General features: G+C 45.9%; 1 long non-coding RNA gene across 1 annotated transcript; it reads right to left on the bottom strand.

Moving 5' to 3' along the window:
• Positions 1–5,225: 5,225 nt before the first annotated feature.
• LOC113958941 lies at positions 5,226–30,311 on the bottom strand. Its single transcript, XR_003531657.1, has 3 exons — positions 30,200–30,311; positions 10,092–10,103; positions 5,226–5,236 (listed from the first exon to the last, which is right to left on the bottom strand). It is a non-coding gene; the product is annotated as an uncharacterized LOC113958941 (long non-coding RNA).
• Positions 30,312–65,397: the final 35,086 nt, after the last annotated feature.

Raw genomic sequence — 65,397 nt, 5'->3', positions numbered from 1 at the left:
ACTCTAAGGGAGAAAAAGTTGCTGCTTCCCTCCTTACAACTTGGCGATTGTTATCTGGAACAGTAAAAGACATTAAAGCACAGTTTGAGGACATTAGAATGCTACTAGATGTCATTATACGGAGAAATCGTGCAAAAAGGGAGTCGAGCGGAGCCGAGGGGAGCCGGAGTGGGACAAGAGATCACGGAGCGGGACCGGAGACAACAGAGCGACCCCGACAAAATGAACGCGGTGCTAGCGTCTCGGCAGTGCATGTCCAGGACGATCGGGGACGACGGCTGCGGAGTGAAAGTACTGCTGATGGACCGGGGATGAACTTTGCGAACACTATGACTGAGTCCCACCTTAAGACATTTCCAGTTTTTCATCTGAACTGTGCTGCGGGACTGCGCCGCGCATTTGTGGCTGTGTTCACGGCGCTGAGTGCTTGCGCCGCCGTGCTGAGTGCCCCCGGGGCGGTGCCGGGCGGCGGGGCAGTGGCGGTGGTCGCGGGGCAGTGGCAGTGGTCGCGGCGCCGTGCGCGGCCCCGGCTCGGAGCGGTGCGCCCGCGCGCGTGCACACCGGCGGCCCCGGGCGCGGCGGGCAGCGGGGGGGCTCTGCTTCCCCCGCACTGCTGACAGCCATGGTCCCAAGAGGTCTAGGTTCCTCTCCCTTTCTTTACAGCGAATGTTTTCTCCCTAGTGCCGCTCCTCTTCTTAGAGTAGCGAGGGCTTCGGGGGGTGCAGTCGGGGGAGGGGGGAGCTGTTTCTCCTTTTTCCTCGCTACACCAGTCACCCCCTCTCTGAAACGTGCCTGTTTGCAGCTGTTTTCTCCCTCTCCTATGTTTTTGTCTTTTCTTAAGCAGACCCTGTGATTAGGTTAAGTTCCTTCTGCTGATTTTCTCTAGGTGAGCCCGGCCCCTCCTCCTCCTCCTTTGTCCTTCGGCAATGAGGGGCGTGAGGGGGGCAAAGATGGTAAAACATGGTAAAAAGGGAAAAAGGAAAAAAAACAATTTAAGATTAACAATACCCCAATTTATAACTCAAATAAGATTGCACTGTTTTTACAGCAATAGGTGTTATGCATGCAGCGTGCTCATGGCATTCAACATCTGTGCTTAGCTTTTTATATATTGCAGAAAGTTGTTAAGAATTTCCTATAGTTTGCGATTTTGCTTTTCTTACATGAAATTTGGCTGTTTCCCCCAGGAGCGGAGTGCGGGTGGAAAGTTTGCAGACGGAACGATGAGACAAAGGGGGATATAGTTCTGCCCCCTGCAGAAGTGGTTCTGTTGCCTTTATGACAGAATATTATTGCTCTATAAGAAGGGTTGAAAATTTTCAAGATAATATCCTGTTCTTTCTTGCTGCATTTGTCTTTTACATAGAGAGTTATGCAAGATTTGCAGATTGCTGTTAGTGGCTATGCCATAGATTTCCTTTGAATTATGAAACTGATAAGAAGCGCGCAACCAATGACTACTTGAAAATGTGTGTGTGAGTGAAGAGTGTTTGAGGTGGCCACCTGAATGCTGTGTGAAAGAGAAAAGCTACATGAATGTGTGACTGTGTGAACTTAAAAATACTTTCTGACGGTATCAAGATTTCAGAAATGTGTAACATGATTCTGTTGAACCATAGTGAATCCTTATTCTGGATGGTATATGAATTCTTTAAATTCCCACCATGAATAATTCCACTCTTATGAAAACTGGTGAAGTTTTAGTTATTTCAAGACTAGCCCTGTCTGACTAAGCATATGATCTAGACTGAAGTTAAATAAGAGGTTCTTACACCAATTTGGTATTCTATTACAGCCTTGTATGAAGTTTATGCAAGTTAAGTCTCAGGTGGAGTTTTTCCACTGTTATCATTCCTTAGCTGTGCAGGCTGCGCGGGAAACCACTAGATTTGGAGCGAGTGGAAACCATGGGCCGGCGGACATTAGTGCGGACTGCGGGGTTGGCGGAGCTCGGGGCGGGATGCGCCGCTGTGCGTCCGGGTGCCCGAGGACCATTCTTGCAGTTCGTGGAAGGGTTGCGAGACGCTATGGAGAAACAGGTTTTGTGAAAGCTGCGGAGGCTGCTGATTGCATGACTGACTGGAGATGGTGCGGGCTTGTGCCGGGGCGGGGTCCTTAGACCATCGAATAATTGCATTTGCATCTGCCGTGGCAGTGGTGAGGGTCGTTTTGAGTTTTTCTGTGTTTTCCAGGATTTGGATCGGGAGTTGTCAGTGTTGCTGCGTTGCTTGTTGCAGGGGAGCCTTGCAGGTTGTCAGGGCTGTCCTGCGTGCCTTCTCAAGGACATCTGCAGCTTTGTAGATGGTGTGTCTTCGGGCCTCCTGGCTGGAGGCCAGAGCAGACCAGTTGAGTTGATCGGTGTGACCGGGGCTGGAGCGTTGTTTTAAAGAGTCCTTATATATTGTCTTCAAAACCCCTCCCGTGCAACAGTTGATGGCAATGTTCGTTTTGAGGCGGCTGGTCTCTCCGCCTTGGGGCATGCCCTGCCCGGGGTGGCCTCGTTGCTTGTGGCTGCTGCTTGTTTCGTGCCAAACGTATTGCTTGCATAATTTAACTAGTGAATGTTTAGGGTTGTGCGAAAGCAACCTGTACTCTTTGTGATGCTCAAAGCTTGCTGTTAATTGTCCAAACAAACTTCTATAGTCATTCTGTAGTCATTCCAAGCGTTAAGATTGTGATGTTGATTACATTGAACCGGTCTCAGAATCCTTTAATTACCCTTGTGTTTGTGAAATCTGTGAAGTGAAAACTGTTGCATGATCTCAGAGAGCTTAGTGTAGTCATGGTTAGTCAAGCGTTGTTTGTACTCTAAAGGACTCCTTTGAGGAGGATTGTTCCAGGACGTTTCCTGTACTTCGATCCGGTGCAGCTTCATGGTTTTTCACCTCTTTTGGAGATTCGAGAAAGGCACGCTGTGCTTGGCCAGAGGCCTCCTCTAGACTGGTGGTCTTGTAGTCCCTGTGGGAGTTGAGGGCAGAGCATAGCATGCAAATGCAGGCCTTGTCCTTCTTGCAGTAGCATTCCAGCAACTTGCCGTGCTGGGGGCATCTCCTCTCAGCCAAAACCTGGGCACCACAGGGCTCCACCAGTCTTTCTGAGTGTTCTTTGTGCTGTGCTTGCTCAGGTGAGCTTGGCACAGAGAAGCAGAGGCCTTGCAGGTCAGGCAAAGTTCTCCACGATGTTGCAGAGTTGGTGATTGGGCTTCAGCTCCCCGGTGGAGCCTGTGAAGCAAAGGCAGAGTGAGCAGTTGGAAGGGCCCAGCTGGCACAAATTGCCTAGCCTGTACACAAAAGAACTGTAGAGCCTGAGTGAAACAGTGGAACAGCATTGAGTTGCATTGGAGCGGTGGGGGGTGCTGTGTGGCAGTGCGGGTGTGCTCGCCCAGTCTCGATCAGGTGTTTTGCATATTGGTGTGGTAAAGATGTTGAGATTCCCTATCATCGGATTGTATTCCTGCAAAATTGGGAGCAGCTGTGTAATGAGTTTTCTTCTTTTCATAGGGCATGATTGCCACAGTTGAAGCTCTTCACACCACTGATCCTCGGGGAAACGTGTAGGTTGCTTAAGTGGATCGAGCAGGTCGATCGTCCTTCTGTTTGTCTTTGGCATCTGCCTCGGATCCTTTTCGCACTTGTTTGTTTGGCGTGCTTTTTAGTTCAGTGTATAGGTTGAGCTTGGCGTTTACTGGTTGGGTTTCATCGTCGTGTGAGAGTGAAGTGGTTGTTTCTGATGCATCTACCTGCCTTGTAGGGACTCTCGGCACCTCCTTGCCCTGAGATCCCCGAGAGTTAGATTTAGTGGGATCACTGTCTGTAGGTGACGCAGGTAGTAGTGAGACTCGGACCTGTTTTGTGTTGGGATTGTTTTAGTCTGGGTTAGGTGTTTGTCGGGGCCGCGACTTGTCCGACTGGACTGGTGTCGCTTCGCGTACCCCAGGGTTTGATTGCAGGGATACGGGGGACTATTCTGGTGCTAGTGGTGGTGGCAGCCAGGGCAGGAAACTGGCATTGGCCGATATGTGCACAGTAGTGAGATAGGTCCAGTGCATTCCTCTTGATTCATTGTCATTCATTTAGTGCTTAACAATGCAGGTTGAATAAAATAAAAGCACACTTTATGGATATTCAGAGAAAGAAAATTAGTTTATTTAAGCTAAAAGAAGTCCAATTCTGGCTTTAATCATCTGAATATTTGGGGTACCACCTTCTCTCTGTTTGCATTTGTTTGTTCACATAACACAGTGCTTTTAAAGCATGACAGTTTCTGCAAAGAAGTGTCTCTTCATATGCAAATGTTCATATTCTCCACAGAGCTGGGGTGGGGCCTTCCTCTCCAGGCATTTAGGTTAACAGCACTGCACGTGTTCTTCTATCAGGTGTGTTTCTTATTTGTGGTGACACAGTAACAACTAGTCCTATAGACTCGTGGCTGCAATCTATCTTTGGTTCTATGTCTGAATAGGCTCTAAGTTGTATTAAGGAAAGCCTACGATGGGTGTTGACAGTTATTGTAATCTTAGTAATAGCTCATGTTGCCTTTTCTTGTATTGCTAAACGTGTAAATACTACGACAAAGAAAGCATTATTGGCCCAAAATAAAAACGGGGGAATTTGTAGAGAATTGGTTAGAAATGTGTGGACATATGGACATGGCTAAAGCCATGGATGAGCTGCTAAAGTATAAGACGCAGGCCTCTAGCTAGGCCGTGAGAAGGTATGAGATAGCAGACTGTGAGAAAGCAGCAGTGTCCTTGGGTATTCTAAATTGAGCTGAAAAACAGGAGCTTGGCATTAGCAAAACAAAAGCACTTAACACACCACCTGTGTAAACAATGGAAGACAGTTAAGATGATATCACCACCTAACTGTGGGCCAATAATGAGCCTAATTTCTGTAATATTCATGAGCCTATTATGGAGTGTATATTAAGCTGCTGTCAATCTACAATAAACGAAGTTCCTGGACCCTTACATTAAGCGTTCTGAACTTTCCGAAGCGACGATAGCAAGTGGAAGCGGCAGTGGAAAGAAAAAAAAACGTGGAGCTGTCTCTCCATAACCACTCTCCAAACGCGGGGAAGATCCAGTGCCGAGAGAAAGAGAAAACCACCACCACCCCCACCCCGCCAAAGCCATTAAACACCTGGCTAGCTTGTTATTTAAAGTGAGTTTATGAGCAGCATGAAACAGATGGGCTGTATTGATAGATGTTCAATGAAAGCTTTGAAGAGGTTTATTCTGTTCACTTACACCAAGATTTCTTAATTAATTTAACTCTACTAACTTTGGTAGAATTACTCCTTATTGGCATAAATTGAGAAGAGAATTGAGTGTCTGACAGGGAGAGGGATGACTTTGAGGATTGGGAGGGCTTGGACACACATCCAACTACTTGAGTACTCCAGTGAAGGGGAGGAGAAAAGGAGGAGAGAAAACAAAAGCAGAGAAGCAGAGCTCAGAAATGGATTGGCTTGAACAAGTGCTCAGATCCTGGGACTGCAGTAATGCCAACTACTTCTGGGTTAATTACAACACTAATCATCCCACAACCCCTTGTTGTCATACCACTTACACATAGTTTCCTTGCTAACAACAAACGAACTAGTCACTGAACTGTGGCTATCTGGGGAAGTTTCCACAGTAGATGCCAACTGCTGAAAATGTCTATGGTATGACCCATAATCTCTTAATCTTGTATTGGGTGACTTGTGCTGGATCCCTCTCCCAGCATAGCCCTGTAGAGCAGACTGAACTAAGTCACTTCTGCTTTTTACCTCTGTAGAGTGTCACACAGTCATCAAAGAGAATCCAAAGGGCAGAAATTTTTTCTCACAACTCAGTGAAAAATAACCCCTGAAGAGTTACTGATTGTAACTGAAAGGATGGTTAAGCATTGGAAAGGGCTGCCTAGGGAGGTGGAGGTTTCACCATTCCTGGAAGTGTTTAAGAAATGACTGGACGTGGCACTTAGTGCTATGGTTTAGTTGGGATGGTGATGTTTGGTCAAAGGTTGGACTCAGTGATCTTGGAGGTCTTTTCCAACTGTAATGATTCTTTGAAAATAAAATGGAAAAGAACTTGTGGGTCAAGATAAAGGCAGTTTAATAAAATAAAAGGTCATGCATGTGGAAGAAAAGAAAAAAGCAAAAGATTTTATTCTCTACTTCCCATCAGCAAGCGATATCCATCCCAGGAAGCAGGGCTTCAGCATGCATAACTATTGCTCTGGGAGGAAAACAAAAGATTTATTCTCTACTTCTTATCATCAAGTGATGTCCAACCACTTCCCTGGAAGTAGGGCAGTGGTTGCTCTGGATGACAAACTTCTTAATAATGAATGTCCCCTCCATTCCTTCTCCTTTCTCTTAGCTTTTGTTGCTGAGCAGATGTCATATGGTATGTATTATCCCTTTCATCAGTTTGGGTCAGCTGTCCTGACTATGTCCCCTGTCAAGATCTTGCCCACTCCCAGCCTTCTGGCCTTTGGGGATGAGGGGGGAAGGGAAATGTGGAAGAGAGCGGCCTTGATGTTGTGCAAACATTGTTTAGCAGTAGCCAAAACACTGGTATGTTATCAACACCTTTCTAGCTACCAATACAAAGCACAGCACTATTGATGTATGGCTTCCATATATATAATTTATGCTTAACATGTCTCAGTAATTGCAGCTTTAGTAAGCCTCAGTAACTGCAACTAGACAGAGAGAATAGAAAGAAGAAACTTGAGATAATATATCAACTGAAACCAGGCACAACGGAATCCTGAACAAACAAAACAAGGACGTTGTGAAAAAACCAAGATAAGACCATATTGTGAGGAACAAAGAAGGTCAACTCATCAAACTAGATAAAGGATAATTCTGGCAGGGGGAGATCACAATCACCAACTTATGGCCCACCAACTCAAGAAATCCATGGACTCAAAAGAAGAAGAAGACTGCACATGTGGACTAATTAGCAGAAGAAATGATAGAATCATTTAACTAATAGAAGGTAGAATACTAATTAATGAGAGAACTATGTAACTTGTAACCAATGAACATTAATGACTTTTTTTGCTAAAAGGTATAAATAGTGAAGTTCAGCAGTGGCAGAACTTCATTCAAGCCATGATCGTCTACTGTTAGTCTCCACTCTCCATTAGACTTTTGCACTGACCATATGGGACTATTAAAGGGTGAGCAGGTCCTACTTATCACTCCTTGCCTCCTCAGTTGATGAATGAACTCATGGATGGGAATCAGGGAGTCTCAGTTGTTGCGATAGTGCTGCTGGTGCCCTGTTGTGGTAGAGATCAACTCCTGTTGTTCCTCAGCCTTCAGCAGCCCCACAACATAAGGGTCAATTGAGAGACCAGGCAAGGTAGACAGCTGCTTAACTGCCTCCAAGGTAGCTGTACCAAAAGCCCATCCGGTACCCTTTTGGGTCCTTGAATTTCAAGGAAATTACCCTCTCCTGAGGTAGTCTATGCCAAGGATGCACGGAGCCTCTGGGCCACTCACAATGGGGTGCTTTTGCCACTCATTCCCAGTCAGGCTGATTTCCTTCATGCTTGACAGGAGTCACTTCCAGAGACTAAGCACTCTCGTCCCTCTTCCAATTGCCTTGTCAATGCCTGATTCCCTAGTGTCTCTGATGAGACTGAAGTGTTTTGCTAAGGAAAATGAGTTATGAGGAAGACCAAGCTCCTCCCTCTAAGCAATTGTAAATCCAAAATTAAGAGGCTCCAATTGAGGAAGTATGGAGAAAGAAAAATAACAACCCTTTATTAAAGGATATATGTGTATTGGTAGAACAATGAAAGAACACAAAAACAACTAAACAATAATCCTGTACCCAAAAGTCCCCTTCAAAAAGGAAACAGTTCGGTACTTTCTGCCTTTTGGCGCAATTCTAACCACAATCAGGAGGGGGCATTGTTGGATCTCTGGAGGTGCAGAACCTGCAGTTTCTCTGTGGTGGCTGGCAGGGGGCACTGTTGGGCTCTGGCAGTTGCCGCATGGGGGTGCCGGTGCGTGGGAGAAGCCAAAAATGGAGATGTCCCCTCCCACCAAGAAGGGGAAGGGGAAAAGGGGAGAAAGGGGCTCTTCCCACAAACTCATGCTGTCAGCATCTGACTTGGGCCGGGACTCCCCCAAAGGTTCCTTCGCAGAAGAGTCAAGCTTCTCTGATGAAATCTGAGCAAGTCTGGGCTGGGGGCAACACAGAGCGCAGAAGAACAGAGGCGAACCGGGGCCAGAAGCAGATGACTCGGCTGATAACAAAGCAAACTTGGAGCCTTTCCACACACACACTCTCCCTGAGTCAGGGCAAAAGTGAAGTGACTGCTGTTTCCCGAGGAGAGCAGTAAAAACTTACCTCCTCCCCCCCCAGTCTTCTGACAGCCATCAGTCTGGAATGCAGGCCTGCTAGTTAGTTCTTTTGTGTGTGTCAATCACCCTCTCCCTCCCTCTTCAACATCTTTTACAGCCATGCAGGGGAAAGAAAAAAATTCCCCCTTGGTTTTTTTAGAACAAGTAAACCTATGGCATTATCCACCCCTAATTTTTTTTCCTTTCCCATGCCACCACACTCTATCAAATTAAACCTTTGAACTACGTGTGTACATGCATTATTCTACCTATATACACATTCACAAATACGTAAATACAAATACAGATACAGGCACAGAGTTATGACCAGTTCACCCGAAGATAAGATCCCCTTGAGGTATACACCGGGTTTCTCCATCTTCCTGCATCACCCACCATGTGCAACTGGGTCCTTGGGCAAAAACAATCCCACAGATGGGTTTGCCTTTGCTCGAGGCAGGGTTGATCCGAACTGTTTTACCTAACATACCCCTCATGTGAATCACTGGGACTCTGTCTCCATCTACAGCGTGAAGGGCCTCTGACTGGGTAGGGCTGGCTCGATTGATGGAGCCTCTAGTGTTGACTAACCATATAGCCTTTGCTAGGTGCTGATCCCAGTGCTTGAAAGTCCCTCCACGCAACGCCTTCAGGGTGGTTTTTAACAGTCCATTACACCGTTCAACCTTCCCCGTGGCTGCTGCATGGTATGGGATGTGATACACCCACTCAAAACCATGCTCCTTCACCCAGGTGGTAACTAGGCTGTTCTTGAAATGGGTCCCATTATCTGACTCAATTAGCTCTGGGGTGCCGTGTTGCTACAGGACTTGCTTTTCAAGACCCAGGATGGTATTTCGAGCAGTGGCATGGGGCACTGGATGCATCTCCAGCCATCCAGTGGTGGCTTCCACCATGGTGAGCTCATAACGCTTACCTTGGCAGGTTCGTGGCAGTGTGATGTAATCAACCTGCCAGGCCTCCCCATACCTATACTTACTCCAACGTCCACCATACCATAGGGGCTTCAGTCTCTTAACCTATTTAATGGCAGTGCAGGTCTCACAATCATGGATAATCTGGGAAATAGCGTCCATGGTTAAGCCCACCCCTCGCTTTCATGCCCATCTATAGGTGACATCTCTGCCCTGATGGCCTGAGGCATCATGGGCCCATCGCGCTAGGAACAACTCTGTGCTGCTAGTCCAGATCTACCTGTGACACCTCAACTTGTGCAGCTTGGTCTGCCTGTTTGTTGTTGCGATGTTCCTCATTGGCTCGATTTTTGGGCACATGGGCATCTACGTGGCAGACTCTCATGATTAACTTCTCTACCCGGGTAGCAATGTCTTGCCACATATCAGCAGCCCAGATGGGTTTCCCTCCGCGTTTCCAATTGGTCTTCTTCCATCTGTCCAACCACCCCCACAGAGCATTGGCCACCATCCACGAGTCAGTGTAGAGGTAAAGCTTTAGCCACTTCTCTCGTTCGGCAATGTCCAATGCCAACTGGACAGCTTTGAACTCTGTGAATTGGCTCAATTTCCCTTCTCCTTCAGTAGTTTCTATAGCTTGTCATGTGGGGTTCCATACAGCTGCTTTCCATTTACGTTTCATTCCTACAATGTGACAGGAACCATCAGTGAAGGGGGCATAGCATGTTTCTTCTTCTGGTAGTTGATTGCATGGTGGGGCTTCCTCAGCTCGTACCACCTGCTCTCCTTCTTCTTCATCTGCTAGACCAAAATTCTCACCTTCTGGCCAGTTCGTGATGATTTCTAGGATCCCAGAGTGATTTGGATTTCCAATACGGGCGTGCTGTGTGATCAGAGTGATCCACTTACTCCATGTAGCTTCAATGGCATGATGCGTAGAAGGTGCCTTTCCCTTGACTATCCAACTCAGCACTGCTAATCGAGGTGCCAGGAGGAACTGTTCTGTGCCAATCACCTCTGAGGCAGCTTGTACTCCTTCATAAGCTGCTGGGATCTCCTTCTCTGTTGGGGTGTAGTTGGCTTCAGATCCTCTGTAGATTCGACTCCAGAACCCAAGTGGGCGACCTCGGGTCTCACCAGGCACCTGTGATATATAAATAATCATGATTCGTGAAACAAATGGGTGATTACATCAAAATAAAACAAACGGATTGTAAAACTTAATTACACCCCCATAAAGAAATAAAACAGACCCTCACAAGGTCAAGAGACCTAAAACCTCCTTACTATCCTAAGAATGAAATATAGTAGAACTTTAAATTTTTAGGCACTTGTTCGTCCAAGAATACATGAATTATGACTGGTTGTAGAGATAACCCTTTTAGCTTTAGTTGTAAGAAAACCCATATTAAATACTTAGCAAAAACCTGTAGAATGTATATGTATGTGATATAATTAATATGCATGAAGTAGCTAAGATAAATACTAAATGTACCCTGTAGTAAGGGTGTGCAGATTTGGGAAACTGGTCCCATTTCTGTCACCCAGCCAGCTGCTTGCTTTTACCATATAATAAACTATTATTCAAAACTTATAGAAACTCAAGACTTTGTTTATCACACACCTTTTGCCAGAGGCTCCAGGAAAGACCTTTATCCCCAACTGTAGAATAGAGTACATTCTTCACATCTGGTCCTGTCCTGACTGGCCCAAGGGCTACAGCATGGGCAATCTCCTGCTTAATCTGTTCAAATGCCTGCTGCTGTTCAGGGCCCCACTGGAAATCATTCTTCTTGTGGGTTACCAGATAGAGAAGGCTTATGATTTGGCTGTACTCAGGGATATGCATCCTCCAGAAACCTATGGCACCCAGAACAGCTTGTGTTTCCTTCTTGCTGGTCGGTGGGGCCATTGCTGTGATCTTATCGATGACTTCTGTCAGGATCTGGCAACGCCCATCTTGCCATTTCACCCCCGGGAACTGGATCTTTCGGGCAGGTCCCTTGACCTTACTTTTTTTGATGGCAAACCCGGCTCCCAGAAGAATCTGGATGATTTTCTTCCCTTTTTCAGAAATGTCCTCTGCTGTGTCCCCCCATACAATGATGTCATCAATGTACTGCAGGTGTTCTGGAGCCTCACCCTTCCCTAGTGTAGCCTGGATCAGTCCGTGGCAGATGGTGGGACTGTGTTTCCACCCCTGGGGCAATCGGTTCCAGGTGTACTGCACACCCCTCTAGGTGAAAGCAAATTGCAACCTATACTCTACTGCTAAGGGAATGGAGAAGAACGTATTTGCAATGTCAATAGTGGCGTACCACCTCGCTGCCTTGGACTCCAGCTCGTACTGGAGTTCCGACATGTCTGGAACGGTGGCACTCAGTGGCGGGGTGACTTCATTCAGGCCACGATAGTCCACAGTCAATCTCCATTCTCCATCAGACTTACGCACAGGCCAGATGGGACTGTTGAAGGGTGAGTGGGTCTTGCTGATCACCCCTTGACTCTCCAGCTCACGGATCATCTTATGGATGGGGATCATAGTCTCGGTTTGTTCGGTACTGCCAACGATGCACTATTATGGTGGCAATTGGCACTTGCAGTTCCTCAACCTTCAACAATCCCACAGTAGAAGGGTTCTCTGAGAGGCCTGATAACAAATTCAACTGTTTAGCCACCTCTGTCTCCACAGTAGCTATTCCAAAAGCCCATCTATGTCCCTTTGGGTCTTTGAAATACCCATTCCTGAGGTAGTCAATGCCCAGGATACATGGGGCATCTGGACCAGTCACAATGGGGTGTTTCTGCCAGTCCTTCCTGGTTAAGCTCACCTCAGCTTCCAATATGGTCAACTCTTGAGACCCTCCTGTCACCCCAGAAATGGAAATAGTCTCTGATCCCACATGTCCTGAGGGCATTAATGTACACTGAGCACCAGCGTCAACCAAAGCCTGGTATTCTTGTGGGTCTGACGTGCCAGGCCATCTGATCCACACAGTCCAATAGACACAGTTGTCCCTTGCCTCTACCTGGTTAGAGGCAGGGCCCCTCTAACACTGACCTTTGTTCTGCCAATCACAGTTTTTTTCCTGTGAATACTGACAGGAGGTACCTTCTAGTGGGTCAGATCCCTGTCCACAGGATACCGGTATTGCACTCACTTTCACAGACTTCCCTTTTTCTCTCTCTTTCAGCTCTTGTACTCAGGTTGCTAGGACACAGGTAGGTTTCCTGTCCCACTGTCTCATGTCTTCTCCATGGTCAGTTAGGAAATACCACAACTCGGTTTGTGAGGTCTGTCCGCTCTCTCTAGTTGGAGGGCATCTGGTTCTCACTGGGGCCATATGGAAACTGTTTCCCTCAATCCTCTCTTTCAGTCTCTCCTGTTTATCTTTCACCTCTGTAGTTAGTGTCTTCAGGTCCTTAATCAACATCTTTACAGTGGAGATGTGGACCTGTAGTGGTCCTTCGATCATACTGTCATACAACCAAAGTTTATTTATTATAGACATCACTGACTCTTGCTTCTCCCCAGCCTGCAATGTTGTCAGGTAACTGGCATGTGCAGACGGCTCCATACGTGTGAGGCTCCACCACATCTGTGGTGTACACTTAACCCTGTCAGGATCGTTGGTGGGTTGCCCATCCCTTCCAAACAGTACCTCCAACAGTGCCATTGCCCTCAGGTGTAGGATCCCCTCCTCTATGGTCTTCCAGCCCTTTGCATAATGGTCTACCTGCAAGGAATCTCTGTAAATGAACCTCTCCATCACACTGTCCAAAAGCCGTGTCCAGAGAGACAAGGGCTTTGATTCTCTCAGGAACGCCTCCTCGATACCCACATCCTGGGCAATAGACCTCAAGAACCTTGCTTCATCACCATCAAGGTTTATGGCATCACCCGTAGAGTCCCAAACTCGAATCATCCAGGTCAGAATGAGCTCATTTGAGAGACAAATAACATCTGCCCATAAGCTCCGGAGGTTGTTATACGATAAGGACTCAGTGATGATTTCTGGCTCTGGACGAGCTGCCTGTGAGGGTGCTGCCTCCCCATAATCGTCAGTTGGGTGAACCGATTTGGTTTTATATTTCCTCTTTTGGATAGGGGCAACCTCCATTGACTTGGTCTGTCCCTTTGATTTGGCCCTATCCTGAGTCACCATGGTATCAGCCATCTTATTTTCGTCTTTTCCTTTTCCCTGGAAGTACTGCACCCTACCGAGCAGCTTCCGGTAGGCAATGGCCAAAGCCCCACATGCAACTGCCAGCTGCCTCTCCATGGGTCTATCACGACCTCTCTCCCTCACGGCTTTCATTATTTTTGTAGGGTTTAGGAGTTGTTCGAGGGTGAGCTTCCATGTTGTAGTAGCTGAACAACTTTCTAGGAATTTACCCATATTCTCCTATATTAGGGAGAGTTCAGAGCATACTGAAACTGAAACCATGACACCGTTGAAATCTCAACAAAAACTGATATTTATTACCAAGAGGTGGCCAACAAAATGAACAAGCCCGAAAAAGGGGAAAGAGGAGGAAAATAAGCCCTTGGTACAACTTCCCCAATTACCCAGGTGTTTCTTATAAAGTTATCTTACTGACCCAGAATGCCTAGAATCACCCATAGCAGAAGCTGCAGTCTCGGAGAGTCAGTAGGCTCACAAATTGGCAGGCGTCCCTGTGAAAAGGCAACGTTGTCCTTGATGTGAAGCTAGCTTCCCATCCAACATAAGCTATCTGCTTTTTATACAATTAATTGGTGACGTCTACCTGGGCAAGTGTGGCCAGCACCACCTAGCTAGAGGCCTTCAGTCCCACCCCCCGTTATGCAAGTAATATCTCTTCTGCGCATGCATGGCTTTCCCTGTGCCTGCGTACTGCACCTGGGGAGGTCTTTTCCAAATGAGTCTAGGGGTTTACTTCATCACACTAGTCTTCAATTTCTCCTTCAAACGACTTTGGAGGACGATGAGTCAATCATAAAACAGCAATTAGATATAGTTTATACAAGAAGCTCTCTTCAGTGACAAAGTTCCCGATTATCAGTGCTTGTTTTCTCATAACTTGGCAGGAAAAAGATAAACTCTCACAGGTGGCTGGGCCAAACACAGACCAAAAGTATCAGTGTAATTAAACCCTGATACACCTCCCATAACCCATGGCACTCGAGGTTTTCCACCCCTGGGGTAGGCTTCTGGACATGTTCTCAATAATTTCTGGCCCTAGCTTTGTATATTAGGTATACCGTAATGGCACAAACTTGCACGAAAAGCCCAAAAAGTAAAATGTCTCTGACATTTAAGGAGAATTTAAATTTCCCAGAGGCAATTGTACAGGATCCAAGGAGAAAATGGATGAAGGGTTGGGCAAATATACCCCCCTGTATTTCTCCATAGGGATGGGTGCCATTATCCTTAAACCCCCAGAGGAAACAGCTTAGGAAGCAGTAGTGCATCCTTGAGGACATATTCCAGATGAAAATCACAAGTGTTGAGTTTGCTGTGTCATAAACCCAATGCACAAACTCGAAGGTACTTATCGCAATGAGGGTCTTAATATCTGAGCTGAAACATATCGACAGATGAGACAGATATCTTGGCATGGTTATGTGCCAGAGGAAAGCAACAACCCCAAGCATCATGATGCCTACAGGTTCAAAATGCGTGTAAATCACACAAGGGCAGTTATTCCTTTTCCACCTTTTCTCTCTTTGAGCCTCACGTTGGGCGTCAATTATTTTTCAGTTTGATGAGACTGAAGTGTTTTGCTAAGGAGGATGAGTTATGAGGAAGACCAAGCTCCTCCTTTTAAGCAATTGTAAATCCAAAATTAAGAGGCTCCAATTGAGGAAGTATGGAGAAAGAAAAAAATAATGGTCCTTTATTAAAGGATATATGTGTATTGGTAGAACAACAAAAGAACACAAAAACAACTAAACAATAATTCTGTACCCAAAGTTCCCTCCAAAAAAACATTTCAGTACATTCCGCCTTTTGGCACAATTCTAACCACGATCGAGAGGGGGCACTGTTGGATCTCTTGAGGAGCAGAGTCTGCAGTTGCTCTGTAATGGTAGGCAGGGGAAGGGGAAAAGGGGAAAAAAGGGCTCTTTCCCACAGACTCACATGTGCTGGCTCCGGCCAGGACTTTCCCCCTCATCGACAGGCACAAGCATGGGAGCAGAGGAGGGAAGGGGTGGCCTCCTCCCCCAAAGGTTCCTTCACAGATCAACCAAGCCTCTCCAATTAAATTTGAGCGAGTCCGGGCTGGGGGGAGAACAGGGCACAGGAGAACGGAGGCAAACCAAGGCCAGAAGCAGCCAGATGACCTGGCTGAAAACAAAATGAACCATGGAATCCCACCACACACACACCCTCCCTGAGTCAGGGCAAATGTGGAGTGCCTGCCGTTTCCCAAGGAGAGAAAAAACCACTTACCTCTCCCCCACCAGTCTTCTGAGGGTCATCAGTCTGGAATACAGACTGCAGTCAGTTCTTTTGTGTGTGTCAATCACCCCAGCCAAAAAATCACCCTCCCCCTCCCTCATTTAACATCCCTCTTTCATAATGATGCAGGGGAAAGAAAAAAAATTCCCACTTGGTTTTTTAGAACAAGTAAACCTTTAACACATGGATATTTGTTTTTCTGCCTATTCAATATCAACATAGCTTTCTTAACTATGTCTGACAGGACTTAATATTTGCACCTGTAGTGGGTTGACCCTATCTGGATGCCAGGTGCTCACCAAAGCCGCTCTATTACTCCCCTCTGCAACTGGACCAGGAAGAGAAAATATAATGAAGGGTTGGTTCATGGGTTGAGATAAGGACAGGGAGAGATCACTTACCAATCACCATCACAGGCAAAACAGACTCAAATTGGGGAAATTAAGTGAATTTATTACTAACAAAATCAGAGCAGAATAATGAGAAGCAAAATAAATCTTAAAAACACCTTCCCCCCACCCCTTCCTCCTTCACGGGTTCTATCCCCTCCCCTCCAGCAATGAAGGGAGATGGGGAATGGGGGTTATGGTCAGTTCATCACATGTTGTTTCTGATGCTGCTCAGAGAGAGGAGTCCTTCCCCTGCTCCAGCTTGGGGTCCCTCCCACAGGGAACTGTCCTCCACGAACTTCTCCAATGTGAGTCCATCCCATGGGCAACAGTTCTCCACGAACTGCTTCAACACAGGTTACTTTTCCACTGGATGCAGTCCTTCAGGCACAGCCTACTCCAGCATGGGTCCCCCACAAGGTCACAAGTCCTACCAGGAAACCTGCTCTAGCGTGGGCTCCTCCCTCCACAGGTCTGCAGGTCCCTGTCACGATCCTGCTCCAGCACAGGCTTCTCACAGGTTCAAAACCTTCTATCAGGCATCCACCTCCTCCATCATTGGTCTCCTCCACAGGCTGCAGGTGGATCTCTGCATCCTTGTGGACCTCTATAGGCTGCAGAGGGACAGCCTGTTTCACTATTGTCTTCACCACAGGCTGCAGGGGAATCTCAGCTCCAGCACCTGGAGCACCTCCTCTCCCTCCTTTTGCACTGACCTTGGTGTCTGCATAGTTGTTCCTCTCACATATTCTCGCTTCTCTCTTCTCTGAGTGCAATTACATCTGCTCAGCAACTTTCTTTTCCTTCTTAAATATGCTATCACAGATTGTTACTACCATCTCTGATTGGTTTGGCCTTGCAGCCTGCTGGAATTGGCTCTGTCAGACATAAAGGAAACTTCTAGCAGTTTCTCATGGAAGCCACCCCTGTAGCCCCCCTCTGCTACCAAAACCTTGCCACGCAAACCCAGTACAGGGTGGAAGAAGGTTACAGGACAAGACAGTAAGAGAAACCCCTCCTTAGCCTCTAAGATACCAGTACAGAATAGGTACAAGACCCTGGGTACAGTCGATGAAGCGCATAATGAGATAGAGGAGGAACCTGCACAAGTAGTCTTGCAGAAAGACCTGTATTAAGACCAGTGCCAAGAAGAAACAATGGTGAGTTATGGTGTAATGGATTTCTGTGGCTGTTTTTTTTTTCTCAGCAGGGAGGGGGCTACATGGGGTGATTTCTGTTAGAAGATGCTAGAAGTTTCCCCCCCTCCCCCGTGGAGCCAATGACAGCTGACTACAGGAGGGACTTCCTGCTGTTTGACCAAGGGACAGCCAATTGTTGTGCCTCTGTGATAACATATTTAAGAAAAAGTTTGTTGCGCAGAAGAAATTCTAGTGAGGGGACAGCTGACCGTAGCTCCCGGGCAGCCCCGCCAACTCCCCTGCTGCGGTGGGGGGGGGGGGGCGGCAGGCCATCCTGGGCCTCTCGGCACCTAGCGTGGAGCAGGCAGCAGCGGCCCCTGTGAAGGGGCTGGGGCCAGGGCTGAGGCCGGGGCTGGGGTCAGGGCTTGTGGCCCCACAGCACCCCCCGAGCCCGTCCCAGCCGAGCCGCCCGTGCTGCTCTTGGCAGTGCCAACTGAGCTGAGGGGCAGCCCCTGCAAAGGGGCGGCCGGGGCTGGGGCCCAGGCATGCAGCAGCATGGAGTGTGGCCCCGCAGCCCCCCCAGACCTGCCCCGGCCGGCAGGCAGAGTGGTCCCACTGGCAGGCATTCCCCCCCCATCCCAGTCAGGATAGGCTGGGGTGGCCCTGCCGCTGTGCAGCCATGCCCATGCTGGAGTGGGTGTATGCATGAAGAAGACTGCCCTCTGTGGAAGGCCCAGGATGGAGCAGAGTACTTCAAGAGACTTGTGGCCCTGTGGGGAACTCACGTTGGTACAGCTTACCCTCCCTGAAGGACTGCGTCCTATGAAGGATGGAGAAGAAACTCTCGGGACAGTAGATATGGAAGAACTACTGCCTGAGGGATGGACCCACATTGGAGAGGTCCCTCAAGGACTGTTACTTGTGGGAGGGACGCCATGGAATAGGGGAAGGACTCAGAGCTTTGGCTCCCCTGTAATCAGTGGTGAAGATCAGGTGTCCCCCCTGCAGCCCATGAAGGACCATTGAGGTGCAGAGACCCCCTGCACCCCATGGAAGAGTGACCTATGGGATAGCAGATTTGGAAGACCTGTTGCCTGAGGAGTGGACTTCTTTCCCTGCACTGATGCAGGGGGAGGATGGAAAACATGGAAGGAAGGAGGGGTGGTTAGAAAGTGTTTTTAAGACTGTTTTATTTCTCACTCTTTAGCTCTTATCTTTTTAGTAATAAATTTTAGTATTATCCCCATGTTGAGTCTGTCTTGCCTGTGTGACCCCTCCCAGCTCTTAGCAATTTTTGTGGGTGCCTAAATTCTGTCCAGGGTCAACCCACGACATATGGTCCTTGCTGATTACCTCCTGTGCAGAATGGAAGCACCCATTTGCAGACCAGAGTCTCTTTTCAGGGAACCTGTTACCTCCCTGAGGCTCGAAATAGAGGCATCACCACAAGATCAAAGAGATTAGTACAGCCTTCAGACTGCTATCCATTCCTGCTCTTCTACATGGGTACAAATGATGTCTCAAGAAAAATTCTGAGGCCAATCAAAAAAGATTTCAGAACCCTGGAAAGAATGTTAAAATTTTGGGAGCACAGGCAGTGATTTCCTCAATCCACCCAGTAATGGGGGGAGACTTTGGAAGAAACAGGTGAGTCCAGGATATCAATACCTAACTCCAGTACATCAATACTTTTCTCCAGGACATACATACCTTGCTCCAGGACTGGTGTCTCCACCAAAATTATTTTTTTTTAAACCATGGAAGAGCCTTTGAGACACAAGTTATGCTAGGGCCTGACAGGATCCACCTGTCCCGATGGAGAAAATCTGTCTCGGCATAAGCTGACAGGACTGATTGAGAGGGCTTTAAACTATAATCAGTGGGGGAAGGGGATACCAAAAGGATTTCAGTAGGTAAGCCAAGGGCTGGCATGGCATTTCCTGAGAATGGCAGTGCTAGTGGGAATATTTACACTGGTCCTGGGAGCATGGAGGACTCAGTAGCGTATCTGAAAGGCTTGTACACTAACACATGCATTATGAGAAGCAAATACAATGAACTGGAAGCGTTGGTCAGTTCCCAGAGCTATGATTTCATTGGTAGTAGCCAGACTTGGTAGAATGAGTCCCATGACTGGAGTGCTGGGATGGAGGGCTACAGGCTGTTTAGGAAGGATAAGCAGGGCAGGTAAGGTGGAGGTGTTGCACTATATGTAAGACAGAGGTTTGATTGTACAGACCCTACAGTTAGTGACGATGTTTTTGAGAGCTTCTGGGTGAGGATTAGGGGGATGGAAAACAAAGGAGATGGTACAGTGGATGTCTACTACTGATTGTCCAGACAGGATGTAAGCACTATTCTATAGGTAATTAAGAGAAATCTCTGGATCAGTAACCCTTGTCCTCATGGGAGATTTCAACTTCCCAGACATCAACTGGGAATATGATACTGCTGTGCCAAGCAGGTCTTGGAAATTCTTGAAGCTTGTGGGAGATAACTTCTTGTGACAGGCACTCAGTGAGCCAATTAGGAAAGATGTCCTTCTAGACTCGCTATCTGTGAATATGAGAAGGACTCAGGAAAGATGTGAAGGTAGGTGGCTGTCTTGGCCACGATGACCATGAAATGGTTGCATTTAAAATTTTCAGTGTAATAAGAAAAAAGGATTGTAGAGTTGCTACTCTGGACTTCAGGAGAGCAAACCTTAAACTATTCAGGGAGCACCTCTGTGCCTGGGAAGATCATGGAACAGATCCTTCTAGAAGCTATGCTAAGGCACATGGAGGACAGGGAGGTGATTCGAGGCAGCCAGTATGGCTTCACCCAAAGGCAAGTCCTGCCTAACCAACCTAGTGACCTTCTGTGATGGAATGACTACATCAGTGGACAAAGAAAGATATGTCATGGTTATAGAGAAAAAGAGTGGAGTTTCTAGCACTGTTTAATTCCATACCACTCACATTGAGGAGGACGCATGGTTTCAGCAGGAAAAGACGGGGGCCGGAAACGGAAGGGTTGCCATCTTTTGCCAGGCTCATAGAAGAGGGTGTGCCAGGCCGAGGTTGGGACTGCATGGCTTCTCAGCACTGAGGTAAAACTGCTGCAGCCACCGAGAGCCCTGACACTGCCACCTCAGAGAGAGGGAGCCACACCACTGCAGGTCAGAACCGTCCCCAACCATGCCAGCACCACCACTGCCACTGGAGAGGGAGATTGCCTGCGACCACATCACGTGGCCTCTGCCACCATCACCCACAGAGAGCCACAGGGGGACCTGAACCTTGCTGGGTGGCGTGGAGTGAGCAGCTTGGCAGGATAACTCCTTATTCGGATGAAATAGTTTCCCAAGTTTTGTTTTGCCCCTGTTTTCTGTTGTTTTTTGGGGGGGGGAGGGAGGAGGTTAAACCCTAGAAACTCATTTGCCACATTGCTTTTATTCTCCCAAGCCATGTGGTCCAGTGCAGGGTTGGGGGGAGCCAGGTGCCATCTTGCCTTTGTCTGGGAAAATCATGTCAGCTGCTCTTTTCAGGGAGCGTTTTTGTTTGTTTGGTGGTGAATACCCTTTTGTGGGTAGAGCACTCTCTCTTTTGTGCTTTTATTGATATTGCTGTGCTTATTGAGAGTTTTTTCAGTAAAATTGATACTAACTAGTGTTTACTCTGCTGTCAGAAGGGGGCAGGGGAGCGGGGGCAACTTGAGTGGGATTAATTTTTTCCCACTGGATTTTGAACCAGCAGTTGTCATCTTATCTGAACATCTGTAAAGCCTTTGACACGATCCCCCACAACATCCTTCTCTCTAAATTGGAAAGAGATGGATTAGATGAGTGGACTGTTAGTTGGATAAGAAGTTGGTTGGACAGTCGCATCCCGAGGGTAGTTGTCAATGGCTCAGAGTCCTGATGGATATCAGAGACAAGTGGTGTCCCTCAGGGCTCCATATTGGGACCAGTGTTATTTAATATCTTCATTAATGACAGACGAAAGGATCAAGTGCTCCCTCAGCAAGTTTGCAGATGACACCAAGCTGAGTGGTGTGGTTGACACCTGAAGGATGGGATGCCATCCAGAGGGACCTGGACAAGCTCGAGAAGTAGGCGCATGGGAATCTCATGAGGTTTAATAAGACCAAGTGCAAGGTGCTGCACCTGGGTCAGGGTAACCCCCATATCAATACAGGCTGGGGAATGAACAGATTGAGACCAGCCCTGTGGAGAAGGCCTTGGAGATGCTGGTGGATGAGAGGCTGGACATGACCTGGCAATGTGCATTTGCAGCCCAGAAAGCCAATCATGTCCTGGGCTGCATCAAAAATAAGCATGGCTGGCAGGTCAAGGGAGGTGATTCTGCCCCTCTATTCTGCTCGTTTCAGCTGAAAAGTACAGATAGGTAATAAGTACAAAATAAGATTCATGGGTAAAAAGAAAGGAATTTCTATAGATCATTTAGGCCTACAGTTAAATGCGATTTGCAAAAGAAAAGTAATGTATCAATATTTGGTTTGGGATGTATAAGCATTCAGGGAACATTTTTTATGTTTAAACTCTCTCAATCAATAGTGCTGTAACTTAAGTCTCATCTAAGCCATAACAAGGTCCTAAGAAAGCTAAATTATATATGCAGCAAAAGGAGAAGAAATAAAAATTAGGTCAGGTGTTTGATATTAAACTAGCAAATTGACAAGGAGCATAAAAACTAAGCTCTAATATTTCTTCTAGGGGTCCAAGAACTTCAAAGCTTTCTCAAGTAGTTAAAGATCAATACAACCAAAAAAAATCCAAAATACTGCAGTGCAAGGAACAGTACAGACTCTTACAGACTTCAGTGTTTCCAGTTTATACAAGCATTCTTGCTACTAGAATATCAGATAAAGTTTAAAGAGCTAAGAGAAAAAAAAAAAAAGAGAAAGGTGTTTATTATTGAAGATAATACTTATTCTTAAAATACTGTAATACAAATGTAGTATAACCTGATCTCAACCCATACTGAATAATTATAGATGTAGCTTCTTTTAGCATCTTCTAATTTAATGCATAATAACTTCTATTGTCTCCCGCATCTGTTATAACTGGGAATGTGTTAGTAGTTAAAAACTAAAGTTTTTATTATAGCATCTCACAGAATCTCTTTCTATCTCTACTCCAGACTTTTCACTTTCGCCAGCCCCTGATCTTTCAAACAGCAGATTTACAGATCTTTCCAGCACGGTCCCACCCTCCTCCCCCCTCCCTGAAATAGAGTTTGAGGAGGTGGTGGAAGCGACAGAAAAGGGCTTGGGGGAACCTGCCTGCATGGGGCTACAGGGAGCTGGCAAGAGGGGTTTTGTCGCTTTAACTTCTGTACTGCCACAGATGTCTGAAAAACTTTTCTTGCAGCTGCACTCGGGTCTTTGAGTCTCTCTGTCTGTTCTCGTAGTTCGATGTCGAATCAGGAACAGGGGGGGCAGACGGCAGCAGCGATAGATAGGGCGGCACAGGAGTGGGCTGTTTCGTGGTTCCTTCCCCCCTCCCCGTTTCTTCTTACCGAGACTGTCTCTTGCCGGGCTCGGCGGGTCGGGGTCGGTGTCGCGTGGTGATGATGTCGATCAGGGTGCGACGGTGGTCGGTCAGCGCGGGCTATGGCGAAGGCGGGGTCGCGGCAGGCAGCGGGCACGGGCGACACAGGGGCAGTGGCGGCAGGACTGGCAGGGCGCGGCGCGGGGTTTGCGGCAGCGGCGGTCGCGTTCGCAGATGGGCAAGCGGCTTCTGGCCAGGGTGGCGCCGGAGGGGCTCCGTCAGCTCGGGACTCTCGGTCGGGGCTCGGCGCGGGCGGGGTGGTGGAGAGCTCACCGCGAGGGAAGGCGCAGCTGGCAGTGGCCTCCCTAACGTCCTCCACTTTGGAATTCTCCGGGGCTAAGGATGAGCTGCTGCTGGGGCCGCTGGCTGACGGTCGGGCAGAAGCCTGCACTTTGAAACTCGCCGGCAGCACAATCGTTGACAAAATGAATAAAAACTGATAAAATGACTCGCTCTCTTTGCTTTCAGTTTCGCTGCTTGCTAACGCAGCATAGGCTAAAGCTGTAACTTGCCTCTCAGTCCTTAGAAATTGCTCTGTTTCAGTCAGCAACTACCACAATGTAAAATAGCGAGCTACTTCGTCAAATCTTTTTTGTGATTTTTTCCCTAACTGTTCCTTTATAGCATCCCAAATGGACACCTCAAAGGCAGCTTTAACTGTGGGGATTAGTAACTCTTTAAGGGCTTTTTCGTCATAATTAGAATCTCTCTCAGAGAGAATAAAATAAAGGAGCGTTTGCATTGCCTCTTCTTTTGAAAGAGCAAACCCCAATTCTCCTTTCTTCAACCGACTCACCTGATCAGGGCAAGATTTCTTTTTCACCATGCGCATGGCTTTGTTCCGTAGCACCGGGGGTCACGCTACCTGTAAACGGCTGCTTCTCCCACGTCCTTCTATTCGCCTTACGTCCCTCAGAACTCGACGAAGAGGATGTCCCGTCCCGTTTCGGGCACCAGTTATCGATGGGGAGGCATGAACATAATGCTCGCAGACCATTATGGTCAGCATATGTCAATTTATTATTTAAATCAGTTAACTTTTATACAGTTTAGTTTGTTTGGGACACATGCTTATAAGAAGGTGATTGGATAGCTCAGTCTGTGCACGCGTCTCATGTCCCCAGTTCATTGGACCTGATGTTCTGTCCACGCGATCTGAAATCATCCTTGGCATAGAAACCTCTTTCTAATTAATCTGCTTTTAGGGTTTTACTAAATTTGCAGGTGTTTCATTATCTTCAGTTTCTCAAGGTTTTCTTTCTATAAACATATTATGTTCTCAAACCTTATAATTAGACACCCAGCTAACAAGTATAAGCATCACATATTTTCACACAGTCTGTAAGTATAAACAATACACGCTTGACACTTCCATGGCAAGCAAGGCCTACAGAGTGCAGGAAAAATTGTTCACAGAAATCTCTCTGTCCCAGCGACAACCGTGTGTAAACTATAACCTTTATTAACCTGAGGGTTTTTTTAATAACTGGAGATTTCAAACTTTATTTAAGAAACAGGGTAAACATAGCAAAAACTCAATTCTCTTAAAGTGACCTTGTGGTGTAGGTAATGTGGTTTTGTGAGGTGTTCTGTGTTTTTATATTTGTCTAGTCACACAATTCTTTTATTCATTCACACATCTCATTCACTGACGGCCGTCATTCACTCTCATACATACACCAATATTTTGTAGATTGCTTGTTACCACATTGGTCATTCATTAATATAAACTTGAAACATAATGTAACTCTGCTTAAACTTCTGCGTTATCTGGTTCTTGCAGCTGTGATTGTGTACCTAAATAGGGCTTTACACACCTGGAGGGGATCCACTTCAGTTCTTTTCCTGTTGCCACGCAAGTGTAACCTCTCCCCCAAGTCATAAGATCTAGGGGTCCTGTCCATTGCCCTGAAATCAAATCTTTTATCATGACTAGTGGCTTGGGAGAGGCAAACGCCTGAGATTTGTGCTGCTTCTCATATCTGCTTCTTTCAGCACTGTCACAATTTAAAAAATTGATAACATATGTGGTTTTCCACAAACGTTCCTGCGGACTATACAGATTCTCCCCCCCTCTCTGTTTTACTAACATTTCTTTCAATGTGCGGTGTGCCCTTTCTACAATTGCCTGTCCGGTAGGTGAGTGTGGGATTCCTGTAATATGTGAGATTCCCCATTCTGATAGGAAATTCCTTACCTTTTCAGAGACGTATGCCGGTCCGTTATCGGTCTTTATTTGTTTTGAGGTGCCAAGGGTAGCAAAACAGCTTAGCCAGTGTCTCACTACATCCTTGGCTTTCTCACCTGTGTGTGCTGTAGCAGTTATGTATTGTGAATGTGTGTCTACAGTTACATGTACATATTTTAAGGTACCAAATTCGGGGATGTGTGTGACATCTGTCTGCCAAATCTCATTTGACATTAACCCTCTGGGGTTAACGCCTTCCTGAGATGGCATGGGGGTGATTTTTTGACAATCTGGACAAGTTAATCAGGCTCAGTCTCGAACCTGATTGATTGTTATTTTGAATTGTCTCTTTAAAGAGCGTGCATTCTGATGAAAAAATGAATGGGACAATTTTGCCTGTTCTAGGACCCTGGGTTCTGTGTTAAACATTGCTGCTTTGTCAGCTTCCCGGTTCCCTTCAGCTATTGGCCCTGGCATGTCAGTGTGAGACCTGGTGTGCATTATGTAAAAGTCAAACTTTCTGTGATTGACAAGAACCCAAATAGAGCGCATTTCAAACAACAAATGAGGATTAGAAACATCTTGGAGAAACGAACATTCCAGCCATGAAACTAACCCTGCAGCATAACAAGAATCAGTAACAATATTAACCGGTTGTTCAGAAAACTTTCCCAAGGCAATACGAATGGCAACTAGTTCCAAAACCTGCACAGAGCATTGGTTTATGGTCTGTACCTCCTGTTCCCATTGTCCTGTATCAGGATTTACCCAAGTCACTGCAGCCTTTTGTGTTCGCCCAGATGCATCTGTAAAGACTGTGAGGCCTTTTACCAGCTCAGTTTTACATCTGGTTGTGGCTTTTAAAGGTAAATTGCTGATTTCTGCCCAAAGCCTGTGCTTAGGGAGATTGACTGAAATGTCACCATCAAAACCTGCCAAGGCAGCTTGGAACTCGACGTCCTCAGCCAACATCCATTCCAAATTGTCCTTCGTGGCTGGAATGTAGATGACAGCTGGATCCCTTCCGTCCAGTTCCTGTAGTCATCCTTTGCCTTTAATGACAAGCTTAGTAAACATTTCATTAATCATCCATACAGTTTTAGGTGGTGTGTTGGGCAGAAATAGCCATTCTAGAAACATCAGTGGGTCCTTTTCAGCCTGGTCCCACTGAAACAAGACTGCAAATGGCTGGTACCTGCTGGGAACTAAGGCCAGGCAGATTGGCAGTTCAGGATCTCTCCTCCTGCCCTGCCTATTTTCTATTGCCTTGGCACAAATGTCTAACGCCTGCTTGACCTCTGCTGTCAGAGCTCTGTTAGACGTTAGGTCAGAGTCCCCCTTTAGTAACACAAAGAGAGGGTGTAGCTCCTCTGTGGTTAAGCCTAGAATGGACCTTAACCAATTAATGGTTCCCAGGAGTTTTTGCAACTCATGTAAGGTTAAAGTGTCTTTTACCTCGAACTGCAGTGGTTGTGGGGAAATCTCTTGTTGTGTGATTCTCCATCCAAGGTAAGTCCAGGGCTGCGATCACTGGATTTTCTCTGGAGCAACTTGCAACCCTGCTTCTTGGACAGCATCAGTCAGAGCAGTAACAACAATTTGCAGTCCATTTTCTGTGGCCATGCTAATTAAAATGTCATCCATGTAGTGGTAGATTATTGCAGAAGGAAAACGCTTTCTGATGGGCTGAATAGCGTTTACCACAACTGTTTGACATATGGTAGGACTATTCCTCATCCCCTGAGGAAGGACAACCCAGTGATACCTTTGCATAGGCTGTGAGTTGTTCAGTGCCGGGATGGAAAATGCAAACCTTGGTGCATCCTCGGGGTGCAGAAAGATGGTAAAAAAGCAGTCCTTTAAATCAATTATTATTAGTGGCCAATTTACTGGAAGCATAGCAGGTGAGGGTAACCCTGGTTGCAATGCCCCCATCAACTCAATGACTGCGTTGACTGCCCTGAGGTCCTGCAGCATCCTCCATTTGCCAGTCTTTTTGGGGATGCAAAATACAGGAATATTCCAGGGACTGTTTGTTGGCACAATGTGTCCTGCTTCTAATTGCTCTTTTACAAGCATTTTTAAATGTTCAATCCGTTCCTTTTTCATGGACCACTGATCTACCCAGACCGGCAGGTCACTTTTCCAGACTAGCTTAATAGGTGCTTGGGACGGCTGACCAATGGCCCCTATTGAAAAACCTGGCTACTTGCAGGAGGAATTTGCATTACTGTGCCAAATTGTCCAAGTACGTCCCGTCCCCACAAAGAGCAAGGGATTGGAACTATGAACGGAGCTACCTTTGCTAATTGTCCCTCTGGTCCCAAGACAGTGAGTATTTGAGCACTCTGTATGGGCCTCCCACCCCCTGAATGGTTGCAGCTGGGCAAACAGTAGGCCAGTCAAGTGGCCATTCGGAGTCCTTTATGATGGAAACATCGGCTCCCGAATCCAAAAGGCCTGTAAATCTGCGCCCATTAACTTGGCATGTCATGAATGGCTGTGTGGCTGTGATGGCTGCTGCCCAGTAAACTTGTGGGTGTCCTGTACTGCCAAAGGCCCCTGAACCCCGCTCCCTCCCCCCCTCCCCTGCAGGCGACGCACTGTAGAAGGGGATTAATTGAGCAATCTTCTGTCCTTTTGGGATAAAATAGGGGGGTGAAGGGGTCCATGCCATTATTAGAATCTCGCTATGAGAATCTGAATCTATTACTCCCGGCAGCACAAACAAACCCATTCTGGTGGTGGAGGATCTTCCAATCAGCAGTGCGTGCACCCCTGGGCTAAGGGGACCCCAACGTCCAGTCGGGATTAGCACTACCTCAGTGGAAGTTATGAAGACTGTGTCCCTGTTGGATAAGTCCAGCCCAGCGCTGGCTGGGGTGGCAGGGCACAGAGTACTTGCTGGGGTGTAGGGGCACAGATTGCTGGCTGTTGTGGGGGGGCACAAATTGCCAGCCTGCTCCCTTATGTCGCACGTGTTTACTGTATCGGGGCGTGCGACAGCGCCCCTCTCCTCCAGTTTTTTGGCACCCTCCTTGCTTCTGGGTGCTTGCGGGGTGCCACTACTAGGGGTTTCTGAGGGCAATCCCTTTGGAAGTGGTCAGGGGCCCCACAAATGTAGTAACCATTTCTGGGTCTGGCCCCCTCCTGTGTTCTCAATTGAGCACTCAGTGCTACTGCCAGTAAATCAGTTTGATGTGTCAAGGAACCAATCCCCTGGCAGGCACGAACTAATTCTGAAATGCTACAAGTTTCCCTTTTAGGAAGAGTCTGCAGAACTCTTTTGCAATCAACGTTAGCGTTTTCGAAAGCCAGTCGCCTGCTGAGAATTTCCCTGGCTTCCTCGTTTTCAATCTGCCTATCTAGGGCAGATTGCAGCCGATCTAGGAATTGTGTGTAAGGTTCTGTTGGGCCCTGCATTATCTTTGTGAATGACAAGTTTGTGTCTTTGTCTGATGTGGGTAGTTTTCTCATTGCCTGCATTGCATGTTTGGCTATAACTTCATATATTTCTCTATTGTACCTGGTTTGTGCATCTATGGAACGGTAGTTACCCTCCCCTGTGAGGTGGTGTGTTGTTACCCCTGCTTGTGGGTCATTAGCATATGTGGAACAGATTTCTCTGAAATCGTTCAGCCATACATTATACTGTGTGTTAGTGAGGCTTATTTTCAACAGGGTTTGTGTTTTTAAACTGCGGCGCGTAAAAGTTGGGCTGATGCTTGCAGCGTGAGCGGGGGTGTGTGTGTTTGTTGTTCTTTGGTGTGTTCTGCGTAAAGCAGACATTATTGCTTGCCAGGCTGGGAAAGCATTGTTCACTTGGGAGTCTCCCCCCTGAGCTTTGAGTTTTATAAGATTCCCTATTTTGTCCCAAATTTGTATGTGGAGGGCTTCAACCAGAGGCAGTTCTGGTACAACTGCTTTAATGAACCGTACCAACTCTGTTAATTCAGCCCTTGTAACCTGTATGTAATATGGCTTCAGCAGTGTAGCTAATGCGTCTGTGTCTTGTGAGAGCTCAGTGGGGAAAAAGTTTCCCATTTTACCTTGAGTCTCGGCGCTGTGAGCATGCGCTGCTGAAGAGGGTCTGTCTGTTTGCTGGTCTGTCCCGGTCCTCTGTCGACTGGGTCTGCGATGCTAGGGTGCAGTGTCCCGGCGTCGGCGGCTGGTGTCCCAGTGCAGGTTGCGAGCGGCGGGCGCGGGGCAACGGCGGGCACGGGCGGGCGAGCAGGCGAGGGGCTGCAGGCGATTGGCGTGGGCGCGGGCTTCAGCGACGCACAGTGGCGTCGGTCACGCGGTGGCGGGTGCTGGCGGAGATTGGCGGGCGTGGGCTCTGTTCTCTGGCGAACGGGCGGCAGCGGCTCCGAGGTTCCCGCAGATCGCTGGGCGGTGCAGGGGTCGGGTGCTGCGTAGCAGGAAGGCGCGGCACGGCGCCTTCAGTAAAGTCCCCCGCGGTCTGAATGCAGCGCGGGGGCTTTTTTGTGGCAGTGCTTTTAAGCACGCCCGCAGGGTCAGTCAGCGGTGGTGAGCAGGCGGGGAACCGCGGCAGTTTCTACTGGACAGAAAACTGAAGTGGGGCTCCGCGGGGGTCCGCGGTGGCTGGAGGTGTTAAGAGGCTGCAACTGCAAGCTACTTCTCACACGTGGTCCGGCCGCAGCTCTCAGCAGCGGCAAGCCGCTTTTACCAGATTGGCCAATGCATGGGGACCAACAGGCTTTCCCTGACGGTCTTAAGGTACTCCGTGGCCTGGGTCTCCGAGTTGCAGACACGCTGCCGTTCAGGGAGCAGTGCTAGGTGTGCGGGGTGCCTTCCAGCTGGACTCACCGGTTTTGATGTTGCGTGGACCCTCTCCGCTCTATCCGGTGGCTGCTTGACCTCTCAATTTCTTCTTAACTTCTTTCTTCTCTTCTCCTATCGTGCACTTTCCTATATTTTTGGAGCTCCTAAACTAACTTTTAGTTTCTCAGATACCACTGAGACAACGACTTTACTGACGTCAAAGTTTTTTGTGGTAAAAGTTTCCGTCTCAGAAAAATCGAGACGATAACGGAACTACCAGCTGATTTCCTGATCCAGGATAAATATCTGGCTTAATATAAGCTAAAATGTCCGTATTCGGTGGGCCATTTGTAGTAGAGGCGGTCCTTGTATAACAAGGAAGAAGTACGCTCCTCGTCGGTGGTGGGGCAAAGAGACTTTATATCCCTGTATATCATGTGACTTCTTCAGCCAATAGAGTTATATGTGACCGCGCATGTTCTCTCGGGCCTACTGCCCTAGCACATCCCTCGTGCCTTCAGACACGCCTCCCACACAGACTAAGACCTGCTATAGCAGAAGAACTTCTACCTGAAAGCCAATGTGGTTTCAGAGCCAACAGGAGTACCACAGACATGGTATTTGTCCTCAGACAACTACAAGAGAAGTGTAGGGAACAGAACAAAGGTCTCTATGTATCCTTTGTTGATCTCACCAAGGCTTTCAATACTGTGAGCAGAAAAGGTCTATGGCAGATTTTGGAACGTTTAGGATGTCCCCCCAAGTTCCTTAAAATGATCATCTCACTTCATGAGGATCAGCACGGTCAAGTCAGATATGGTGATACACCTTCTGAGCCCTTTCTAATAAAGAATGGTGTGAAACAAGGCTGTGTTCTTGCACCAACCCTATTCACAATCTTTTTCAGCATGGTGCTCTAAAGGGCCATGGTAGACCTCGATGAAGAAGATGGTATCTACATTCGATATTGTACTGATGGAAGCCTATTCAATCTAAGGCGACTGAAGGCCCACACCAAGACCTTAAACCATCTTGTCCGGGAACTGCTTTATGCTGATGGCGTCACCCTCGTCACCCACACAGAAGTAGTTCTGCAGCGTTTAACATCCTACTTTGCTGACGCTGCTGAACTTTTTGGGTTGGAAGTCAGTTTGAAGAAGACAGAAGTTCTCTATCAGCCGGCACCTCAGGAAGTCTTCCATCATCCCCATATCACCATTGGCGAATCAGAGCTCAAATCAGTCCAGCAGTTTAATTACCGAGGTAACATCATCTCCTCGGACAGTAAGATTGACGGAGAGATAGACAACAGGTTATCAAAGGCATATAGTGCTTTTGGAAAACTCCATAAAAGAGTTTGGCGAAATAAACACCTGAAGAAAAGTACAAAGATCAGTATTTACAGAGCCATTGTGCTGTCTACTCTCTTATATTGATCTGAATCAAGGGTCATTTACCACCACCACCTGCAACTCTTAGAACGCTTCCATCAACGCTGTCTCCGTACAATCCTAAACATCCACTGGTCAGATTATGTGACTAATACATCTGTTCTAGAACAGGCAGCACTTACGAGTATTGAGGCCATGTTGCTGAGAACACAGCTGCGCTGGGCAGGGCACATCTCAAGGATGAAGGACTACTGCCTCCCCAAGATCGTACTCTATGGTGAACTTGCCACCGGCTGCCGCAAGAGAGGAACCCCAAAGAGAAGATAGAAGGACTCCCTGAAACAACATCTCAACCTTGGCCATATTGATCTTCATCACTGGTCTACTCTGGCCTCCAGTCAGGAGGTCTGGAGACACAGTATCTTTAGCGCTGCTGCTTCTTTTGAGAACGCACGCAGGATCACTCTTGAGGAGAAAAGACAACGCAGAAAGAATCGTGTGTTGCCGATACCATCCAAGGAGTCTTTCTGCTGTGCCTTTTGCAACTGGACTTGTCTATCTCTCATTGGCCTCTTTAGCCAATGCTTGTAGCAAATGTGGGTAGAGCCCTTCCCAAATCTTCGTTTGTGAAACCTAGCCATGAAATGAAATGAAATGAAAAAGTAAAACACAATTCATTGGTTTTAAGTTACCCACAAGATAAGGAAAAGAGTAAAAGAAGAAAACATATTAAAAGAGTAAAGAAAGAGAGAAGAAAAGGGAGGAAAGGAAAAAAAATGGTTACCAACAAAATCTGATGGTTCACATGGTTCAGGCTGCAGGAGAGAAGAGAGTTCACATGGAATCTCGTGTATTTATACTGTTTAGTTTTCCGTCCCCTCCCAGGCAGGATATCCGGTCAGTGCCTTCCAGTCCAGAGTGAGGTGTGCTATAGCCAACCAGAGACTGCAGGGGCATGGTGTGGGCAGGCTACCAGGCAGATCTGCCTTGACTGACAGCCGAGCTACACAGTCTTCAGTGATGCCATGTGCTTTGCATGGGCTGCAGGCCTTCCGGCTCTGCCATGTACCTGCAGGTCTAGGCCCAGTCCTCCCCCAACACACACACATACACTCTCACAGTGAGTTGGTTCCGACCCATATCAATAATTCAGTGAGATTTGGATCCAAGGTCTCACAGACGCCAGGTGCCAACCAAAGCCACTCTATCACTCCCTTCCTCAACTAGACAGGGGAGAGAAAATATAACAAAAGGATCATGGGTTGAGCTAAGGATAGGGAGATGACTCACCAATTCCTCTCGTGGGCAAAGCAGTCTTGACTTGGGGAAAATTAATTAAATTTATTGCCAATCAAATCAGAGTAGGATAATAACAAGTAAAACCAAATCTTAAAAGCACCTTCCCTGCACCCCTCCTTCTTCAATGACTTTGGTGTCTGCATAGTTGTTTCTTTCATATATTATCACTCCTCTCCTCTCTGTCTGCAATTGGCTTCTGTGCAATAACTTTTTTCCCTTCTGAAATATGTTATCGCAGAGGTGTTACTACCATTGCTAATTGGCTCAGCCTTGGCCAATGGTGTCTGTCTTGGAGCCAGTTGACATGTGTTCTATTGGACATAGGAGAAACTTCCAGCAACTTCTCAGCTGCTGTAGGTAGCTACAGCTACCCTGTAACCCCCCCACTATCAAAATCTTGCCACACAAACCCAATACACCTTAATAACATGATGATTAATGCCCTTAATAACTCACCACATTTTTATTATCTTAGGCACAAATATTTTTCTGAAAGCAAAATATTGAAAGGAAGTTCAATTTTCTGAGAAGTTCAGCATAGTAAAAATCCGCCAAATGAGATATCTCTTTCTCTTGAGTGCTTACACTTACCTTTCTAATATTGTTGATGAAACTATATTAAAATAATGAACTCGAGTCACATCAAAAGCTGCACATTGTGTATCTGAGGAAATATAACTCTAAAGTATATTTTTTCCAATTTTCACTCAGATACCTAGTGAGATTCCTGACAGGAATCCTGCAGAGATACTGTATTTCCCTTGCATGGATCTATCTTTTTTCCAACATTAACATAACTAGGAATGTAGTAGTGAAAAAATCAGATCAAGTCAAAGCCTAAATTTTCTGAGCTCCATACTAGCTAATTCTTATAATCTATTCACCTCTATCTGAAGGGATAGACAAGGATGAAAATATATTAATTTCTTCTCCTGGGGTCTTCTGGAAAAGAGCACTAAGAAGTTCAAACAAGCACCTGTACTCCAGTTCTGTCACATCCTTTGGACTGGTCTCCATCCTCCCTTGCTACAGTTCCTATTCTGCCTCAAAACTTTCTGCCCTTCTACCATGACCTTTTTCATGGGGTGGGTTTACCCATCCTTTGATGATCCAGTATCCCAGACTTCAACTGGCTTCTGTTCAGCTCATGACTTAACATTTAACCAAATGGAGGAGGCATTGCGAAATCAGGCTTTTGTTCTTTTCTCTTCCTGTTCTATTTTGGGGACTCTGAGGAATGTCTTCCTTGATGTGTAGGTTAATAATATGGGAAAAGGTCCTGTGTAATACTTGCATACCCATCACATTTGGGCACTGAGAAAAGAGAAGATCATAGCAATGAATCCTGTAAGAAACTCGTTTTAATGGATGAAACAAAATGGTTATGAAAGGTCAAGTTTGGAATGAAAAGGTGTATTGGGTTTCTGTGGCTAGGTTTTGGTAGGGCGGGTGTCTACAGAGGTGGCTTATGTGAGAAGCTGCTAGAAGCTTCCCTCATGTCTGGTAGAGCCAATGTCCCCCACTGGCCAAGGCTGAACCAATAAGGAATGATAGTAACGCCTCTGTGATAACATATTTAAGACGGAAAAAAAGTTATTGTGCAGATGAACATTGCAACCAGGGAAGAGTGGAATGAGAACATGTGAACAACTATGCAGACACCAAGGTCAGTGGAGAAGGAGGGAGAGGAGGTGCTCCAGGCACCGGAGCTGAGGTTCTCCTGCAGCCTGTGGTGAAGACCATGGTGGAGCAGGCTATCCCCCTGCAGCCCATGGAGGACCATGGGAGTGCAGAAATTCACCTGCAGCCCATGAAGGAGACCCACGCCAGAGCAGGTGGATGCCCAAAGGAGGCTGTGACCCCATGGGAGGTCCACGCTGGAGCAAGGTCCTGGTATGGACCTGCTGACCCATGGGGAGAGGAGCCCACACTGGAGCAGGTTTTCCTGGTAGGACCTGTGGCCCTGTGGGGGACCCACACTGGAGCAGGCTGTGCCTTAAGGACTGCACCCCGTGTAAAAATGACCCATGTTGCAGCAGTTTGTAAAGAACTGTTGCCTGTGGGATAGACTCACGCTGGAGAAGTTTGTGAAGGACTGTCTTCTGTGGGAGGGACCCCAAGCTGGAGCAGGGGAAGGACTCCTCTCTCTGAGCAGCAGCAGAAACAACAACTGACTGTAACCCTCATTCCCTGTCTCCCTGCACTGTTGGGGGGGAGAAGGTAGAACTTGAAAGAAGGGAGGGGTGGGGGAAAGGTACTTTTTAAGATTTATTTTACTTTTCATTCTCCTGCTCTGATTCTGTTAGTAATAAATTTAATTAATATCCCCACTTTGAGTCTGTTTTGCCTGTGTTGGTGATAGGTAAGTGACCTCTCTCCTGGTCCTTAGCTCATGAACCCTTTATTGTATTTTCTCTCCTCTGTCCAGTTGCAGAGGGAAGTGAGAGAGCAGCTTTAGTGGGTATCTGGCATCCAACCAGGGTCAACCCACTACAAAAGGTTGCCTGTTTGAATGCAGAAATTAAAAATATATCCAAAACATGCTTTCAAAGCCTGTATGTAGAAGGAGGAGGGTTTTCTGGATGGACGATAATGGGACATTTGTCCCATTGACAAGTTATGGGACAGTTGAAAGTTACGGTAGGTATAAAACAGTGACCCCTGTACTGGCAACCAAAGACAACTAAGTGTTTTCATGCATATGTGTATGCTTGTGTGTGGTAGGAAAGGGCAAAGTGGTCTGTGTGCGCCTGTGAGAGTGAGAGGGAGTGAGATGGTAAGAGTTGGTCATATTCATGCTTTTTCTCTCTTGTTTCTGATTAGGAAGCATCAGGAACCTTCTCAACTAGCAGATTTTTGGGCTGGGCAGACAATTTGGTTCTGTCATGAGTCCAGTATCCTGAGACAGGACTCATGTGGTATAACAAAAAAAGTGATGGTTTTCCTGCAGGAAGTTTTCCCAAAGACCAGGGTGGTTTCCCGCCTGTGACTCTCCGACCACAGTACCTAGCACTGCAACATAGAGAAGCACAGAAGGCTCACAAAAGGAGTCAGAGATTTTGCACGGTAGTCTTTGGTGTAAAGAAGGTTTCCCTGTTAGATGTTTCAGATGGGACTTTGAACCTATTTACTGGTCATGGAAGTTTTGGGCAATTTGGTAACCCAATCATTAGTGCCGAGGCAAGGCTGAGCAGTGGTAATGATAAAGGAGTGGGAGAGGGAGGTGTTTACAGTTGAACCATGCAATCTCACCTTAACAACTACTTTTGTTTTACTTTGATCGTGAGGATAGGAGTTAACAGGGAAGGAGGTTTCAGGGGAAATAACAAGACATTGTCATTAAGGCTGCCTAAGCTATGTGGAGTCCCTTTGTTCAGGCTGTGTGGAGGGTACCTACAGAGTAGTTTGCAATGGGACATCGACAGGAGTTAGTTACTGGAGGAGGAATGAAAATCACTAAATTCAGTACCCAAGGAGCTAGTAACTGAAGCTCAGAAAACAGTTTGAGGGAGTTGCTGTGTCTCCTGGGTAAACGGTTGGTCATTTTTCTGCAGTTTCGCTGGTGGGTCTCAGACTACAGCACAGATGAAGAGGCTGTCTGCGTATAGCAAGCCACAAGAGCTGCCATTAGCCTCTGAGACAGGCTTGTCTCAGGGAGGGCAGATGACCCTTCTGGGGGTTCACAGCGGTGTCCCAGAGACAAGGCAGACAAAAGGTATTTGGCCCAGAGAGGCAAGATCTCAGGCATTCTTCAACAAACAGAACATAGCTACCTAAACTGGTAATGTATAGCAACATGACTTAGAGTTTTAATCTCTAGAATCAGAGATTTACAAGTGTAAGACAGTTTTCCAAGGTGATTGGATGTCTTCTGAAATGTAGCAGAGTATTGTGGTTTAACCCCAGCCAGCTGCTAAGTACCATGGAGCTACTTGCTCAGTCCCCCACTAGTGGGATGGGGGAGAGAATCAGAAGAGTAAAAATAAGGAAACTTTTGGATTGAGATAAAGACAGTTTAACAGATAAAACAAAAGACATGCATGCAAGCAAAGCAAAACAAGGAATTCATTCGCTGCTTCCCATGGGCAGGTAGGTGTTCAGCCATCTCCAGGAGAGCAGGGGCTCCATCACACATAACAGTTACTTGGGAAGACAAACACCATCACTCTGAATGTCCCCCCCTTCCTCCTTCCCCCCCCCCCCTTTATATACTGAGCAGATGTCATATGCTATGGAATATCCCTTTGGTCAGTTGTGGTCACTGTCCCAGCTGTGACTCATCCCAACTTCCTGTGACATCCAGCCCCCTCGTTGGCGGGGCAGTACAAAAAGCAAAAAAGGCCATGACTGTGTAAGCCCTGCTCAACAATAACAAAAACATCTCTATATTATCGACACTGTTTTCAGCACAAATCCAAAACATAGTCCCATACTAGCCACTGTGAAGAAAATTAACTCCACCCCAACCAAAACCAGCACACAGAAGAGTCACCAAACCTGTGTGGGTTGAAAGGGTCTTGTAGGACAAACTGAGAGATACACAAGGAGAAAAGAGTTAATTGCCCACCAGAAAATATCACTGAGGGGAAGCAAGGGATGAAGGGAAGAGCAGGTACCAACATGACTAATATCAAGGAGAGAACTGTTAAGTGACAGGGGAACTGCCATCTGCTCAGTTGATGTACGAGTGAAGCTGGCAAACTATTTGGCAGGGATCCTGTGTAAGAATGATGAAGGCTGATGGCTTGTGCTGCGTGCATTACATCCATCAGTACTCCAAGATGAGCCCCCTGTCTGCCTTCCTGACCAGCTGGAGCCAACCAGTGACAGGGCTGCCTAGCTCTTATGGACCTTTCCCCATGGACAGACTGTCCTACCATGAGAAGGACACACATTTTACATTCAGACTTTGTCCTTCCCTGTCTGTCAGAGGAAGTGTTTTGAGATATTTCCTGGCAGAAACATATTTTCTTTTTGAATGTTTGACTTCTGTAGTTGCATTGCAATAATCTCTGCTTTGCAGAGATTCACATTCACTTTCTCAGTCCATGTACCTAATTTTCACACCAAATTTCTCCCTCCTCTGGGACATCCCAGATAGTTCACATCAGCTGGCTGACTCGAGACATCTATTGACCCTTCAGAAGTACAAATACCACTAATCTGCCCTAGAGGAAGCAGCCACTTCCTCCAAAGAACAAGGGTCATTTGAAGGATTACATCAGGTGACAGGTCTTTACAGGCTATGTGATATGGTTTGAAGCTGGCTCCCTGCCAAGCCTCCAAACCTTACCACAAGTTTCCCCCCCCCCCAAACCTCAGGGAGAAGAGGGAGAAAAACAACCAAGAAAACCCGAAACGAGAGAGAGACAGCTAAAGTGATATATATAAATATATTTACACCTATATTACAGTTATATACAATTGAAATATATATACAATTTCACAGGGGAAAGGGAAGGGGGAAGGGAAAGGGAACAAAACCAAAATAAAATATATATATATCCCAATCAGTAGCTGGAGATCTAGTAACTAAAGAGTTAGCAAAGAAATATCCTACCACTCTCCTTGGGACAACCGAGAGTCGCTCTGGGATGATCGCTGGCAACCTCCGCCTCCCAAGGTCTACAAGGTCTTACCAGGCCTCGCTCCCCAACACGGCAGACTCAACAGCAGGGAACCTGCACCTCCAAGCCGCCGGAAGGAAAGAGAGTGAAGACCTCTCCTCCTTTCTTCTTATAGTCTGGTTTACGTAAAAATCGTAGGGAATACTGGGTAAATCTGGGCCCTTCCTTGGTTACAAACTGGTCACCAAGGAAGGCCTAGCCCAAACTACCACACTATGTCATGGAAGAGTTTATTCTTTTCAGGATAAGACTGGCACTGACAACCCCATGTAAATCCATGTGGGGAAGCAGCACATCATAAACTTGTGGAAGAAGTTCCATTGGAGCGACCTAGTCAAAACTGTGCTCCAAACTGGGTGAAATTGAGCATTAACAGGTAGCTCAGGGCCCTGCTTAGTTCAGTGGTCGCCTAGGCTCCTTAAGCATAGCAGCCTTCTGAGTGAACAGATGGAAACCATGTATTTTATAGAAATGAAATGGTAACATCAACCTAAAAAAGAGATTTTGTCTATTAACGTTTTCCTCTGTTTTGCTGACATCCAGTAGACTGTGGCATTGCTTTCCATGCCTAAATGGCTGAGCAAGAGTTTGGTTTTCTCTCTCAAACCTGAATGCAGATAATTAGACAGCATTTCTGAGATCCCGATGTCTTCAGGCATGTAGGTAAGTCCAGGGCAGAGCATGCTAAGGAAAGGAAAGGAAAGGAAAGGAAAGGAAAGGAAAGGAAAGGAAAGGAAAGGAAAGGAAAGGAAAGGATCCTGAATTTTGTTAGAAAACTCATTGGATTTCCCTACCTGTGATTTACAGGATGCTTTTCCTCATGCTTTCAGTTACTGTAGGTTCCTGTACATTAAAATAGGGTTTGCTCTCTTAGTCCCTCACTGAGTTCATCTACAGAGCAGCACAGTTATGCTCCCCCTACTCTATCTTTCTATTGGTTATGATCCCCCCCAAAATCTCATCTCATCTGACAGCTCTGATGAAGCTCAACTATTGCTTTTGAGGCAAAGGTAAGGGAAGAAAGTCTTTTGACTAGATCAACTTAATGGCAGGTGTGTGATGGAATGATTTACAGACTTCTGGCTTGATGGACAGAAATCACTTTATTCCCTGTGATCCAGGGTTTTTATATCATTCACTTCCCACTGGGAGTGGTTAGGCAAATCAAGGCAGAACACAGTTGCAAGTCACACATCAATCACTCTTACAGGCCAGACTGTCCCAACCAGACATCACATACACACAGACCTTGGAGTTTCAAGTTACCCCTTTTTCACATCCCCGCATGGTGAATTGCAAACTGGAGAACTCGGTTTGTCCCTGGGCTAATCACGGCTTAGAGAAAACAATACAAGGTCATCTAGACATTCCTCAGGCCTTTCTCTTCTTGTTCTCAGGTGGACCTGTGGTGTCAGCTCCTGTTTCTACTGCCTGAGCAGGTACAGGCCTTCATTGGGGAAGGTGAGGCAGGGAGGTAGGATTTGTAAAACAGAATCTGAAAAGGTGTCTCGCAAAACTTCTCTGATAACTGAAAAGACTCCTAAGTCTGTTCAGCTTTGCCACAGGGTTTCACATGTAGCCTTTCAGCTTATTTAACTTTCCCCAGATTTCTGGATGCACTTGGTCTGAAATTATGTGAAGTCTGGTGACCCACAGACTTAGTAGCATTTGCACTTCTTAAACTGTCAGTTAGTAGCTGCTATAGTGCTGTACATATTAGAAATTTCAGTTGAAGATAGGCAGGCAGACTTCAAAAGTGCATAGAGCTTTAAAGGATTTGTTAGAGGGAAAAAAACCCCCACCTTCTAGGTGTACTGCAGTTTCAGAGTGGTAACTGGTTGAAGAGACACTGCTTCTTCCAAACCAAGAAGTAAAAAATGTGATAAATAAATAATTGTGATTCGTGAAACAAATGGATGATTACATCAAAATAAAACAAATGGATTGTAAAACTTAATTACATCCCCATAAAGAAATAAAACAGACCCTTACAAGGTCAAGGGGCCCTAAAACCTCCTTACTATCCTAAGAATCAGACAAGATTGGGCGTTCTCAGGGTGGTATGGCCATATGGCGTAATAAACACTTGAAGAAAAACACCAAGATCAGTGTTTACAAAGCCATAGTGTTGTCTACTCTCTTATACGGTTCCGAATCATGGGTCATCTACCGCCACCACCTGCGTCTCCTAGAACGCTTCCATCAACGCTGCCTCCGTATAATCCTTAACATCCGCTGGTCAGATTATGTGACCAATACATCTGTACTAAAGCAAGCTGCTGTCACAAGTATTGAGGCCATGTTGCTGAGAACGCAGCTGCGATGGGCCTGGCACGTCTCAAGGATGAAGGACCACCGCCTTCCTAAGATCCTGCTCTATGGTGAACTTGCCACTGGCTGCCGCATGAGAGGAGCCCCAAAGAAAAGATACAAGGACTCCCTGAAACAACATCTCAGCCTCGGCCATATTGATCACCATAACTGGTCTACTCTGGCCTCAAATCGGGAGACCTGGAGACACGCCATCTATAACACAGCTGTCTCCTTCGAGAACACACGCAGGATCACTCTCGAGGAAAAACGGCAACGCAGAAAGAACCGTGCCTTGCAGAATACACCATCTAAGGAGTCTTTCTGCTGTGCCTTTTGCAATCGGATATGTCTGTCACGTATTGGCCTCATAAGCCACCAGCGTGCCTGTAGCAAATGTGGATAGTGCCTTCCCAAATCTTCGTTCGCGAAGCCTAGCCATGAACATCCTAAGAATAAAATATGGTAGAACTTTAAATCTTTTAGGTGCCTGTTCATCCAAGAATGCATGAATTATGACCGGTTGTAGAGATAACCATTTAGCTTTAGCTGTAAGAAAACCCATATATTAAATGCTTAGCAAAAAACTGTAGAATGTATATGATATAATTAATATGCATGAAGTAGCTAAGATAAATGCCAAATGTACACTGTAGTGTGTGTGCAGATTTGGGAAATTTGTCCCCACTTCTGTCACCCAGCCGGCTGCTTGCTTTTACCATATAATAAACTCCTATTCAAAAACTTATAGAAACAAGACTTTGTTTATCACAACAAAGAAGATGTGATGTGACTTCACATTCAGATTGAAATACACTTTATTTAACTGCTGTGTGTATATTATTTTAAATGGGGATTCATGTTTTTCAACTAAATGCAGGTGTGTACATATATATACATATACATATATATGTGTTCTGCAATCACGACTGTTCATTAACTGCCTATGGAACCATGCAAATTGCTTTATAATAAGTTTTTATCTACATTTCATTGCATTGTAAAAATGGCTGTTCTGCCATCTTCCAGCTCTTTCTATGTCAACATACTAAATCACTTTTCCTTAGCTTTACTTGCAGAAAACCATGGAGTTTCATGTGCTTTCTCTGTTAAGCAGAGTCCTGTATCAGCTTCTTCTGTTGTGTTATCCCTTTCTTTGTCTCTCTCTTATGGAGCAAGGTCTCCATGGAGAAAACTGATTTGGTTCACATATGGGCCTGAGTGTCTGGACATGACTTCAATACAAATAATCCATAATCGTTTCTAATAGGGCTGTTCCTCAAAGGGGCTCAGAGATACCAAAAGGGACTTCTTTCAATGCAGGGGAACTGCAAACTGAATGCAACCTGGTGTGCACCACTATCTCTTAGAATGGGAATGTAAAATATTAATTACTTATCAGATCACCAATAACACTGAATTTTATTGACACATATTTTAAAAAACTGAGTAATCTCAGTTTATTGTAAATCAGTTAACCCACAGATTATGTGTTCATTTCACTTTTTGTAAGAAGGAAGACATCTGCCCTGCCATACAAGTCTTGGTGTTTGGGATACGCCAGACAGAAAAGAACTGAAGGCCAGAAGATAAGGTTTCATAAAATCATAGAATTGTAGAATATCCTGAGAATTATGCATTTATCTAGCTGCAAAAATTATACTATCCCTATAATCTAGAGGGAATTTAACCTTTTCAAAAGCTGTTGTAGTAGACCCAAAGGAGAAAAGGGTGAAAGACTGGGAAAAATCACCTCCCCCCCCCCGTTCCTCCCATGGGCTGGATGCCATTATCAATAAACCCCCAGAGGTAGTAACCCAGGCCAGGGCATGTAAACAACCCCAAATGTACATTCCAAATGAAACTCATGGTCTCTGAGGTTACCACATTATAAACTGATGCTACACAATAGTACATCAACAAAGCTATCTTGGTTCTTTTCTCCATTCTGAAAAAGAACACCATGATGGTCCAATAGTTACATGTATGCAAACATATATACAGGGTTAGGTGCCACATCGACATGAGTAGATTGACCAGCATGCTGGCGAGGGGTTCTATACCCAATACGCAAATGAGTTGTTCAAAATTGCAATTTTTTTACTTCTCTCTCTTGAGCCCCATATTGGGCACCAAATTTTGTCTTGGTTCAAAGAGAAATGTTGGGATGGGAACTTGAATAAAATGAACTCCTTCGCTTTTCACATAGAGAGACAAAATTAAAAAAATAATAGTTTACTAACAAGGAAAAATAGCAGCACCACAAAGATACAAGGGAAATGGCTTACCCACAAAAAAAAGAATTCACCACATCACATGGTCCTCCGGTAACAAAGCAGAAAAAGAATTACACAGGGTCCCCTCCCCTCAACCTGGAAGCAATGGAAAACAGGGACAAAACAAAACCTGCAGAGCTAGTTTGTCCAAATAAGGGGTTAGGCAGCTGCTGGTTGAGCTCAGTTCTCTGCAGTTGTTCGGGTTGCCACTTCCAACTCTTTGCTGCTCTGCGCGTGTGTGTGCTGGGGGGGAACATCTGCCAAAGTGCTGACTCCACGCTGTCCAGCCCCTGCTGGCTCAGTTGCACCTCAGAACTGTCTGTGTCAGCACCGCAACTCTGTACTAGTGCTCCGGAGGAGAAACGGGAGGGGGAAAATAAGCAGGCAGAAGAAGGGACCAAGTTGGACCTGAGTTTTAAGGAGACAGTCCACACTGATTCGGCGACCAAGGCAAGATGGCGCACTTCCAGTTCCCAATCCCCTTGCTTTTCTGCTGCCTCGGCCAGGCAGAAGTTGTTGGTGGGGAGTGCAGTCGTCTGGTGGCAAGCGAACAGCAAGCGACACAAGGTGCAGCCATGCAGTGGCGGGTGAGCAGCAAGTGACAGGGCACAGCAAGGTAGCAGCTTCCTGTTTGCTGCTGTTCCCACGAGGCAGGGAAGGTTTCTGGTGGCTCCTGAGACCCCAGAACAACTTTTTTACCTGTGGTAAACCCACCCCCCCCTCCCAAATTCCCTGCACCAAGCTACGGGATGACCCCCCTTCAGTAACATAATGGTATGAATATTCATCCCTATTGCTCCTTTCCCTGACTTGTAACCATAACACCCCGCTTCCCTCTCCTGTGTATTTCCTGTTTATATGTGAATAATAACAGGAGTTCTTTATTCATCCACGCAGGTCTCTTGGCCCCTTTGTCCAATTTCTTGCTCATCAGGATGCACTGTTCTTGAGCCTGGAGGAAGTGAGCCTTGAATATCAACCAAGTGTTTTGGACCCGTCTTCCCTGCAGGGCCTGTTCTCATAGGATTCTTCCAAGAAGATCCCAGAAGAGGTTAAAGATAGCTCTCTTGAAGTCCGTGGTTACAATCTTACTTGCTGCCCTGTTTCCTCCTTGCCTGATACTGAACTCCACAATCTCATGGTCACTGCAGCCAGGGCTGCCCATAGCCTTCACATCTCCAACAAGGCCTTCCTTGTTTGTTAGTATGAGGTTGAGCAGCTCACCACTCTTTATGGCAGTTTGAGCCACATTAGAAATCCAAAATCCAATTTCCAGGCCTCCCCCCACCCCTTCCCACAATTTATCCCAACACCGGAGAGAAACTTTCAGGCCAGAGGCTTCTATAGGGGGAAGGGGAAGTATATACATTTATTTACACAAATAAATACTATACAAACTAAATGCATATATATATATATATTACACTTCTATCAGTCCTTTTAAGCCCCTCCCTTTAACTTTAGTCCAGGAGAAGCCTTTTCAGGCTGGGAAGTAACCAGTCTCTCCCTCGTGGGAGTGTTCGGGAACCCGAACGCTCCCCCCTCACCAAGTTTCAGCTGTTTGTGGAAGTTTTTCTTCCTCACGAAGTCCAAGAAGATAGCTTTGAGTCCTTTCTCCTCAGTCTGATGTGTGATCTCTCTTTCTCAGTCTCATACCTCGGTTCGTAGACTGCTACAGTGTAGCTTATCAATGTACGCATCCTAGAATGTTGATTCCTCCTCCGGGTTTTTGGTTGTCCTGCATTTAAATCATGGCAGAGACATCCTCTGGGCCTCTCTCCGGTCCGTCTCCAATTTCGCCTGGGATTCTTCTCCCGAGCGCCGAGCTGTTTTATTATCAGCCTGTCCACTTGGCTCTGCTTAAATGCTGAGCCTTGCATCCACTCCCACTAAACAGCGAGAGGGAAAAAACAGCCCCCTTCTGCAGCCTGGCTGCAAAAGGGGGGGGGAGAAGAGAGCCTAGCCATAAGGCCTGCCTCTCTCTCTCTCTCTCTCTCCCACTTACCAGTTGTTTGTGGGTCACGTCCCTCACAAACACTCACTTCAATGCTGCCTCCAACTCTGGCCTAGGCAGAGTTGGTGGGGCCACAGGGCTCCGCTCTCCCCCCCCGGAGGGGAGGAAGAAGGAGCCCAGCCACCCCCTGGCCTTCTCCACCTACACGCAGCAGACACCAACAGCAAAACTGCCAACAGCTTCCGGTGTTGTGTATATATGATTTTTCAGCAGAAGCGAACAACATGGACGGTGATTGGCTCTCCAGGGAACACTGCCCTGGCACCTGATGCCTTAAGCCCCTAATGGTTTTTTTATTTTTCTAATATTTGTAAGACTTGTAAGTTTTATAAGTAGGTTTTAAAAGCAGAAACCCTCCCTTCTTTGTCCCTTGTCCCTTTCCCTTTCTCCAGTACCCTTGTTTATACATTCCTTAACCCTCTTCCCCCATTCTATGCTCCCCATATCAGCCCTACTTCTGAACCTAATAGAAATGTTTAGTCTTTTGTCAAGGCAAGGCCTAGACAGTTGACAGAACAGCATATCTGGGCCTAAACCACAGAATATGGTCAAGAATTAGGTAACTATGTACCCTTTGTGCTCTGATGATGATGAAGGTGATGAAGTAGGTGGTCCCGAAATACAATAGCAAAAGGAAAGCTTAGGATAATATGGGCCTGTTCCTAAATGGAGTGGGGATCCTTAAAAGAGGACAGAGGGAAGGCAGAGTTACTGAACAACTTCTTTGCATTAGTCTTCACTGACAAGAGCAGCCCTCAGGAACCTCTGATCCAGGAGACCAGGGCAAAGGAATGCTGGAAAGAAGACTTTCCCTTGGTCAAGGAGGATCTAATTAGAGAACACCTAAGCAAAACTGACATCCACAATTACATGGGCCCTGCATCCGTGAGTGCTGAGAGACCTGATGGACACCATAGCTAGGCCACTCATGATTTCGAAAGGTCATGGTGATGAGGAGAGGTGTCTGAGGACAGGAAGAAAGCAAATGTCACCCCAGTCTTCAAAAAGGGCAAGAAGGAGGACCCAGGGAACTACTGACCAGTCAGCCTCACCTCGATCCCTGGAAAGGTGATGGAACGCCTCATTCTGAAGGCCATCTGTGGTGGGTTGACCTTGACTGGACGCCAGGTACCCACCCATCCACTCTATCACTCCCCTTCCCTGCTGGACAGGGGAGAGAGTAAGGTGGAAAAAAACAACTCGTGGGTTGGGATAAGGCAGTTTATTTAAAGCAAAAAGTAAAGCAGAGCTTGCGCACGCAGAAGTGAAAGATAGCAGGATTTATTCTCTACTTCCCATGAGCAGAGATGGTCGACCACTCCCGAGAAGCAGGGCTTCAGTACGCATGATGGTTTCTCAGTAGGCAGCCATTGGAGACAATGAATGCCTGCCTTCCTGCTCCGTGCCTCAGCTTTTATATCTGAGCTGACGTCATATGGTATGGAAGATCCCTTTGGTCAGTTGGAGTCAACTGGCCTACTTGGGTCCCCTCCCAGGATCTTGCCTTTGATTGAGGAAGGAATGTCACAGTGCTGATACTGTGCTCAGCAGTAGCCAAAACACCAATGTGTTATCAACATCCTTCTAGCTGCCAATGCAAAGCACAGCACTGTGATGGCTACTGTGGGGAAATGAACTCCAGCTCAGCCAGACCCAATACACCATCTCTAAGCATGTAGAAGATAAAAAGGTGATTGGGAGTAGTCAGCATGTGTTCACTAAAGGTAAGTCATGTTTGACCAATGTGATTGCCTTCTACAATGAAACAACTACCTGGATGGATGAGGGGAGAGCAGTGGATATTGTCTACTTTGACTTCTCTCACAACATCCTCATAGGCAAATTCAGGAAGTGTAGACTGGATGAGTGGACAGTGGGATGGATTGAGAACTGGCTGAATGGCAGATCCAGAGGGTTGCGATCAGTGGCACAGTTAGTCTAGTTGGAGGCCTGTCACTAGTGGTGTCCCCCAAGGGTCAATACTGTGCCAAATATTGTTAAAATTATTCATCAATGACTTGGATGAAGGGGCAGAGTGCCTCCTCAGCAAGTTTGCTGATGACGCAAAGCTGGGAGGAGCAGCTGATAGCCCAGAGTGCTGCGCAGCCCTCCAGAAGGACCTCAACAGGTTGGAGAGGTGGGCAGAGAGGAACCTTTTGAAATTCATCAAAGGCAAATTCAGGGTCCTGGACCTGGGGAAGAATAAACCCATGCACCGGTACAGACTGGGGGCTGACCTGCTGGAGAATAGTGCTGCAGAGAAAGACCTGGGAGTCCTGGTGAACAACAAGCTGTCCATGAGCCAGCAGTGTGTCCTTGTGGTCAAGAAGGCAAATGGTATCCTGGGGTGCATTAGGAAGAGCACTGCCATCAGGTCGAGGGAGGTGATCCTGCCCCTCTATTCAGCCCTAGTGAGGCTGCATCTGGAGTACTGTGTCCAGTTCTGAACTGATGCACAGGAAGTTCCACCTGAACATGAGCAAGAACTTCTTTATTGTGTGGGTGACCAAGCACTGGAACAGATTGCCCAGAGAAGTTGTGGAGTCTCCCTCACTGGAGATATTCAAAAACCATCTGGACACAATTCTGTGCAGGATGACCCTACTTGAGCAGGGAGGTTGGACCAGATGACCCCACTGTGGTCCCTTCAAACCTTACCCATTCTATGATTCTGTGAAATACTCCTAGAACTGACAGTGCAAAAATGGTTAACTGAATTTGCTATGAAAATGTCTGACTGGCCCATGCTAGGGAGCAGGGATCCTCATTTGCACAGACGGATGGTGACATTCCTATTATGCCTGAACATGTACCACTTTCCACCTCTGACCGTGCTAAAGGAGCTGTTCAGTTGTTGTATGATGTAGATGCAAGGCATTGGCGCAGCATGGGCAACTGTCAGTCAAAGACTATGACCGTTCACCCCTCAACCATCCCGTTTAGCATGACACAGAGATTGTCAGTGATTCTAGCTGCTGGGAAAAAAAAAAATCATCTTTTTTGAGCGTTTTTTTTAATCCTGAATTATATTCCTGAAAAATGCCATTCTGTGGATAGAGGTCCAAATCATGTGCTCTTACAAGGAGATGCCCTCTTTTTTCCTGAGCTTAACCAACTTCACCCTTGCAGAATGACTTTATTTGTTTCTGGTTTAAAGATCAAATTCTGGCATTCTTCAACTATATCAGTCCTGCAGATATACTAAACTGGGAAGTGCTATTGACTCCCTTGAGGGACAAGAGGCCTTGAAGACACCACTTGGAGCAGTGGCCAATCAGTGGTGTCGAATTTACCAAGTCCAAATGCTGAATTCTGCACCTGGGACAGAGCAACACTGGGAACAAATATAAATTGGGAGAGGAGTAGCTGGAGGGCAGCCCTGCAGAAAGGGATCTGGGGGTACTGGTCTACAGCAAGGTCAGTATGAGTCAGCAGTGGGCCCTGGCAGTCAAGAGAGCAAATTGGATCTTGGACTTCATCAAAAGAAGCATGACCAGCAGGTCAAGGAAGGTGATTCTGCCCCTCTACTCTGCCCTTGTGAGATCCCACCCAGAGTACCTGGAACCCCCAATATAAGAAGGATGTAGAACTGATGAAGTGAGTCCAGAGGAGGCTCACAAAGATGATCAGAGGGCTGGAGCACTTCTCCTATGAAGACAGGCTGAGAGAGTTGGGGTTGTTCAGTCTGGAGGCTTGTGGAGACCTTATAGCAGTCTTCCACTACTTAAAGGAGCTACAAGAGAGCTGGAGAGGAACTTTTTTCAAGGATATGTAGTAATAGGACAAGGAGGGATGGCTTAAAACTGACAGAGGACATGTTTAGATTAGATAGCAGGAAGAAATTCTTTACTGTGAGAGTGGTGAGACAATGGAACAGGTTGCCTAGAGAAGCTGTGCACATCCCAACCCCCAAGGTATTCAAGACCAGGTTGGATGGGGCTTTGAGCAACCTGGTCTAGTGGAAGGTGTCCGTGCCTTTGGCAGAGTGGTTGGAACAAGATGATCTTTAAGGTCCCTTCAAACCCAAACTATGCTATGACTCTATGAAACATAGTATAATCAGACAGTCAAAAGAGGTGATTATCCCTCTGCATTCAGCATTGGTGTGCCCTCACCTTGAGTACTGTGTGCAGTTCTGGACTCCACCATTTAAGAAGGATGTTAAGGGACTCAAATTCATCCAGAGGATGTCAAAAAAGCTAGTGAAAGGGTTGGAAGGCATGTCCTATGACTAAGGCCTTTGGGTTTGTCTAGTTTGGAGAAAAGGAGGCTGACCTGATTGCTTTTATCTACAACTTCCTGAGGAGGGGAAGTGGAGAGGGAGGTGCTGATCTCCTTTCTCTGGTATCCAGTTATAGGATGCATGGGAATAGTTCAAAACTGCACCAGGGAAGGTTCAGACTGGACATTAGGAAACATATCTTTACCAAGAGGGTGGTCAACACTGAAACAGGCTTCCTAGAGAGATGGTCAATGCCCCAAACCTGTCAGTGTTTAGAGGCATCTAAACAATGCCCTTAACATGCGTTACCCTTTGGTCAGCCCTGAAGTGATCAGGCAACTGAAAAGTTTCTCAAAGGGATAGCCCAGGGAGGAGGAAACCATACAGCACCACTATTAATGCTTTAGTTGGCTAATCTATTCCTGTGAAAAGGGACCTATTGTGATATACATTACTGAGAAAGAAAAAACAGTCCAATGAAGTTAGAAGACTTGGAACAGCACAAAGTAATTGGACCTAAGAACTCCTTTCATGAAGGATTTCTTCTTGGAAGGAGACACCAAAAGGCAGAAAACAGTTTGAAGAGGGTCACTCTGAATGGCACTTCCAGCTGCAGTCCATTTCCAACCCTCTACCTTAAGCAGCGGGAGAAAATGTCCAGTATTTCAAATCTATCTGGTTGACAGGAGACAAAATAATTGCAAAAAAATTCAGAAACCATGCAATCCAAACAGTCCAAAGATAATACTTGTTCTGTAACTGCAGTCTTCAACCCTATTTTGTTCTTCCATTCTTCTTTTTAATGATTGTTGCCTAAGACCAAGTATTGCCAGTCAAAAATCTCAACTGACTTTAAAAAATATTTAAAACTCCTCAAAAATAGACTTATCAATCAGTACAAATGCACATCCACACATAATTTCTCCAGAAGTAGCGCAAGACAAATGCTACAAGGAACCTTGCAACACTGTATACTGAGCAGTAGCATCTTAGAAGGGATATTCTGGCATTTTGCATATACAGAATGATCACCAGCAGTGTTGTATCAGGGTACATTTTTGGTGTATGAACCAAAGTGAGCAGACCTGATGAGTAAAAGGGAAATGTGGAACTGAAGAAATCCCTAAATCCCAGTGGCAAGACTTCTATTACAGTCTGAGGTTTCTCCTGTAAATGGGGATTTTTCCTGTGCTTTAAGTTATGATCAAATGCTTTTCTACAAAACAATAGCAGTCTCAGCAAAACTGTTTCCTTAAAATAATGGGGAAAAAAGTACCAAAACCCTTTTAAACTTTTTGAGGAATACAGGAAATCTAGCAGACCTAAGAGGTCTACTTTTCTTTTATCCTAATTATTCTTGGCTAGATGTCTTAATGCTTGCTATTTATTTATTGATAACTGCTTTGAACAACTGTAAACTCACATGTCAGTCTATATGCTCTGTCACATACAATCAATTAGTTTATATTGGTTACTGGCTGTAGTCTTTAATACACGTGGGACCTAACACAATAATCTCCAGTTATGGGGAAATCTTACAGCAGTCAGTGGGAGCATCAAATGAGGGCTGCAGGAGTACAATATTTGCTCTGTTATTTCCTAAGTGTCAATGCACAAAACAGACTCCAAAATACAAGAAAATTCAAACCCAAAACAAACACCCCCAAACCCCAACTTAAACACCTGTGGAAAAAGACTTGGGGGTAGTGGTAGATGAAAAACTGAATATGAGCCCACAATGTGCACTCCCAACCCAGGCATGGGGGTTGTGGTCACTTCATCACACGTTGTCTCTGTTGCTCCTTCCACACTTATTCCCTGCTCTGACATGGAGTCCCTCCCAAGGGAGACAGTCTTCTATGAATTTCTCCAATGTGGGTCCTTCCCCCAGGCTGCAGTTCTTCACAGACTTTCCATGTGTCTTTTTCACAGGATGCAGTCCTTAAGGAACAGATTGCTTCAACTTTGGTCCCCCATGGACTCACAAGTCCTGCTAGCAAACCTGCTCCAGCACAGGTTCTCCACAGGGTCACTGCTTACTTCAGGGCACATATCTACTCCACTCTTAACTTCCATGGGCTGCAGGGGGACAACCTTCCTTACCATGGTCTTCTCGATGAGCTGAAGGGGGAATCTGCTCCAGTGCCTGGAGCATCTCCTCCCCCTCCTTTTTTACTGACCTTGGTTTCTGAACAGTTGTTTCTTTCACATGTTTTCACGCTTCTCTCCTGGCTGCTGCTGCATAGCAGTTTTCTCCCGCCTTCTTAAATGTGTTACCACAGAGGCACTACCACTGTTGCTGATGGGTTCAGCTATGGCCAGCGGCAGGTCCATCTTGGAACTGGCTGTCATTGGCTCTATTGGACATAGGAGAAGCTTCTTTACAATCATAGAATCATTAGGGTTAGAAAAGACCTCCAAGATTATCAAGTCCAACTTTTGAACGGAAACAAAAGAATTAAACCCAATGACCAGAAATCATTGGATCAGACATCTCTTTAATCTGCCAGCTGGGGATTCATGGGGGTACTCCGCCATACATGAATCGAAGAATCAGTACAAATTTCTGGTATAAATACAGTATTCATCGAAACCCCTTCTCACAGGTCCAACCTCAAATTATGTCATAATTCGGGGATCAAATATCATCCTGGAGTTTATTCGTGGAGCAGGACTGCCATCTTGCGTTCATCTCTTCTGGGGGGGGCAATCGTGTCTTCTTTCCACTTGGCAGGTTTCCTAGCATCTATGATTGATCCAGTTGACCCCTGACCCCTAAACTAATTGTTCTGGGACCAACTAAGGCACATATATTCATAATTGGTTAAAGATAACTAGAATTTTCCATTAGCTTAACCAATCTTCAATTGAATTTACTTCTTAACAGAACAATCTCTTATTGATCAAATTTTCTGAGACATGTAAGCTAATTTCTTGCAGGTGGACATACAGCACTCCCCACTAGTTCCCATGTTTCATCTATACTCCATATCTCGAAACTAATTGAAATCTTAAAAGAAAACAATTCTAATGCCAAAAGCAAATTCTTTAGTTGATTAAACTACAATGTTACCCAAGCTAAAAACTTCTAATTTCCTAAATCATTTGGAAATGAGGTCCCCTCTCATTTCACCCTTGAGTAACAGTCCTTGGACTAATTAACCTGCAGGGTTCTGAGTCTACCTGCTTCTCCACTACAATGGAGGTTCGAGACTCTTGAGAGTCTTCAGACTGTAGTGTCTCTGAAAATAATCGACCTCTCTCTTGCTCATGTGCCCAAAATACTACAAAGTCTGTTCACTTCTTCCTGTAACTCCTTTACCTGGCAACACAGCTCTTCAACCACAGCGCACCTTCTGCAAAATAACTGTTTGTCAGCCCCAGCCTCATGAAGAAGCATCAGGCACTCCAGGCAACCTGTGACCCGGAGAGCTGCATCTACCATCAGCAGGTCTGTCTGGACATAGTTGGTACAGCTGATACAGAAGAGTGGCAGAAGCAAACTTCTTAACACCAATTTGTAGGTGTGTTGCAGTCTGATGAGACTGAACTGTTTGCTAAAGAGGATGAGTTATGAGGTAGACCAAACTCCTCTCTCTCAGCAATTGTAGTATCAAAATTAAGGGGTTTTACTCGAGGAAAATGTGGAAAAAAACCCCGAAGAAATAACAACCCTTTATTAAAAAATATATGTATGTTGGCAAAAACAGTAACAAAAAAAAAAACAACCAAGGAACTAGACAGCAATCCTAGAAAAAACAACAGCAACAACAACAACAAAAAGTCTAAAAGAATACTTCTCTGTCCTTTAGTACAGTCCTAATTGTGGCCTGCAGGGGGCGTTGTTGGATCGCTGGAAGGTGCAGGGTCTGCAACTCCCTGTTGTGGCCGGCAGGGGGCACTGTTTGGTTGCTAAAGGTGCAGGGTCTGCAGGGGGCACTGTTGGACCTCTGAAGATGTAGGGTCTGCAGTATCCTGTCGTGGTCAGCAGGGGGCACTGTGGGATTGCTGAAGTTGTAGGATCTGCAGTACCCTGTCGTGGTCAACAGGGGGCGCTGTTGGGCTCCGGCAGCCACCACATGGGCAGAGGGGTCTGGAGGGAGCAGTCCCGGCCCGCAGGAGAAACCGAGAGGGAAATAGGGCGCCCCTTTTCCTCAACGGAGGGAAGGGGTGAGGGAAAAAAAAAAGTTCACCCCCCAAGAGGACTCACTGTTCCCAGATGGTAGTGTTCCAAGGCTCTCCCCTCTTTTCTCCCAGCAAGCACAGACCTCTCCGATGAAAAGAAACAGCAAAGACTTGTCAGCCCCAGCGAGAATCACAAGACACTGACGGTGCAGGGCGGATAGTCAGGTCTCACCAGGACGAAAAAAAAAAAAAGAGAGCTGGCTCCCAGACTTTCCTCTAGAAATGCCTGAAAACAGTCCCCGTCCCTGTCCTGACCCGAGCACTCTGCCATCTCCCTTTTTCCCTAACACACCCCTCACGTGAATCACGGGGACCTTATCTCCATCCACGGTGTGGAGGGACTCCCCTGTCCTCCCCGTCTGCCCAAAACATCCCCCCCTCACTCCAGCAGTTAATGGTCCAATTAACAGATCAACCAGTTCTTTCGTAAGGCTAATCAACTCCCTTCCCCCTTCGAACTGTTTTCTCTTACAGGGAAAGCAGGGGAAGGGAAAATTCCTCTCTCAGATTTATAACCCATAACAAGGTGTTAAAAAGGGCATTCTTTATTCAACATGCTGGACATTCAGAGGATAGCTCCTCTAATCGAATGTGCCAAAAGACAGATAGACAGGTCTTTTTATTACACATACTGTTTACATATTCATTAGATAGTCTGGTTTACTTAATACATATTCATTAGTTTGCTTTACAGAGTCACGCCCTTATTGAAAGTTCTTTTTTAATCCTTCTGGGTCTTCTTCGTTATCTTGACCTCAGTTCTCGAGCAGGCACAGTGTCATAGTGTTTCACCACCAAAAACTGTAACGTTTGTTCTTTATCTTGTTTGTGTACACAGAGTTAATTTTACATCCTGTTTGTTTGAGTTACATCTCTTATCTAATTCTCTAGGACTTCTCTAAGATTATATTGGTCCTTATTTGGTGTCTCAGTTTGAAGAGACTGGAATGTTTGGTAAAGAGGATGAGTTATGAGACAGACCAAACTCCTCTCTCTCAGCAATTGTAAATTCAAAAATTAAGGGGCTTTAATCGAGGAAGTGTGGAAGAAAAGAAGAAATAACAACCTTTTATTAAAAGATATATGTATATTGGTAAGAACAGTAACAACATAAAAACAACTAAACAATAGTCCTGTACTCAGAAGTTACCTTCAAAAAAAAGAAAAAGTCTCAATACTTCTCTGTCTTCTAGTGCAGTTCTAATCACGGTTGGTAGGGGGCGCTGTTGGATCGCTGGAGGTGTAGAGCCTGCAGTTCTCTGTCGTGGCCTGCAGGGGGCACTGTTGGATCACTGGAGGTCACCACGCAGGGAGAGGGGTCTGGGGTGGTGGTCTCGGGTCGCGGGAGAAGCCGAAAAGAAGATGGGGGACCCTTCCCCAATGGAAGGAAGGGGAAAGGAAAACAGTTCACCCCCAACAGGACTCACTGTTGTTCTCAGTTGATGGCGCCCCAGAAGCTCCTCCTTTTCTCCCAGCGAGCACAGAGACCCTCCAATGAAAACGCAACAGGTCCTGGTTGGAGACAAAAGACAGTTCGCAGGCAAGTTGAGGCCAGCAGTCAGGGCTGACCAGGATGGGAAGCCAGAAAGACAGGCTTCCAGACCTTCTCTCCAAATGCACCGAACACAGACCCTGTCTCCGTCCCCGAAAGAGAACCCAGCAGTCTCAATCTCTCCCCTCCCAGCAGAGTCAGCCACCCCCTCCAAAAACTCCTCCCCTCTTCCCCCAGCCTCTGATGGACCATCAGTGAGGAATGCGGCCTGGCTAGCTAGTTCTTTTGTAAGGCTAATTAACTCCCTTCCCCCTTTCCATTCAAACTTCGTCTTTCCTACAGTGGGGGGGCAGGGGAAAGAAAAATTCTCCTGAATTTCTAACCTATAACATTTGGGCATTCTGGGATTCTCCAGATATCTCCTATCAAATCCCCCCTTTTTCTTGAGACTAAATTCCTTAAGGAAATTAGTCTCTTAATATCAATATTTTATTTTATAGCATAAGACATTCCAACAGCTACAACACTGAATCATGATGTGAACCAAAATACAAATGGCAGTTATTATGATTATAACTATAAAGGGCTTCTTTAGCCACCTAAAATCAGGTAACCAGGAGTTCAGGGGATTCTAGATTTCTTGAAAACCTAAAGAGGTGCCATCTTGAACTACCTGATGTAGTATTTGGGTTTCTTTCCAAATTTCCTGGACATCTGTAGACCCTCTACCACTTTGGTCAATGTATACACAACAGTTGGTGCTAACAACAGTGCATACTCCTCCTCGTGATGCTAAAAGAAGGTCTAGGCCATTCATTCTTGTAAAACAACTTGTGACAAGCTATTAACTTCTTCCTGTAATGCAATAATTTCATCCACTGTACTATTTTCTATATATTCTATGGTAGCAGAAATGTTTACTATTGTTTTTTCTAATTCACTCATAGCCAGGGTAAAAACCATCTTACGAAACTGAAATTTAGTTGGTCGCTCTGCTATACCATTTAAGGTTTGTTTTGTGTGTCCCAAATAGTTTCTTATCCATAATACTGAGGGCACTTGATCTTTATCAATTACTGTTATGTTGGGGACTAAACCACCTAAAGTACAAATGCCTTTCCAGCCTAGGGGTAACACTTTATGGTTTTATTTCCACATATCCAGTACCACCCTGTTCCATTTGGTACTGGCCAAAAATTATTCATTTCCCCAAAATTAAGTATTTGAGTACATTGTGTGTGATTTCCGACAAATATGTCACCTTCCTTAGCGCAATCTAATTTTCCTATTCCTGTTCCTTTAAGAGTGGTTACATCTTTGTGCACACGTATGATTATAAGAGATGTTGGTGGGTACTTGCACACTAACTGCTATGTCTACTTTTTGGTGAAAGGAAGTGCTTACCCAGTGACTAATATTAATTTCTCCCTGAACTGGAAATGCATAAATGGTTAATGGCTTCATTGTGTTTTCAGGTAAATGAATGCACACTCAAGAATGACTTTTCTGCAACACTTGGGTCGCAATCTGTAATAAAACTAGATGTAAATTTTGCTCCCCAGTCAAGAACTGAATCAACTATTGTCAGGATAGCAAAACAAGGCTTAAATATTTTGTTTCTTCTTAGACAACTGATTAATTACCCGAGGGGTACCTGGGATCTAGGTATTATTTGATTCAATAGTATTTTAGTCACTTCCCTAACCTGATTGGTGTGACAAGGAAAAGCCTCTGGTCACCCAGAGAAGGTACCCCCCAAGACTAGGAGATATTTATACCCCCCTTTTCTGGGCAATTCAGTAAAATCAATCTGCCAATATTCGGCACAGTTAGTTCCGCTTTCTGGGCCGAAACATCTGAAGGGAGTTATTGATGGAAGGGAACGGACAGATGCTCTTACATCAATATGATCAGGCAAAATGTCATCTTTATTAGGAGAAAGACAGATTATATAGTGCTCATGACACTTAGTTTCTTGTTCACACTACATTGGTTACATAAGGAAAACATGCTCTGCTGTCCACTGTTAATTGGACTACAACAGGTGGTCATAGGAGATGAGAAAACTTTATTCACCTGCCAAAACTCCTCCTTGGCATCTGGCATGAATCCACCTTTGTTCTAACTTCAGGTCCTGTAGCCATCTTAATGGCGCAGTAATTTTTACTATCAGTACTCAACTATGCCAAAGCAAAAATCTCAGAAATGCAATAGAAATTGTTCACACAATTTCTACCTTACGACAGGGAGTGTCCCCGATTCGATTATCTCATGATTGGTAGTTACTGCATATCCAGAGAATCATTTTCCATTCTGGACAAAACTACTCCCATCGGTAAAAAATTCCCAATCAGGACTTTCCAAAGGGCTGTCTCCTAAGTCAGGTCTGCTGGAATACACTTCTATAGTCTGTAAGCAATCATGCTCTGGGGTTCCTTTGTTTGTGGCTACAGGAGTTGACAGATTGCTTCTTTCCGTTCCTGTCCCAGTCCCCGTTGTCCTTGGAGAATTTCAAAGCCCAGGTAGGTTACTGTGGTCTGGACTACCTGTGCTTTGTTTTTGGATACCCTATATCCACTCAGTCCAAGGAAATTCAATAGTGCCACAGTCTGATCCCAACATTGCTGTTTAGCTTCAGTGGCTATCAAAATGTCATCTACATACAGTAATAAGGCTCCAATTGGGTTTTGCTTTCTCAATTCCTCCAGGTTTTTTGCCATTTGATTTCCAAATATTGTGGGACTATTTTTAAACTGCTGCGGGAGGACCGTCCAAGTCAGCTGGGTTTTCCTCCCTGTAATTTTCCCATTTGAAAGAAAAAAGCTCTTGACTTTCAGAACTCGAAGGGATACAGAAAAAGGCATCTTTCAAATCTAATATTATTAACCACTTTAAAGTTTCATTTAGGGCAGTTAGCCAAGTGTAAGGATTCACTACTACTGGATGTATATCTTCTATAATTTTATTTATAGCTCTAAGGTCCTGTACCAACCAGTAATCCCTCTTGTTTGCCTTCTTGAGTGGAAAAATGGGAACTTTAAATTTAGATTCATATTCTTTTAAAAAACCAAATTTCATACATTTATCTACAAGTGGTAATAACCCCTTATGACTTCCTATTTTCAAAGGGTATTGTTTTTGCCTTACTGATCCCGCTCCAGGTTTCAATTTAATTCTCACAGGTTCTGTTTTTTTATCTCCTGGGCACCTCTCCAGCCCATACTATCAGAATCACTGAATCCTCAAGTTATGTTGGCAGATGGATTACTTCCAGTTTTGGAGACTGTAATGCAAAAATAGAAGCTTCCACATAATAAGGCTCTGGAATAATAACCTGCATCATAGTGCTTCACCACCAAAAACTGTAACGTTTGTTCTTTATCTTATTTGGGTACACAGAGCTTAGTTTACATCCTGTTTGTTTGAGTTACATCCCTTATCTAATTCTCTAGGACTTCTCTAAGATTATATTGTTTCTTATTTTTGCATTATGGGATACTGTGAGTCAAGTTTCTATTTCTCCTATCACCAGGGTCAATATCTGAACCAAAAGACCACACATCACAATCTGGCAGATGCCAGATTCAACCATTCAGAATATCAAAGCCTAAAATGTTTTCATTTTGATCTTTAATTGCAAAGTGAGGTTTATTCTCTACTTCCCATCAGCAGCTTTGTCTGGCCACTTCCCAAGAAGCGGGGCTTCAGCACACCTAATGGTTCATTAGCAGGCAGTCATTGGAGACAATGAATGCCCCCCTTCCTGCTCCTTTCCCTAGCTTTTATATCTGAGCTGACGTCATGTGGTAAGGAATATCCCTTTAGTTAGTTTGGGTCAGGTGACCTACTTGTGTCCCCTCCCAGAAGGAATGTTACAGTACTGATGCTGTGCTCAGCAGTAGCCAAAACACTGGTGTGTTATCAACACCCTCCTAGCTACCAATGCAAAGCACAGCACTGTGAGGGCTACTATGGGGAAATGAACTCCATCTAATCAAGACCCAATACAACTATATAGCAAAGCACAAACTCTAGTCCCGAAAGCAGCATTTAGTGTGCATAGAATAAGTTTCTTACCCAGTAGGTGACCCTATGGGGGGGTAGGTTCAGCCCATCAGCTGATCTCAGCAGTTTAGGTAGAGTCTTCCTCCAATTAGCCAGGCAGAAATGGAGCTGAGAGTTTGGATTGACAGGAAGCTGAACATGAGCCAGCAGTGTGCCCAGGTGGCCAAGAAGGCCAATGGCATCATGACCTGTATCAGGAACAGTGTGGCCAACAGGTCCAGGGAAGTGATTCTTCCCCTGTACTCAGCACTGGTGAGGCCACACCTGGAGTACTGTGTCCAGTTCTGGGCCCCTCAGTTCAGGAAGGATATTGAGGTGCTGGAGCAGGTCCAGAGAAGAGCAACGAGGCTGGTGAAGGGACTCAAGCACAAGTCCTTTGAGGAGAGGCTGAGGGAGCTGGGGTTGTTCAGCCTGGAGAAGAGGAGGCTTAGGGGATACCTCATCACTCTCTACAACTTCCTGAAAGGAGGTTGTAGCCAGGTGGGAGTCGGTCTCTTCTCTCAGGCAGCTATCAGTAGGACAAGAGGGCATGGTCTTAAGCTGTGCCAGGGGAGGTTTAGGTTAGATATCAGGAAGAAATTTTTTATGGAGAGAGTAATCAGGCATTGGAATGGGCTGCCCAGGGAAGTGGTGGATTCTCCATCCCTGGAGGTTTTTAAGATGAGACTGGATGTGGCACTTAGTGCCATGGTCTAGTAACCATGGTGGTACTGGATCAAGGGTTGGACTTGATGATCTCGGAGGTTCTTTCCAACCCGGCTGATTCTATGATTCTATTCTATGATTCTATAATTTTTCCCTATTTCCAACTTACTTTTATACTATTTCTTTATGTTTAGGTGGAGCTTGAGTGACTTTAGTCATAAGTACTTAATTGGATAGTCGTCCTTGCCATCTATCTCCCTCAGTGGACAGATATGGTGCAGTCTTTGAACTACAAAGTGTCACTATGTTCCCCTCCCTGCAGGATGTTTATGGAGGGAGGCCGTTGCACTTTCACGCTACTTCCCCCTCCATTGCATCCCCCCATAGCAGGTGCTTATCATTGTTTAGGGAACCTTCATAGGGCATGTTGACCATGTTCCATCTGGGAAGCAGCAGCTGCATTTTACCCTGTAATTCTTATTCTCCTCTAATTTTTAAGCCTATCCATCATTCCACAACTCTATTCAAACTCATACAAAATTGCTAGAAGGTCTTAACTTAAATGAAAGCCTACCTATTTCTCAGACGGAACGCACTACTGCAGGATGCAAATTTCCGTGTGATCAGATGTCGATACTTGTATTAGGGAGGGGTTCGAGACATACTGAAGCTTGAAAACCATGACACCGTTAAAAGTTTAACAAAACCCAATATTCATTACCAAGAGGTGGCCAACAAAATGAACAAACTCAAAAGGGAGGAAGGAGGAGAGATATAAGCCCCCAGCACGACCTCCCCAGTTACCCAGTTGTTGCCCATAAAGTTATCTTACCGACCTAGCATGCCTATAATTACCCATAGCAGAAGCTGCATCCTTGGAGAGTCAGTAAGTTCACAAACTGGCAGGCGTCCCCGCCAAAAGGTAACGTTGTCCTTGGTGTGAAGTTAGCTCCCCTCCAAGAAAACACTATCAACTTTTATACAATTAACTGAGTGACCACAACCTCCCAGGTGTGGCCAGCACTGCCCAACCAGAGGCCCTCAGTCCCACCTCCCGGTTATGTAAGGGCATCTCTTCTGCGCATGTGTGAGAACTTTGGAAATCCCCTCACGCACGTGCAGTATGTTTTGGGGGTCTTTCTTAATTGAGTCTGGGGGCGAGCCTTCCTCCCCTCCTCATCAAATTCTTCAAATGACCTTGGAGGACAAGTAGCCAATCACAGAACACCAATTAAAACAGTTTATACAAGAAGCTCTCTTCAAGGACAGCTTTCCTGTTTATCAGTGCTTGTTTTCCCATAACTTGACAGGGAAAGAGCAAAGCTTTCACAGGTGGCAGGACCAAACACAGACCAAAAGTATCAGCATAAATTCACCCTAGTACAATCCACTGTGTGGTCTGTGGTTGGACCATGACACAGGTGAGTAACTCATCTCCAAAAATGTGTAACAGTGAAAGTACAGACAATACTATCTTGGTAACCATGTCCATTCCCAGGAGGGAGATCCAAGTGGGTTCCAGAGATCAGCTACTGGGAGTCAACAGTTTTTAGGATAATCGTTCCCCGGTTGGCAGACCTAGTTTCTCAAGTTGGGACAAACAGGTGTGTCCACTCGTATGGGCCTGGACAATGCGATGAAACTCAGGGTTTCCTGCAAAATGTAGCTTTAGACTATTAGACAATTTTATACTGCTGGTAGACATCGAGTGCACAAATGGTATAGTTATTATGACATTTGTCTTTTGAAGCAACCACTATGCATACTGAAGCCCTGCTTCCTGGGAAGTGACTCGACATTGCCTACTAATGGAAAGTAGAGAATAAATCTTTTTTTTTTTATTCAGCACATGACCCTTGCTTTTATGACCCATGATTTTTTTCCATCTTGTTTTCTCCCATCCATCCTGTTGAGGAGGGGAGTGATAGAGCAGCTTGGTGGGCACCTGGCATCCAGTCAATCCACCACAGTCCTTTTTGGTGCCCAATGTGGGGCTTGAGACAACGGCAGTTTTGTATTAAGTGTGCTATAACTATAGTACTTATTAAGTGGCCAGTTCCTGTGCAGGACATGGAGTTTGTCAGCTGCACTGCTTATCTCTTTATTTTGCTGAGTTTGGGAACATGCTAACACAAACAATGGCTCTGTGCTTTGCCCTGACATTGATGGTCTTGCTCTGATGGGGACACTATCTTGTGGAGAGGGAGAGGGAATGCATTTCCCTCTCCCTACCCGGGATTGATGTGGATGGTTTAATTATGCAGACTTCTGAGGTCCTTGTTCATCCTCATGTGCGTGAACTGTTTAATACTAGCATATTATGGGGTTTGTGGAATCTGGTGTCATCATGGTATAAGAGAAGACAATTTTTGGGTGAGGCAATACTGAAATGTGCCTTGAGGCAGCTGGTCCCTGGGTGGCAGGGTGTGTGGAAGGATTTGGGCAGGTTCCTAGGGCAGTTATCACCTCCCATAACTTGTGATTTTACATCTGAACAGGCAAGTGACCCTGGCAAACTGACATGTCACCTGATAGAAGGGTACCTTGTCTACCCCAATGAAAATCAGCATCCCCTAGCACTGTACTGCCTACCAAGTCACAGTTCAGTACTCTCAGAGAACTGTGGTTGAGGCAGGGACCTAAACAACAACAACGATAATTGTCCCAGAAGAGAAAAAGAAACTGGACAAGGAAAACAATGGGTCTATATCAATGATTAGTAAGGGAGGAGGAAGAAGAGGAAAGATTTGATCAAGAAACCAGTCCTTCAACAAAGAAATGGGAAGAAGGAGTGAGAGAATTCAGACAGGAAGCAGAAACTACCAGGTCCCTGACCTCATCAGAACTTTATGTGAAAAGATTACAGCCACCAACCAGGTGAATGGACTGCTACCGGGCTGCTCCGATGCTGGGATAACAGAGCTGATAGTCAGCAATTGGAAGGTAAGGAAGTACAAAATCTGGGATCCCTTGCTAGAAATCAGGGGATTGAAAGAGGAAGAGCCCCCTCTATTGAGTAACCCAAAAGAACTATTTTGAGTCAGGTCTTGAGCAACAACAAGCCTTTGAGCAGATCAAACAGGAAATAGCTCATTCAGTAGCTCTTGAACCTGTCTGGACAGGACCAGCTTTGTAAAATATACTCTGCACGGCAGCTGGGGAGGATTGGTCTCACCTGGAACCTCTGGGAGAAAACATCAGGAGAAACCCAAGGTTGACCATTAGGGTTTTGGAGCTGGAGGTATTGAGGATCACAAGCCCACTACACACCAACTGACAAAGAGATATTAGCAGCATATGAGGGGGCTCAAGCTGCTTCAGAAGTTGTTGGGAGAGGAGCATGTCTTCTCTTGCCACCGAGATTGCCCATGCTGCACTGGATGTTCAAAGGAAACATCCCCTCGACATATTACTCAACCAGCGCTACATGGAGTAAGTGGGTAGCATTGATTACACAAAACCCAAATGGGAAAACCCGACTGCCCAGGAATCCTGGAAGACATCATGGACTGGCCAGAAGGCAGAGATTTTGGAGAATTGCCTGAGTAGGTGGCTCGTGCCCAAGAGGCATCACCATATAATGAGTTATCAAGAAGATGAAAGGCATTATGCTTTGTTTTCTGATGGATCCTGCCATAAGGAGCAGACCCACTGTGGCAGACTGGCAGGTCATCTTCACCTTGCCACACAGCATGACCCTGCTTGGGACCCAGTGGACCACTCACATCCCAGGTACAGGGGAGCAGAGGTGTCTGGTTTTTGTAGGGACTTTTCACCACTGTATCATATTAGTCAATTGGGGGTGACAGGCTTAACGGGAGAACCCCTGCCTCGGTCTGTGCAACTTCTTCCTCTGTCCAGAGTCCTCTGTGTCACTGCTGAGCCCTGCAGTGCTGCAGGGTCAGTCGTGCTGTCCATTGCAGCTGGTGCCGAACCCTGGGGGTGGTGGAGCTTCTCCCCCCTGTGGCTGGGGGCAGCCTGCCTCTTCCTAGCGAGGCCTAGTGACTACAGGGCTACCCGGAAGCCCATTGTGCCGCATGGAGTGCTGGGCTTGTGCCCCCACCCCCCCAGGCGTCCCTGGGGGTGGTGGGCCAGGTGCCTGTAGGAAGCACTCAGGCAGCTGTTCCCAGGGGATCGGGTAGTTGAATGGTGCGGCGCCGAGCCTGGCTTTTCCCAGGTCTTTGCCGAGGGGGGTTCTTGCATCTGCGTACTCATCCTCGTATCGGGAGGTGCAGCCCTGCCCCAGTGGTGGAGGAGTTGTGGCCTGCGAGTGGGGTCAAGGCGCAGAGATAGAGTAGAATGGCTGCTCTGAGGTGGGGACTGCCGTCCGGCTGCCTGTCCATGCAGAACTCCCAGAGGGATTAATTTACTGGCCTCTTGCGAGGATGGAAGCTTAGTTTGTACTTCCTTCCTAGGTTTTTTTTATTGTTATTATTCTTTAAATGACTTTTCTGAAGTGCTTTGGTGTTCCCCTGCTCTCTTGCATAGCTTTGCAGCCCATATAAAATCTTTGAATTTTTTCAGAATGGGACTTGCTTTATAGTGTCCACAGTGAAGTTAATGCACTTCTTCTATGTGTACATATTTGAACTTGTTCAGTGATAGAATCTCCACAGGCTCAAAATCACTCTTTCAAAGACTGGAAGTGGTATAAAGGGATTATAAGTATGTATCTCCCAATACTTCACGATATATCTTGGACCTCACTTTCTTGTGATATTTATTTTGCTTATCTCAATTTGGAGAGTGACAACATCACATTTCAGAGATAACTGCAGTTTGAGTTACAGGTGTGTAGACACCTAGTGGGGAGAAGAGTCAGTCTCCAAGCAAAATTCCTTGTTAACACTTCAATTCCTGTTATTTCATCACATCCTGGAGTACATGAAGTCTGATCTTCTATTGATGAAGCTCATAATTGCAGTGGAAGGAAAGTTCATGTTAGGCACTGCTTCCCTAGGGACTTTTGGAATAAGTATTAGAGAGATTGCAGTAAGAGGATATATGGTTATTAAATGTGCTAATTTAAAACTGTCGAAAATCTTTGCTAGCTTATGTGGGGGTGCTGGATCAGTAACAAACATGCACCTCTCTGGTTGGGTTAGCAGTAACATGGATTCACAGGACAGAAGAAGTTTTTCTTCTCAGTCACCAAAGAATGCTATTTTGTGTAGGAGGAAATGCTTGGGTACCAGTGGAGTGGGAGCCAGACATAATTTTTAATAGTGGGAGTGAAGGGGAAGTTTTCACGTCCCCTTCCTTTTCCACTTAAATTTACAGGAACCTCTTATGACTTTCTGTTGAATTTTAAATTTTATTACTGTTGAACTGCCCAACATAAGCTATTCTGCTGAGACACCAGAATTGTGCCTGAACTTGGCAGTCTTTCATTGGGATCAAGCTCTTAAACAGTAAATCAAAACCAAATGAGTGTTTGATTCTCTTACAGTACTTCCTCCTTTTCCATTCCACCCACCAAATAGTAATCCAATAATACATCATCTCAAATATAACAATGTTTCTTGCCTAAAGTGTATCTCAGTACCCTTGATGAGCTGAGTCTGTGATTTAATACGCCACAGTTTCAGTGCAACTCTGAGTAGTTAGCATTTTCCGGTTTCCAGTGTAGCATTTCAAATTATGATTGTGCTTGTCTTTTTAAATAGATGAAAGTGAGAAACAGTTGAAATAACATTTAGAAAACTTCCACTGTTCTGTATGTCTTTTTTGTTCTCCTGCAGATTATGAAAAGACCACTCCCTCCAATAAGTTTTGGGCATAAAGGTTTTGGGCTGGAGATTGTTGCCCATCCTTATCCTCTGCATAAACAGCAGGCAATTGGATACCCCAAGGGTGAGTGTTAGCACTAATTATTGTGAGCTCCTTCCCTGTCCTGGCAGACCTCTTGTGGGAAAGGGTTGTGGCTATGTGTCTTCAGGGAGATAACATGTAAAATCTTGCTGCAAGGTGTCCTGGTTTTGGCTGGGATAGAATTAATTTTCTTCTTAGTAGCTGATACAGTGCTCTGTTTTGGTGAATTCAGTATGAGAATAATGTTGATAGCAAAACGTGTGTTAAGTGGTGCTTAC

The sequence above is a fragment of the Corapipo altera genome, unplaced genomic scaffold, assembly GCF_003945725.1.
Source record: "Corapipo altera isolate COAL_440 unplaced genomic scaffold, ASM394572v1 60972, whole genome shotgun sequence".
In the NCBI taxonomy this organism is placed as follows: Eukaryota; Metazoa; Chordata; class Aves; order Passeriformes; family Pipridae; genus Corapipo; species Corapipo altera.
The sequence above is the reverse complement of the archived record's forward strand: the minus strand, read 5'-3'. Positions and strand labels throughout refer to the sequence as shown.